The sequence below is a fragment of the Mobula hypostoma genome, chromosome 2, assembly GCF_963921235.1.
Source record: "Mobula hypostoma chromosome 2, sMobHyp1.1, whole genome shotgun sequence".
Classification (NCBI taxonomy): Eukaryota; Metazoa; Chordata; class Chondrichthyes; order Myliobatiformes; family Myliobatidae; genus Mobula; species Mobula hypostoma.
In genome coordinates this window covers 25024516-25096604 of record NC_086098.1, presented here as the reverse complement: position 1 = coordinate 25096604, position 72089 = coordinate 25024516, and the positions used below count along the sequence as shown (strand labels likewise).

Here is a 72089-nt window from a genome sequence, read left to right as displayed (position 1 = left end):
TTCACACAGAGAGTGGTGAATCTGTGGAATTCTCTGCCACAGGAAACTGTTGAGGCCAGTTCATTGGCTATGTTTAAGAGGGAGTTAGATGTGGCCCTTGTGGCTACAGGGGTCAGGGGGTATGGAGGGAAGGTTGGGGCGGGGTTCTGAGTTGGATGATCAGCCATGATCATAATAAATGGCGGTGCAGGCTCGAAGGGCCGAATGGCCTAGTCCTGCACCTATTTTCTATGTTTCTATGTTTCTATTCACTTTAGGTATTGCACATACATTGAAAATTTGAAACATGCAGTGAAGTACATTGTTTACGTAGTCATAGTCATAATCATACTTTATTGATCCAGGGGGAAACTGGTTTTCGTTACAGTTGCACCATAAATAATTAAATAGTAATAATAAAACCATAAATAGTTAAATAATAATATGTAGATTATGCCAAGAAATAAGTCCAGGACCAGCCTATTGGCTCAGGGTGTCTGACCCTCCAAGGGAGGAGTTGTAAAGTTTGATGGCCACAGGCAGGAATGACTTCCTATGACGCTCTGTGTTGCATCTCGGTGGAATCATTGTTTGCAATGCGGTGGGGGTGGCCTGCAAGTGTCATCACATTACTGGTGCTAATATAGCATTCACAACTCACTGAGCCTAACCGTAAGTCCTTGGAATGAGGGAGGAAACCTGAGCACTCAGAGGAAACACACACAGTCACGACAAGAATGTACAAGGTCCTTACAATCAGCAGGAAGAATTGAACCCCAGTCAGTGATAGTTGGTGTCGTAAAGCAATTGCGCTAACCACTACACTACCACGTCACCCTTCTTAATTTATTTATTGAGATACAGTGCAGGAATTGAATCTGGGTCACCTGCACCGTAAAACGTTGTGCTAACCACTACGCTACTGTGCTGCTCCCTTTATAACTTCTTCAGTCGTTTGTCACTGTTGGAATTTTTAAAAGTTGTTGGTTTCCATTCGCTCATGTCAGTAAAATTTTGACGACTCGAAGAAGTTGAGAAAAAAAGACATTCACACCATGACAGAAACATTCCACAGCTCCAGAGATCTAAAATTGCTTTTTAAATCAAGTATTGTTAGGAATTTGGGATAAATATCTTACTGAAAAGTCTTCTTTACCTCACTCTGCCAGAGAGGCCCTGTGGGGATGAAATAGCAGATTTTTCTCTTTGAATATCATTAAGGTGTTGTACCATCTGTTTACACACAATCATCAGGACTTGTTCCCTTTGATCATTCTAGCCAGTAAGTGTCAGGGACACAAATTGAACTACAAAAGGGCAAGACATTTTGCTCCCAGGGCTGTTTTTGGGTGCACGTGAAGCTATTTTGTCTTTTGAGGATGGTGTGAAGCTAAAGATTGTGCTGTTGCTTGTTGAGACAGGAGCAGTCAATGATAAATGGTGTATTCGTTACTAGCCTAGAGGATGTGCTTGTGTCAAGCCTTGAATACTTAAATTCTTTTACAACCGACTTCACAAAATGACAAGAATTCGGCAACTGTGCTCTCGAAATAAGTGAAATTCCTACTCAATTGAACGCACATGAAAGACGGCAATTAAATAATCAGCTAATGAGTTAGCTTATGTGCAAAAACAAGAAGGTAGCATTGAGTTTTTTTACAGACTCCCTGGTTTGAATTAAATTCTGAGAAAGCAGCACGAAGCTGGTGTTCCTTGTCATCTTGCATGGTAAAAAAATAGGAGAAAGATTTTCAGTCTTTGACAGATCTTTGTTTATATTTCCAGCTGCACAGAACTCATGGAGTTCCCCAACACGGTCACGTTTCTTCTGTGTTTGACACTGAGAAACTGAATATAGTTTTCAATAAACACACATCAAAGTTGCTGGTGAACGCAGCAGGCCAGGCATCATCTGTAGGAAGAGGTGCAGTCGATGTTTCAGGCCGAGACCCTTCGTCAGGACTAACTTCACCCTGCCCTCAAGTTTACCTGGTCCATTTCCGACACCTCCCTCCCCTTTCTAGATCTTTCTGTCTCTGTCTCTGGAGACAGCTTATCCACTGATGTCTACTATAAGCCTACTGACTCTCACAGCTATCTGGACTACTCCTCTTCTCACCCTGTCTCTTGCAAAAACGCCATCCCCTTCTCGCAATTCCTCCGTCTCCGCCGCATCTGCCCTCAGGATGAGGCTTTTCATTCTAGGACGAGGGAGATGTCTTCCTTTTTTAAAGAAAGGGGCTTCCCTTCCTCCACTATCAACTCTGCTCTTAAACGCATCTCCCCCATTTCACGTACATCTGCTCTCACTCCATCCTCCCACCACCCCACTAAGAATAGGGTTCCCCTTGTCCTCACCTACCACCCCACCAGCCTCCGGGTCCAACATATTATTCTCCGTAACTTCCGCCACCTCCAACGGGATTCCACCACTAAGCACATCTTTCCCTCCCCCCCTCTCTCTGCATTCCGCAGGGATCGCTCCCTACGCAACTCCCTTGTCCATTCGTCCCCCCCATCCCTCCCCACTGATCTCCCTCCTGGCACTTATCTGTGTAAGCGGAACAAGTGCTACATATGCCCTTACACTTCCTCCCTTACCACCATTCAGGGCCCCAAACAGTCCTTCCAGGTGAGGCAACACTTCACCTGTGAGTCGACTGGGGTGATATACTGCGTCCGGTGCTCCCGATGTGGCCTTTTATATATTGGCGAGACCCGACGCAGACTGGGAGACCGCTTTGCTGAGCATCTATGCTCTGTCCGCCAGAGAAAGCAGGATCTCCCAGTGGCCACACATTTTAATTCCACATCCCATTCCCATTCTGACATGTCTATCCACGGCCTCCTCTACTGTAAAGATGAAGCCACACTCAGGTTGGAGGAACAACACCTTATATTCCGTCTGGGTAGCCTCCAACCTGACGGCATGAACATCGACTTCTTTAACTTCCGCTAAGGCCCCACCTCCCCCTCGTACCCTATCTGTTACTTATTATTATGCACACATTCTTTCTCTCACTCTCCTTTTTCTCCCTCTGTCCCTCTGAATATACCTCTTGCCCATCCTCTGGGTCCCCCCCCCCTTGTCTTTCTTCCCGGACCTCCTGTCCCACGATCCTCTCGTATCCCCTTTTGCCTATCACCTGTCCAGCTCTTGGCTCTATCCCTCCCCCTCCTGTCTTCTCCTATCATTTTGGATCTCCCCCTCCCCCTCCAACTTTCAAATCCCTTACTCACTCTTCCTTCAGTTAGTCCTGACGAAGGGTCTCGGCCTGAAACATCGACTGCACCTCTTCCTACAGATGGTGCCTGGCCTGCTGCGTTCACCAACAACTTTGATGTGTGTTGCCTGAATTTCCAGCATCTACAGAATTCCTGTTGTTTATAGCTTTCAATAGGGAGGTTAGTCCAGTGGAAATGAGGGTGGGGGGAGGTGGTGGGAATGGGGCATCGAGTGGAGCTACTACGGAAATAGATGGCAGCACAGTAGTGTAGCGGTTAGCTTAACACTTTACAGTGCCAGTGATCAGAAGATCGGGGTTCAAATTCCCACTGCTGTCTGTAAGAAGTTGGTATGTTCTCCCCATGACCACGTGGGTTTCCTCCGGGTGCTCGGGGTTCCTCCCAGATTCCAAAAATATACAGGTTACGGTAGTAAGGTGATCCTGACCGCCTGCCCCTAGCTCATCCTCAAATGATGTTGGCCATTAATGCAAACAACACATTTCACTGTATGCCTCAACATTTCAATGTATATGTGACAAATCAAGCTAACCTTCAATCTTTAAATCTTCAATTACCTTTGAAGAGTTGATGAAGATCCACTCTCCTGAATCTCCGCAGTGTTTTTGTTAAAAGTATTCCCACACAGTTTTGGGGTATGTAACATCAGCAGTGAGATCCAGTGATGATGAAAAAATTACGATATGCTTCCAAATCAAGATGGCGTGTAACTTGCAAGAGAACCTGCAGGTGGTGGTGTTCCTTCTTGATAGTAAAGATTGTGGTTTGGTTTAATTCTTTTCAAATGACAGTGATCTTGATTGAGAAGAAATTTCTCTCTGCATTACCTCATTACTCTTTGAATGGTTCTGCAAGGCATTTACCTGAATAGATGCTTTTAGAAATGCAGTTCTTTGAGAAATCATTGATGAGCACGTATGAAACAATGGCTTGGCCCCATCTTGTGAACTGAATTCAGTTCTGAGCACCACATCTTACAAGAGACATAAAGGCTTTAGACCGGTACAGGAGTGAATTATTAGATTGATTCCGGGCACGACGGACTTTAGTTTTGTTGACTGACTGGAGAAGTTGCAGTCCTCTGAATTGGAACAAAGGATTTTGCCAGGAGGTCTTAGAAATATTTAAAATCATGAAGGTTCCACACAGAGGGGCTAGAGAGAAACTGTTCCTTTTGGTGAAATGGGTCAAGCACCAAACATCTGGAAGTACCACAAAGGACAGTTTCACAAACATGAGAAAATCTGCAGATGCTGGAAATCCAAAGCAACACAAATAAAATGCTGGAGGAACTCAGCAGGTCAGGCAACATCTATGGAAATGAATAAACAGTCGATGTTTCGGGCCGAGACCCTTCTTCAGGACTGGCCTGATGAAGGGTCTCAGCCCAAAACGGTCGACAGTTGCTCTTTTCCATCTATGTTGCCTGGCCTGCTGAGTTAGTCCAGCATTTTGTGTGTGTTACAAGGGACAGTTTTAAATTTGTAAAGCGAAGGACTGTAACAGGCGTAGATAGGAAAAAACAATCATAGCTCTTTTCTCCTCATTAAGGTATCAAAAACAAGGGTATATAGTTTAAAGGTGATAAGAAGCAGTTCTAAAGGAGATTTGAGGGACATTGACATAAGAAGTATCATATATCTGGAACCCGTTGCTAGGATAGGTGGTGGAATCAGATGCAATTGCTCTGTTTACAACAAGCAACTGAATAGGTAAGGCATAGAAGGATATCAATATAATTTTGACAAATAGCCTTAGTGTAGATCGGCAGCAAAGTTGGCATGGATGTGATGGGCTGAAGGGCCTGTTCTGCTCTGTACCACTCTATGACTCTAAAACTATTAGTGCATAGGAGGGAACGGGAAAAGCCGGCATAGAGTGAGAATGATGAGGTCTCCCTAAACTCTAGAGATTGTTGTGTGTGTATGTAAATCCCCAGAGATCAGCAGTTTCTGAGAAACTCAAGCCACCGGGTCTGACACCAACAATCACTCCACAATCAAAATCACTTCGATCACATTTCTTCCCCATTCTAATGATTAGTCTGACAAACAGTCGAAGCTCTTGATCACGTCTGCATGCCTTTCTGCATTCAGCTGTTGCTCCATAGAATATTTGGCTGAATAGATATTTGCATTAACGAGCAGGTATATAGGTATACCTGATAAAGTGGCCACAGAGTGTATTTTAGTACATCTATAAATTTACTAATCATGCTTTGTACATTCTCATCCAAATTGTTATAAAATTATGAAAAACGAAAGTTCCAGCACATGCCCTGTGGCTCGTCACTGGACAAAGTCATGCAGTCTGAGAAAGAGACCTGCACCATCACCCTCTGCTTTATAATTGAGCCAATTATGAATCTAATCTGCTATCACCCTCTGGATCCTATGTGATCTGACCTTTAACACTAGTCTGCCATAAGGGATGTTAATAAAGTCCTTGCTTAATTCCAAATAAAAAATATCTACAGCTCATCCTCATCCACCTGTTGGTTACCTCATCAAAGAGCTGCAAGAGATTCGTCAGGAACGACTTTCCATGCACAAAGCAATGCTGACTGTCCAAAATCAGACCCCGTCTCTCCAAATGTTGGTTGATCTTGTCCCTCAGTATCCTTTCCAGCAATCTACCATCCATCAATGTCAGGCTCACTGGCAGGGAGTTTCTTGGATTGTTTTTGATACCCTTTTGTATACAATGGCACTACCCTCAGCTGCTCTTCTAGAACCTCACTTGAGTTCAGAGATGAAGCAAAAATGTCTGCAAGAGTCTCTGCAATTTCTTTTCTAGCTCCCACAAGGTTTGAGAATCTACCAGATCAGGCCATGAGGATTTATCTAACCTAATGCACTTTAAGGCCTCCAATACCTCCTCCCTGCTGATGCATATATGGTCTAACTTACTACACTTGTGATTTTCCCCATTTCCTTAATGTCCATCATTTTCTCCACAGTAAAAACTGATGAGAAATATTCATTAAAAATCTCACCCATTTCCTTTGGTTCCACAAACAGATGGACATGCTGGTGGTTGTGCCTGTGATCAAATCGCCAGGGAGACCCTGAAGCTGGTGATATTTATCACAACAGCTAGGCATTCTTTTAGAGACCCTCCAGGAAGAGGCTCGCCAACCCAAAAGTGTATCATATTTTTACATCCTTAAGATCAGTAGGTGATTCAATACAGTTTCAAAAGTTACAGTGACATTGTTTACTTCAGTACTTTGGGTTGACAATGTTTCTTGTGAATTGCATATCTACAGTGGGAGACACCTTTGAATGTTCTAACACCTCTGTCGCAAAGTAATTCACAAATAGTCTAAAAGCCTCTGAAGAACAGAGAGCCAGACACCTAAAATTAATGTCAGTGCTGTTTCTGAGTACACAAAAACCATTATAACTGTGATCAAGTTTGATATGTTATCATCAGTCTGGTCTGCCAGTTTGAACTCAGATCAGAATGATGCAAATGACAGCCCATGTTACCAGGATTCATGCAGGCTAATTAAAGCAGCATTCTATTGCCTTAATGTTTGGCTGATGCATACGCAAATATATCATTGCCACCATTTTGCAAACCATATCTCCCAGTCTGAGCCAGACTGCTTATTTGAAATCTATGCTTTTAGCTTCAATTTACTGCTTGTAATTTACAATCCACATTAAGAATTGAAGAATGGTTCTTCTTCTCCATTAGGGAGAAGGCCACATAACATCCATGGCAGGACCACCAGACCCAAAAATATTTATTTTCCCCAAGCAGTAAGACTGATCAACACTTTCGCCCATTATCTGCACCAGTGCTTTATTATTTCCTATCAATTACGTTATGTAGAGCCTAGTATCACTTTATGTGCATATAATCAATCTATGCATATAAGGTATCTTATTTATTGTGTATTTTTAAAAATTATTATTGTGTTCTTTATCTTTTGCATTTTTTGTGTTATGTTGAATCCAGAGTAACAATTGTCTCATTCTCCTTACACCTGTGTACAGGAAATGACATAAAACAATGTTGAATCTTCTTGGTGAATGCAGCAGGCCAGGCAGCATCTCTAGGAAGAGGTACAGTCAACGTTTCAGGCCGAGACCCTTTGTCAGGACTAGCTGAAAGAACAGCTAGTAAGAGATTTGACAGTGGGGGCGGGGGGGAGATCCGAAATGATAGGAGAAGACAGGAGGGGGAGAGATGGAGCCAAGAGCTGGACAGGTGATTGGCAAAAGGGGATACGAGAGGATCATGGGACAGGAGGCCCAGGGAGAAAGAAAGGGGGAGGGGGGAAGCCCAGAGGATGGGCAAGAAGTATAGTGAAGGGACAGAGGGAGAAAAAGGAGAGAGAGAGAAAAAAATATTAATAATAATAAGTAAATAAATAAATAAATACATAACGGGTGTGGTACGAAGGGGAGGCATTATTTTGCCAATCAACTTTCCAGCTCTTAGCTCCATCCCTTCCCCTCCTGTCTTCTCCTATCATTTCGGATCTCCCCCTCCCCCTCCCACTTTCAAATTTCTTACTATCTCTTCTTTCAGTTAGTCCTGACGAAGGGTCTCGGCCCGAAACATCGACTGTGCTTCTTCCTATGGATACTGTCTGGACTGCTGCGTTCACCAGCAATTTTTATGTGTGTTGCTTAAAATTCCAGTATCTGCAGATTTCCTCGCGTTTGAATCTTGGATAATTTTGTCCTCTCAATGTCAACCAGTCTTTAAAATGCAGCTTTATCTTTCACATGCTTGTTGCCTGCATCCCTGGTTGCCCACTGCGGTTTAATCACATCCTCACTTTCACCCCTATATTCCCTGATCGCTAAAACGCGGCAGTGGCTATCCGCAGTTACTCTGTGGACAGAGGCACCAGCAAAGTAACTGTATCAGGTTACAGGCAACAGTTCACATCCCATGCTATGACAGTGGATTGTTAGTATGATCTGACAAGTCTCTCAGTCCCTTTGATGAGGTTTAGGGGATTTGGGGTGGTCTCTATTTGAATGGCTCCAAGGGCCTCACCCCAGTGGCACCCCCTCCTGGACTGTCCCTTCGATTGCTAGTCCAGCCACTGAAAGGGCACAGCCCATTTGTCTCCACTCTGATTCCAGGCTGGGGTATCTGCCTTTAATCCCTGGGTGCAATTTCTTCTCTTTCTCAGCCTGCCTGATCAAGGTTGTGGAACTTGATCATCATCATAGCTTGTTACTAGCCAGCCACTCGAGGGTTGTTTGGTTGATATTGAACAGGTCAGTGTCAGCTAAATCAGGTGAGAGTGGGCAGTTGCGCAGAATGTGTTCAATGTTCTGCACCCTTTCACCACACTCACAGGATTCGCTGGTCTTTAAACCCCACTTCACCATATTGTCTCCCGTCCTACAAACTCCCGCTCTCGCTCTGTTGAGATTGCACCATTTCCGTCTGTCAAGTAGTGCCCCGTCTGGTAACATTTCTGTGGGGTCTTGCACTGTATTGTTTGGTGGCGTTCTGGCTTCTGTTTGTTGCCAGAGGTCAATCCTGTATATTTGGAGGGATGTTCCGTGCGGTAGTTCCTCCACTGTAGCAGAGCTTTTCCTCGATGTTAGGCAGTTGGAAACTGGCACATGATGACTAGATGTCTCTGCCATAACTCGGATCCCTCCCCCATCTACTTTCCCCAATATCTTTCTATTCTGATCTATATAACTAATCATCTAACTTGCAGAACTAGCCTCCATTTCCGTTATATTTTATTCTTTCTCTGCGCCTTCCGCATTCACGTTTCCGTTCTCTTTCATCTGTGGGCCGACATCTATCAGGTGTGGTCAGATGTGATGCATCAGGCTGGTGTTCGTCATTGAGGTTCTTTGCAATGACACTGTTCATGGGTGGACTTGATCCCTTGTTCTGTCTGTGACAAGAAGGTGAGTCTAACAGTTTAACCAGAGTCCTGTGTTTCCACCAGCTGTCTCGCCAGGTCTGCACACAGACACAGGTGCCATTTGTCAGGAGCGCCACGTCTGGTCATATCCGCCTGGGAGTAAACCCCGCCCTTTCAGGCAGCTCCCTCACCAAGACTTGTTCAGCTGACTGTGGGAGGACTATCTTATCTCCCTCAGGCTCTCTCCAACCAGCAAAATGTTGCTGCTGTTTTGCTCGATCCCTGAACACATTAACCTGGTTACAATGGTCCTTCTCATCTCTGTGCCCTCTAATTAAAATGGCTCCAGTATTTTCTTCCTGTACACTTTCAATTTCTATCGACTCATGTTCCTTTTCTCTCTTTGCCCTATGATCTGAACAGTCACCTTACTCTCCTCTTTTTCGTGTATTTTTACTTTAATTGCTGCTACCTCTTCAGGCAGCTGCACTCTTTCTAACAGTTCTTGACTGTGTTTAACCTTTGGGACCTCCTGACATTGTTCACGATCATTGTCTCGTCTCCTACTCCTGTTTGGGTCTGCTGTCTCTCTGTGGTCATGTTTTCTTCTCTGTGGGTCACACGTGTTCTCTGTCCTCGTCTTGTCCATGTGAATTCTCCCTTGCCTGAATCTATGATAGCTCCTACCTTACTCAGCATGTCTATCTCTCAATGTTTGGGTGCACCCAAAATCCTGCAGGAAGCTGCACTCCCTCAGTCTCAAGCATCTGGCGCTCAATTCTCTCTGCTCTCGTAGTATCACCGCCTGCACTGGTAATGTAAATCACCTCTCCAGCCGTGGGCAAGGGCAGATCAGTTATCAACACTGAAGTCTCACGTCCACTAACATATTGCATTGCTGGCTACCAGCTAAAACCTTTTGTGTACATTCGTGGGTGACCAGTACTAGCAAAAGCCATTTGTCTGACCTGGATGATGACCTCAGCAGGTCTGTAATCTTGTCAGACAGAGAAGGCATGGCTGTCATTTCTGCCCGTTTTGGTGGGTGACTCTCACACCTTTCGTTTTAGGACATTGCACCCAACTGTGGCCCAGTAGGGCTCCGATGTAACATGTCATCTCCCTCACCTTTCTACATCTATTCTGGCACTCGCTTGCTAGGTGCCCTGGTTGCTGGCACACGAAGCGTGTTCTCTGTGTCCTCACAGCAGCTGCATCCATCACAGCCACTTTATGACTTCTCTTGCCCCTCCTCTGGTCTGTCTCACCGGCCCATGTTAGGATTGCTGGGTAGGTCAATCCCAATGCTATCCCTAAATCTAAAACTTCCTGGTGGACTGAGCTCAGGCCTTCCTTCAGGATTTTCAGGAAGACTGGATCTTTCCTCTCTGTATTGTCCAACGCTGAATACTCCTCACACGTTCAATATTTACACTCTGCATAATCCATCATCAGCTCTTTGAATCACTGACATGATAATTTCCCAATTACTCTCACTTCTCTGCCTCAGTTCCCCCTTAAAGAAGTGATATCTCTCTCCTTTGCTGGCATTCTCAGTAGTTGCCCATGTACCATCCTGCACTCACTAGGCTATACTGTCCTACATATTCTTCAGGCATTTCACTTCTACCAACACGTGTACATCTTTAGGGTGCATCTGGTGAATTTCAATCATTTCTTCAAGCTTGTACCAGAGTTATGAATTTCCACAAGAAACTTTAATTGAGGGCAACTCTGACAAAATTCTCTGCTGTATATCAGTTTTAAGGGCTGGCTCGGGTTGTCAGGATCCTCAACCTGCCGTTGTCTGAACTCAATAGGTGTCATGCTGACAGAAATACCTTGGTATAACCTCTCCCTCAAATATCTTCACACTAATCCCCATACTAAACAAAATATAAGGGATGGATAGAAGTTAAACAGTACATACTTAAAACCTCAGAATACTCTGCAATCTTCCACTTAAGTGCCCCTGAATTCATCACGCTTGTATTCCCTTGGGGTGTCTGGGGTGTCAGGGAGGGGTAGCACCTCTGGTGGGGGAACATGTCGCGTCGTTTTCAGGGCGGTTAGTCCACCTTTGGTCCCCACCTGGCACTCAGCTCTCACCTGTGGCTCCCTGTAGCTGTTTGCATGCGACAGTGGCCACACCCCAGGCAACGGCTTCGACAAGCCGGCTAAACCAGGTGAGGGTAGCCGACAGGTCTCAAACCCTCGGTGTGATAGGGAGTTGTCTATCCCAGCATGTGAAGACAGACTCCGGTGGATTGAGCAGACGAGAGCTATGGAAGGTCCAACAGTCAAGAAGGCGGTCTCTGCAAGCATCGTAGAACGTGTAGAGCAGGACAAGACACAGAAGACGTCCTGGTCATCCACTGCGCCTAGTCCCATCTCCAGCCGTCTAGACTCTGTCTTGCCACTGGATCCAGATGGGAATTGGGAAGAGAGAGTGAGGCTGACGCTGCGCAACTCTCCCTCACTTAAATCCAAATCACACGCTACTCTCAACACCATCATAATGGTGTTGAGGTCCTCATCGACGTCAACGATGGACGAACAACATTCCCTTTCATCCCAAAATTTCTAAATTATTCTTAAAACATTCACAATCATAAGTATCCAGAATGAGTATACACACACCCCCTGGTGCTTCAAACCATCTTTTGCAACTGGTGGCCCTGTCTCACCAAACTGCCCAAAACTCTCTGATAGCTGGTCCCTTACACAAATACACATGCACACACACCAGACTTTTGTATCTATCGGTTCACCTCTCTGTGTTCTTTGATACACTGTGATCCCGTGGTGGTAGACCTGAACAAATCTAAGCGTGGGGTGCTACTCTTAAAAATTCTCACCCCCTTAGACTGCTTAAGTCGCTGGCCACGTATGTATCCCAGACAAACCCCCAAATACTGTGACATGATCGAAGTCGCTGGAGAAACACTGACGCTGCTGATATAGAAGTATTTATTCATCACAACAAGCAGGCACACTTCTAGAGACACTCTAGGTAGAAGCTCATCAACCCAAAAGTACATCACATTTTTAAACCCTTAAAGATCAGTAGATGACTCAAAATAGATTCAATATTTACAATTATGTCGTTTACTTCAATACTTTGGTCAACAATTCTTCTTTTAAATTGTATATCTACAGCGGGAGAGGTCTCTGAATGTTCAAATACATTTGCTGCAAAGTAATTCACTCAAATTTTCTAAAGTCTTCTGAAGACACCGAGACAGACACCCAAAATTAACGTTGTCAGGGCTGTCTCTCAGGACACAAAGATCATGACGACATAAAAAACTATTGATTGCCTATTCCTGTGACCAAGTTTGATATGCCAAGTGACAACATCATCTGGACAGACTATTGGTGTGAATTACTTGATATTTCTCTCTGAATGTGTTTTGTGTTTTGTGTTTTTTCTTTGTTTTGTGGCTATCTGGAGAAATACAAATTTCAGAATTGTATATGGATACATGCTTTGATAATAAAGGTTCCTTCGAACATTTGAACTTAGCCAATGTGGCCTGGTGTGATGCATGCCAATTAACTCAAGCCCTTTGACTTAATGTTTGGCTGATGCATGTGCAAATGTATCACGAACACCATTTTACAAACCATATCTCTTAGTTTGTGGACCAGCCCGTTTATTATCACAGGTGTGATTTTATCTCCAATTTACTGTTTGCAATTTACAATCCATATTAAGAAATGGATCTTCTTTAAAATAATATCTGCTACATTCACATCCTGGGTGGTGGGTGGAGATATGTCTGTAGCAAAGGAGGTGTAAGGTGCTCCTTCCCGTCACTAGCCGGCAGGTCACCCTTGGACAAGGAGTAGCACCTGCTTAGCCACCAGGTAGGGCCACGTGAAGCCATGGGAGCAGGTGGTGGATGGCCGTGTGAGCAGCTGGTGTATATCACACGTCCTGGTTATGCGACCACTGATGCCAGGCAGACAACCTCTGAAGAGCATTGATAATGGCTGGGGTCATCTGTCTTGTAAAGACACGACTCAGAAGAAGGCAATTGCATACCACTTCTGGAGAAAAAATTGCCAAGACCAATCATGGTCATGAAACCATGATCATCCATGTCATGATAATATTCACATAACTCCAGAATACTTCCTAACACTGATCTTTAAGGTGTCATGTTCTCTTCCTAGCTACCCTTTTACTCTTAATATACCTATAGAATCTCCTGGGATTTTGTTTCACCTTTCCTGCAAGATCCTTTTCATATCTTCTTTATGTCCTACTAACTACCCTCTTAAGTGCACTCCTATATTCCTTGTAGTTAGCAAAAGGTTCACTAGTTCCCATTTGTGTATTGCAAGCCTCTCTTCTTTTTTGTAACCAGAACTTGAATATCTTTCATCAGCCAGGATTTCCTAAACCTGCCAACCTTATCCTTCACCCTAACAGGAACCTGCACTCATGACATCACACTTTTAAAGGTCTGTACTTGGCAGGAACTCCATTCCCTGCAAGCAATCTTGCCCAATGGATAGCTGGTGGTGCAGTGGCTTCAGCGCTGGTCTCCGGAGCGAAGGCTCCCGAGTTTGAATCCAAGTCAGGCCACCCCCCAGCACGCTTTCCATCCGTGCCGGGTTGAGTGTCAATGTAGCCACTCGGCCTTGTAAAAAAAAGGTTGAGTCAGGAACGTTCATATCGTGACCCCGTTAATCGAAAGGAGACCAATCCTGACACCACGCACGAGACAAGAATAGTTGACTGTCTGGTGCGATACGCTAAAAAAAACCTGCCCAATCAACAAGACAATGTCTAATAATTCCAAAGTTTGCTCTGCCTCAGTTCAGGACCTTAATCTGTGAAGTTATTGTATTCTATGGAAGTTTTTATGAAATAAATAATTTAGTTTTGTAATGAATAAGGACCACTGGGGTACTCGGACTCTCTGTAGATTTGCAGCAGCAAAGTGAAAGGTCAGAAATATCATACATCTTACTGTTGTTACAGAAATGCCATACTTTTCAGAGCTTTGCCAAATTTTAAACAACAGCAAAAGAGCTTGGGTTCAGCCAGTTAATGTAATGTGAAGTATATAAAAAAGGAATTTGTTGAAATGAAAAGCGGTCAATAGGACAATATTTTATTTTCTGTAATTAATTGCGGTCATTGGAAAACAACCAAGCCAATGTTTCTCTTAATGAATCTTTTCACCAGTCTGGTGGTAAGAATTAGCTGATCCCACCAAAAGTGTATTTATAAGATGGCTTCCTGTCAAGATGATTCATACATTATTCAAAATTATTTGCATTTCTGACAAATCTTATGTGCGTTTATTAATGAGGGTGGAAGTACGCTTTTGGTACACTGACGCTCCAGTTTATTAGTCCTCTGTATTGTATTCTCTCCAAGAGAACCACAACCTTGCCGTGGGGTTTGGAGGCTTACGTGCCTCAGTGATCTGGGGAGTTATGTTGGCTGGAGTCACCGCTTTATGCTTTTGCGTTTGGTAGAGTCATCCATGCCAAACAGGTCAGATTATGAGTGGTCCACCAGATCTCTAAGTTTTGGGATTCAGCTCAGGGCTAACAACCCTGACTGGTAAAACAAAATTATTATGGAAGCAGCAATGAAGAATCGTTCTACATCTGAGTGTGACAGTATTCCTGAGTCTCCACCCGGAACTTGCATGACTGACAGTAGGGAAAACCAAGAGGAAGCTACTGACATGATGAAGGAAGCCCTGAACACTGCCAGAGATCAAGGCCCTTCACTGCTGCCCTAAACACCAGCAGCACAATGGGCAGTAAAACGTTGTGTTCCACAGTTAGTCCTGTTGGTCTTCTTTCTACATCTTCAAGTGGTTTTGGGTGAAATGCCAAAGGGTGGCAGGGGTACAAGGGAACATGACCCCTTATTTTTGCTCATTTCTTTCTCAATTCCTGCTAAAACATTGTTTACATTCTTTACATTTACATTTACATCATTTATTATTATATTGTAATTTGTCAATTTGTCCCTTACTGTGCCTATTGTCTTGATTATTACTGTACTGCCTTGCCCTGTTTTGTGCACTTTATGTAGTCCCATGTAGGTCTGAAGTCTAATGTAGTTTTGTGTTGTTTCACGTAGTTTAGTGTAGTTTTGCATAGTCTAGTGTAGTTTTGTGTTGTTTCACGTAGTCTAGTGTAGTTTTGTGTTGTTTCACGTAGTCTAATGTAGTTTTGTGTTGTTTCACGTAGTCTAGTGTAGTTTTGTGTTGTTTCATGTAGTCTAGTGTAGTTTTGTGTTTTTTCAGGTAGTGTAATGTAGTTTTGCGTTGTTTCATGTAGACTAATGTAGTTTTGTGTTGTTTCAGGTAGTCTAATGTAGTTTTGGTTGTTTCACGCAGTCTAGTGTAGTTTTGTGTTGTTTCATGTAGTCTAGTATAGTTCTGTGTTGTTTCACGTAGTCTAATGTAGTTTTGTGTTGTTCCATGTAGTCTAGTGCAGTTTTGTGTTGTTTCAGGTAGTCTAATGTAGTTTTGTGTTGTTTCAGGTAGTCTAGTGTAGTTTTGTGTTGTTTCATGTAGTCTAACGTAGTTTTGTGTTGTTTCAGGTAGTCTAATGTAGTTTTGTGTTGTTTCAGGTAGTCTAGTGTAGTTTTGTGTTGTTTCAGGTAGTCTAGTGTAGTTTTGTGTTGTTTCATGTAGTCTAACGTAGTTTTGTGTTGTTTCACGTAGTCTAGTGTAGTTTTGTGTTGTTTCATGTAGCACCATGGCACCATGGCGTTGTTTCGTTCTTACTGTGTACTGTACCAGCAGTTATGGTTGAAATGACAATAAAAGCGATTTGACTTGACTTGACTTGACTTGATATGTCTCAACTCCATGGATCAAACTGCAGGAGAAACATTATGGGCAAGGTTTCCTGCAGATGTGCTCTCACACCACCTCAGTATGTTTACCAACCCCAAGTTGCCAACATGAATATCCACTTGTCTCACTTTCAAGGAGTCCACAACTCATATTCTCACTATTATCCATTTACTTATTTATTATTAATTATGATCATTTTTTATATTTGCACAGCTTGTCTTCTTTTGCACATTAGTTGCTCGTCAGTCTTTGTGTGTAGTTCTTAATCGATTCAATTGTATGTCTTTGTTCTACCATGAATTTCTGCAAGAAAATGAGTCTCAGGGTAGTATACGGTCACATATAAGTAATTTGGTAATAAATTTACTTTGAACCACCGAAGCACAAGCATAGTACTTTTTCAAATGTGTATCAATAAAATCATGATGTTTGTTTTCCTGGAAGAGTATTATTTCCGACAGCTTTATCAGAAAGTGTGAGACATCCAAGATTTCTTCAATTCTTTTGCTATTTCTGATCATTGGAGACATTAAAGTTCAAAGTTCAAAATAAATTTTATTTATATATTGCCACATGCAGCCTTGAGGTTCTATTTCCTGCAGGCATACTCAGAAAATCTATAGAATAGTAACTATTACAAAATTCAACGAAAAATTAAGTAGAGTGCAGAAGACAACAAACTTTGCAAATGCAGATATAAGTAAATAGCAATAAATAGTGAGAACATGAAATAACAAGATAAAGAGTCCTTAAAGTGAGATCATTGGCAGATGACGTACACGAGGAATTCTGCAGATGCTGGAAATTCAAGCAACACACATCAAAGTTGCTGGTGAACACAGCAGGACAGGCAGCATCTCTAGGAAGAGGTACAGTCGACGTTTTGGGCCGAGACCCTTTGTCAGGTGACCTATTGTAGTTGGTTCTCCCAAAATGCAACATCTCACAGTTGTCTGCATTAAATTTTCTTCTGTCATTTTTTCAGCCCATTTTTCTAGCTAATTCAATGTTTAATTCAATTTACTAACACATCTTGAATGCTGAGTTCTTGACCAACCTCCCATGTGGGACCTTCTCAAAGGCCTTACTAAAATCCATATAGGCAGCATCTACTGCTTTGCCTTCATCAACTTTTCTGATAACTTTCTTGAAAAATTCTATATGATTGCTTAGACGCGGCTTACCACACACAAAGCCATGTTGACTGTTCCTAATCAGTTCCTGTCTACCCAAATACTTACGTATCCCATCCCTTAGAATATCTTCCAATAACTTTTCCACTATTGGTGTCAGTCTCACCAGCCTACAATTTCCAGGCTTATACTTAGAGCCTCTGTTAAACAATGGAACAGCGTTAGCTAACCTCCAATCCTCCAACACCTAACCCATGGGTGTGGATGTTGTAAATATCTCTGCTAGGTCCCTGCAGTTTCTGCACTAGCCTCCCACAGGGTCTGAAGGAACACATTGTCTGGCCCTGGGGAATTATCCACTCTAATTTGCCTCAAGACCCTGTAGGGTCCATGTTCTTGCTGCTGCATTTCCTTACGTCTATAGACTCTGTGTCTGTCGCCCGAGAAAATACAGATGCAAAAAAAAATCAGTTTAAGATCTCCCTCATCTCTTTCTGGTCCACACCAAGATTAGCACTCTGATTCTCCAGATGACCGATTTTGTCCCTTGCAATCCTTTTGCTCTTAAGATATCTGTAGAAGCTCTTAGGATTCTCCTTCACCTGGCTAGAGCAACCTCAGGTCTTCTCTTACCTCTCCTGATTTCCTTCCTAAGTGCTCTCTTGTATTTCTTATACTCTTCAGGTGCCTCATTTGTTCCTGCCTGTGTACACCTCTTTCGTTTTCTTAACCAGACCTCAGTATCTCTTAAAAACCAAGGTTCCATAAATGTGTTATCCTTGCCTTTTATTCTGAAAGGAACATACATCTCTGTACTCTCAAAATTTCACTTTTGAATGCTTCCAGTTACCATGTACAGCTCTGCCGCAAAACAACCTATTCCAATCCACACTTGCCAGATCCTTTCTGATACCATCAAAATTGCCATTTCTCTAATTTCGAATCTCAACCCAAGGATCAGACCTATCCTTTTCCATAATTACCTTAAAACTAATGACCACTAGTTGCAAAGTGTTCCCTAAGTAAACTTCTGTCACCTGATCAGTCTCATTCCCTAATTGGAGATCTAGTATTGCACTCTCTGTAGTTGGGACTTCTACGTACTGATTAAAGAAACTTTCCCGAACACATTTGACAAACTCTTTCCCTTCCAACCTTTTTACAGTATGGGAGTCCCAATCAATATACGGAAAGTTAAAATCACCTATTATCACAACTTTATGCGTTGTGCCGTGTTGGCGCATGGCCAAGTGGTTAAGGCGTTCGTCTAATGCTTTGAAGATTGCTAGTTCGAGCCTTGGCTGAGGCAGGGTGTGTGTCCTTGAGCAAGGCACTTAATCACACATTGCTCTGCGGTGACACCGGTGCCAAGCTGTATGGGTCCTAATGCCCTTCCCTTGGACAACATCGGTGTCGTGGAGAGGGGAGACTTGCAGCACGGGCAACTGCTGGTCTTCCATACAACCTTGCCCAGGCCTGCGCTCTGGAAATTTTCCAAGGCGCAAATCCATGGTCTCATGAGACTAACGGATGTCTATAATATAATATAATGCGCTGTGTCATGTTTCAACCATGATTGAATGGTGGAACAGACTCAACAGGCCAAATGGCCCAATTCTGCTCCTATGGCTTATGGTCTTGCAACAGTCTGTGATTTCTCTACAAATTTGTTCCTCTAAACCCTGTGGACTGTTGGATGGTCTGTAAAATAGTCCCATTAACACGGTGATATCTTTCTTATTCCTCAGTTCTACCCATAAAGCCTCACTAGAGGAGTTCTCCAGCCTGACAATCAACACTGGTGCACCTCAGGCCTGTGTGCCTCTGAGTACTTGCTGTACATTCCCAAACCAAAAACTGTGGATGAACCAGGAGATTTGTAGTCTGCTGAGGGCTAGATCTGTGACCCAGGTCTGTACAAGAAGACCAGGTATGACTTGCAGAGGGCTATTTCAAGAGCAAAGAAGCAATTCCAAGTGAGTTTGGAGGTGACAACGGATGCATGTCTACTTTGGCAGGGTTTGCAGGACATTACTTCCTACAAAGCGAAACCCAGTAGTATGAATAGCAACAATGCTTCACTACCAGATGACCTCAATGCCTTTTATGTTCAGCTTGAAAGGGAGAACATAACTACAGCTATGAAGATACCTGCAACATCCGGTAACCCTGTGATCTCTGTCTCAGAAGCCAATGTTAGGCTGTTTTTAAGGAGGGTGAACCCTCACAAGGTGCAGGCTCCGATGGAGTACCTCATAAGACTCTGAAACTTGTGTCAACCAACTGGCGGGAGTATTCAAGGACATTTCCAGCCTCTCACTGCTACGGTTGCAAGTTCCCACCTGCTTCAAAAGGGCAACAGTTATATCAGTGCCCAAGAAGAGTAGTGTGAGCTGCCTTAATGACTATTGTCCAGTAGCACTCTGATCTACAGAAATTAAATAGCTTGAGAGGCTGGTCATGGCTAGAATGAACTCCTGCCTCAGCAAGGACCTGGGCCTACTGCAATTTGCCTTTTGCCACAATAGGTCTATGGCAGATGCAATCTCAATGGCTCTTCACATGCCTTATATCACTTGGACCATACAAACACCTATGTCAGGATGTTGTTCATTGACTGTAGCTCAGCATTTAACACCATCTTTCCTACAGTTCTGATCGATAAGCTACAGAACTGGGCCTTTGTATCTCCCTCTGCAATTAGATCCTCAACTTCTTAACCGGAAGACCACAATCAGTGCGAATTAGTGATAATATCTCCTCCTCTCTGATGATCAACACTGGCACACCTCAGGGGTGAGTGCTTAGTCCACTACTCTACTCCCTTTATATCCATGATTGTGTGGCTAGGTATAGCTCAAATATCATCTATAAACTTGCTGATGATACCATTGCAGATTGAATGTCAGATGGAGATGAAAGGGTGTACAGGAGAGAGATATATCAGCTAGTTGAGTGGTGCTGCAGCAACAACTTTGCGCTCAGAGTCAGTAAGATGAAAGAGCTGATTATGGACTTCAGGAAGGGTAAGACGAGGGAACCCTCATAGAAAAGTCAGGAGTGGAGAGAGTGAGCAGTTTTAAGTTCCTGGGTGTCAAGATCTCTGAGGATCTAACCTGGTCCCAACATATTGATGCAGTTATAGAGAAGGCAAGACAGCAACAATACTTCATTGAGTTTGAGGAGATTTGGTTTGTAACCTAAACGCAAACTTCTATCTACCATGTAGGGCATTCTGACAGGCTGCATCACTGTCTGGTATAGCGGGGCTAATGCACAGGACCGAAAGAAGCAACAAAGTCAGAAAACTAGACAGCTCCATCTTGGATACGAGCCTCCCTAGTATCCAAGAGATCTTCAAGGATTAGATTAGATTAGATTAGATTCAACTTTATTGTTATTGTGCTGAGTACAGATATGAAGCCAGTGAGGTACAGTTAGGATCTAACCAGAAATGCAAAGAATAGTGTTATTTACAAAATAACTGCAAATAAAAAGTAAGTGCTACAGCACACAAATATAAAAGTACTGAGACAGTACAATATGGATGCAATACTGCTTAGCGCTGTGATGTGAGGTTCAGCAGGGTCACAGCCTCAGGGAAGAAGCTCTTCCTGTGCCTGCTGGTGCGGGAGCGGAGGCTCCTGTAGCACCTACCGGATGGGAGGAGAGTAAAAAGTCCATGGTTAGAGTGAGATGCATCCTTGATAATGCTTTTCACCCTGCCCAGGCAGCGTTTATGGTAGATGTTCTCAATGGTGGGCAATTGGGTGCCGATAATCCGCTGGGCAGTTTTCACCACACGCTGGAGTGCTTTGCAGTGCGATACAGGACAATTGCCATACCACACTGAGATGCAGTTGGTGAGTATGCACTGGGCAGAGTCCAATACTCCCTGCCACCTCTTTTTTTTCTGAGTATTCAAGTTACCATACCAGACTATGATGCAGTCAGCCAGAACACTTTAAACACAACACCTGCAGCAGTTTGTTCAGTGACAAACAGGATCTCCTTAACCTTCTAAGAAAATAAAGACACAGGCACACCTCCTTGGGGTTGCAACTATCTGGGCCCAGGTCAGGTCATCTGATATGTTAACATTCCAGAATTATAAAGCTGCTGACTCACTCCACCACCAATCCCTCAGTGTAGAGTAGTGCATGTTCAGCCTCCTTCCCCTTTCCAAAGTCAACAACCATTTCTTTAGTTTTACTGACGTTGTGAGAGCCTGTTGCTATGGCATCACTCAACCAGGTGTCCTATCTCATTCCTTTACACTGACTCATCGTCATTTGTGATTCACCTAGCAACAGTGATGTTATCAGTGAACTTGCAGATGGAATTGGTGCTGTGCTTAGTCAGGTGTGTATAGACAGTAGAGCACAGGTCTAAACACACTGCCATGAGGTACTCCTGTGTTGTTGGTTAACAAGTGGGAGATAATGCTACCAATCCTGACTAACTGTGGTCTGCCAATGAAGAAAGTTGCAGTGGCGGGTACAGAGGCTCAGGTCTTGAAGCGTGATGAGGAGTCTGGATGGGCTGAATCCCATGCTGTCTGTAAGGGTTCTCTCCGTTGCTGATGAACAGCAAATGTTTCTGTTGTCCAGATGGTGCAGAGTACAGTGAAGAGAGAGGCATGGTGACTTAGTGGTTAGCACAATGTTTTACAGTACCAGTGACCCAGGTTCAATTCCTATCACTGCCTGAGAGTTTGCGTGTTCTCAACATGACAGCATGGGTTTCCTCTGGGTGCTCCAATTTCTTCCCACAGTCCAAAGATGCACTGGTTGGTAGGTTAGTTAATCATTGTAAATCGATCTGTGATTAGGCTAGAGTTAAGTCGGAGGATTGCTGTGCGGCATGGCTTGAAGTGCTGGAAGGTTCTATTCCATACTGTATATCAATAAATAAATTAATTAATCACATCTGCTGTTCACCTGTTGTTGTGGTGTGTTCTTTCCGCTGTTTATACGAGGTTTCAATATGGTCCCTTATCGAAGCATATAGTGAAATGCATCGTTTTGCATCAAGGACCAACACAGTCCAAGAATTGTATCGGGGGCAGCCTGCAAGAGTTGCCACGATAGAGTTCATTTGGAGAGGATGTTTTCTATAGTGATTAATAAGGGGGTCAAAGCCTCTGGGAGAAGACATGGAGTTGAGAGGGATAATAAATCAGTCATGATTGAATGGCAGAACAGACTTGATGGAGTGAATGGGAATTTTTGTTTTACAGATGTTGAGTTTAAGGCTTTATGTCTCATAAATGCATTAAAGATGATCTTGCCCTGTGAATATGTGCCCACAGTATATAAGCATCTTCTGCATACTGCAGTCAGATTATCGAGATTGGAGGGATGTTGATTCTCAAATGGAGGGAAGCATTTTCATTAGTCTTGTACAGAAATTCCACTCTGATGGAAGATTATTGGAAGAAAGCTGCAGTATTTCTGTAAAAGAGGTTGGTAAAAATGTCAGAAAAATGACACATCTTTGCTTGATATCCAACGGCACTGAGATGGGATCTGTTGTGGACTCTTTGGTTAGGTATTGGAATCAGAAATCAGAATCAGGTTTAATATCACCAGCACATGTCATGAAATTTGTTGTTATGCAGCAGCAGTACAATGTAATACATAATAATTTTAAAAAACTGTAAATTTCAGCAAGTATATATATTTAAAAAGTTGAAATAAATATGTAGTGTAAAAAGAGAGAAATAAGTGAGGTAGTGTTCATGGGTTCAATGTCCATTCAGAAATCTGGCAGCAGAGGGGAAGAAGCTGTTTGTGAATCATAGTCATAGTCATACTTTATTGATCCCGGGGGAAATTGGTTTTCGTTACAGTTGCACCATAAATAATTAAACAGTAATAAAACCATAAATAATTAAATAGCAATATATAAATTATGCCAGGAAATTATGAAATAAGTCCAGGACCAGCCTATTGGCTCAGGGTGTCTGACCCTCCAAGGGAGGAGTTGTATAGTTTGATGGCCACAGGCAGGAATAACTTCCTATGACGCTCTGTGTTGCATCTCGGTGGAATGAGTCTCTGGCTGAATGTACTCCTGTGTCCAACCAGTACATTATGTAGTGGATGGGAGACATTGTCCAAGATGGCATGCAACTTGGACAGCATCCTCTTTTCAGACACCACTGTCAGAGAGTCCAGTTTCATCCCCATAACATCACTGGCCTTACGAATGAGTTTGTTGATTCTGTTGGTGTCTGCTACCCTCAGCCTGCTGCCCCAGCACACCACAGCAAACTTGATCGCACTGGCCACCACAGACTCATAGAACATCCTCAGCATCGTCCGGCAGATGTTAAAGAACCTCAGTCTCCTCAGGAAACAGAGATGGCTCTGACCCTTCTAGTAGACAGCCTCAGTGTTCTTTGACCAGTCCAGTTTATTGTCAATTCGTATCCCCAGGTATTTGTAATCCTCCACCATGTCCACTCTGACCCCCTGGTTGGAAACACGGAGTCAGCTTCCAACAATATTTATATTCAAAAAAAATAGATGGAATCATTGAGTGTGTGCCTTCAGGCCTCCTTCCTGATGGTTGCAATGAAAAGAAGGCATACCCTGGATGATGGGGGTTCTTAAAGAATCTGCCTTTTTGAAGCATTGTTCCTTGAAGATGTCTTAGATGCTGGGGTGACTAATGCCCATGATGGAGCTGACTGAGTTCACAACTTTCTGCAGCTTATTTCAATTCTGCGCAGTAGCCCCCCACCCCCATACCAGACAGTGATGCAGCCAGTTAGAACGTTCTTCATGGAGCTTCTGAAGAAATTTGCAAACGTCTTTAATGACATACCAAATCTTCTCAAACTCCTAACGAAATATAGGAATCATGAGAAATAAACATTGGCATTAACTGACCTATTCTTAAATGCAACTCTTTCTCTGTTTGTTCTTCAGTAATAGCTCAGCATCTTCCCGAATTCTTTACTACATATTCCCACAAGTCTGAGGACTTGTGCTGAGAAATAGATCCTCAGATTTTTTGATGTGCAGATTACTGACTCAGTCTTTACATGAATCACTTCACAACTCCACTTCATTTCACTTTGCATCAGATGCTGAAGCATCACTGGGAGCCATACAGCTTTTGAAGTGCATCTTCAAATGACCGTAGACATCCTGGAGCCAGTCCTTCACAGGCACTTGCAAATGCACCTTGGATGTTTTGTTATTGTTTTTATTTATGGTGCAATTTAACAAGTGCCAATTTCTATCTGCTATCTCCTTGCTGAATTTCACACACTGCGGTCAATGATTGCTAACATCAGCTGTGGTCAACACCCATCACCGAAGTTTATGTTTAAGACTGAAGCTGATGGCAGAGTCTTTTTCAGAAACTAAAATTAGAATCATCTGCCCAATATATCATTATTCTGGCGGTCACAGGTGCTGTCCTCACAAATAAAGAGACTTACTAATATAAATTCAGCCTGATGTTGAATAGAGAATGACACTGGGCTGTCAGTGGGCCTGCCTCTGTCTACATTGCAGAAGATTCATATGTGCAAACATGAGGAAATCTGCAGATGCTGGAAATTCAAGCAACACACACAAAATGCTGGTGGAATGCAGCAGGCCAGACAGCATCCATAGGAAGAAGCACAGTCGACGTTTCGGGCCAAGACCCTTCGTCAGGACTGAGTGACTGAAAGAAGAGATAGTAAGAGATTTGAAAGTGGGAGAGGGAGGGGGAGATCCAAAATGATAGGAGAAGACAGGAGGGGAATTCATATGTGGTTCTGTTTATAATATTAGGGACCAGTGTTAACAAATTAATGTCCTAATCTGGCGCGTCTTCTAGTCAGCTTCCAACAATTCAAAATAAATAGATGGAATTTGTAGGGAGCCTACATCTTAATTTACAGGCATCCGTTAGTCTCATGAGACCATGGATTTGCACCTTGGAAGGTTTCCAGGGCGCAGGCCTGGGCAAGGTTGTATGGAAGACCAGCAGTTGCCCATGCTGCAAGTCTCTCCTCTCCATGACACCAATGTTGTCCAAGGGAAGGGCATTAGGACCCATACAGCTTGGCACCAGTGTTGTCGCAGAGCAATGTGTGGTTAAGTGCCTTGCTCAAGGACACACACACTGCCTCAGCCAAGGCTCGAACTAGCCACCTTCAAATCACTAGACGAACGCCTTAGCCACATGCCAACAGCTTAATACCCAGTGTATAACAATGGGATCTCTACAACGAGGCTGCATGATTTTGTAAAACTTACCTTTGGACATATTGCCTATGTTAGCTTTCTATAAGGCTTCAAAAAAAATTTGCTATTGCACGTTAGACTAGAGATGTTGTGTAAATTACAGGATGAATTGCATAGCGGGGCAACAGATTTGGTTCGTTTAAAGCTGTATATTTTTAAGTTTTATTGAATGTTTTTGTTGGAAATAAAAAGTAATAGTTTATTTATGGTCTATAATTATCCCACTCTTTCATTTATCAGTATATTACTCTATAAATAAACTGTAATAGTATTTGTAAACGAGCACGGATTGGGAAAACCCGGAAGTTCTCTCTCCAGCACTCGTTGTTTGAGCATGTAAAGACTTTTTTTCTTGTCATTATTCCGCAAACAATACAGTATAACAACTATTTACATAGCATTTACATTCTATTAGGTGTTATAAATAACCTAGAGATGATTTAAAGTATACTGGAGGGTGTGTGTAGGTCTGGAGCTCCCCCAGGACCTAAAGTCCACCGCACTGAGACAGGTTAATTATCAATGTAATTATCAATTTTCTGAAATCTGAAAAATTCTGAATTCGGAAATGCAACTGGCCCCAAGGATTTCGGATAAGGGATTGTGGACCTATATCTGGTTATAAGCAGCTGTTTGGAAGTTAGATCAGTCTTGCCAGCTGTGAAATTTCCGAAGTTCTGTTATGATCAACATTGTTCAGGCCGACTGAATGTTCAGTGCTTCAGCGACCAGCAGGGAGCTACAGCTTCCACCGTCTTAGTCAGATCTTATGAGATTTAAAACTGCTGCCTCCGGGGAGACAGGTCTCATGGTTCAATCACAACACTGATGTTCTTCTGCGTTACGTGATTGAAAATTGACAGCATGCAATGGTGCATTATCACAACCACTTCTGGGCTGCTTTATGTCACTCTCTAAGTTTGGCATGTCACTTCCCAGCTTTGGGCACTGGTGTGATTTGAGTCTCACCTGGGAACTTAACTCCATGTTATCTCAGAAGAAACCATCTTCATCAGAACATTCATATTTTCAGTAGATTAATTCACAAGTAATGTAAATCCTGTAAAGTAAAACCTTCATCAAAGTTGCTGGTGAACGCAGCAGGCCAGGCAGCATCTGCCTGGCCTGCTGCGTTCACCAGCAACTTTGATGTGCGTTGCTTGAATTTCCAGCATCTGCAGAATTCCTGTTGTTTAAGTAAAACCTTCTATCATTCTGCTGTCCACATCCCTCCTCCCCCAACACAGCATTAACCCATATGACCCCTTCATATCATCACTGACTACGTGAAGTTCATGCCACAGCCTCTATGCCCTCTACAGCTCTGATCCCAGGTATTCTGATAGTTCTGGCCCATGCCCCCTGTCTAGAGGTATGAGTGGGTCGGGTGGTGGAAAGGGGCTTGTTTTGCTGTTGTTGTCTTGTTTTGTTATTGCTGTTGCTGCATGTGTTCTGCTGAACATTGTGGACATACTACGTTAGCTCTGGAATATGTGGCAGAACTCACAGGCTGCCCCAGCACATCCGTGGGTGTGCAGGTTATTAATGAATATGACACATTTCACTGTATGCTTTGATGTACATGTTCGATAAATCTGAAGTTGAAGTTTTCCTCCTCCCTCGGTGACTCAAACCTTGTCCACAGGCTATCACTTGTCAGCCCAGGGAACCAGAAGCTCACATTTGTGATATGAAAGTTGCTGGAGGGGATTCCAAAGGGCAGGATTCACTTGTACCTGGAAAGGCAAGAGTGGATTCCAAAAACATCCTCTTTCATCATCTCTTGTCAGTTTTTGTCAGTTTTTCAGTCAGTTTGTCATGCGTTTCTGTCATATCATTCTGGAGAAACATTGTATCATTTCTTAATGCATGCATTACTAAATGACAATAAAAGAGGACTGCGTGTCCTCATAATCTAATCTAATCTAATCTTCCGCATCACACAGCATCACCTTCTGAAAATCTCAATGATGTCTTTGCTTACACCAATGCCAACCATTTATAGTCAACCTTCCATAATATTCAGCTCACCAAACCATCTTTCTAGAAGTAAAGGCCATGCTCATTTCTAGTTGTTGTGATAAGTGAGGTTCTTGGCATCTCAAAGTCAAAGTCAAGGGAAGTCTATTATCGAAGTATGTATACATCCTCCAAAAGGAGCACAACATTGCCGTAATTTGGAGGCTTGTGTTTCTGGATGACTCTGGCTGGTGTTAGGGCTTTATGCTTTGGCTCTGGGTCACCCAGTGCCAAACAGGTCAAAGGACAGGCCAGACTAAGAATGATCCATCGACCTTCCAGGATTGCGGGATCAGCTCAGGACCAACAACCCTGACTGGTCAAGCAAAACTGTTACGGAAACAGCAACGAAGAATCCTTCTACACCTTTGCAGAACGGTACTCCAGAGTCACCACCCGGGACTTGCATGGCTGGTATTAGTGAAAACTGAGAGGAAGCTATTGGCATGATGAACAGATGGAGGACTTTCCTTGCTGACCTAAACGCCAGCAGACAATGGGCAGTAATTAAAAAATGTAAGTACATATATGTCACCATATACTACCTTGAGATTCATTTTCTTGTCGGCATTTACAGAAAAATAAAGAAATAGACTAGAATTTATGTAAAACTATAAATAACAAAGACTGACAAACAACCAATGTGCAAAAGACAAATCATGCAAATAATTTTAAAAAAGTAAAAAAATACTGAGTTGCAGTGTCTTTGAAAGTGAGTTATAGGCTGTAGGGTCAATTTAGCGCTGAGCTGTGAGAATTTAGCCATGCTGCTTCAGGAGGTGGATTGACATAGGGTAATAATTGTTTGTGAGCCTGGTGGTGTGGGACCTAAAGCTCTTGTACCTCCTGCTCGATGGTAGCAGTGAGAGAGAGCATGACCTGGATGATGGGGTTCGTTAATGATACCTGGGTAAAATCACAGCTACATGCCTCTTGAGAGTGGAAGATTAAGTGTGGTATAATGAATCAGTACTTTACTGGAAAGGGTTAAGTGGGTTATCAGTGCCTTGAAGAATCAAGAGTTATGAGAAGCAGGCAGCAAAATCAACTTGAGACCAAGATCAAACTAGTCCTAGTCTAGAATGGATGAGCATGGTTGAGGGACTACCTGTCCACACCTTCTTCTGTTTCTTATGAGGAAATCCCCAAGGAGAGATAGGCAGGGTCTTGTGTTAATGCGGTTAAAATTTTCAGAGGAAACATAACACTGGAATTTCCTCTAGGGATTCCCAGTTTCCTGCTGTCACCGTAGCAGAGATTAATGGAAACCTTGGAAGAACTATGTCAATGGGATAATAGAAAAAATTCAATTGAAATCCCAGGAACTTCTTTAAAAGTGGAAATGAATTAAAGCAGGGAACAGTTTGGCTAGAGAAAAAACCCAACACCTCTCTGGCTCCAAACTTCTAAACATCCTGCAAAGAGGACTTCTTGGAAGAGGACAACGTACAATGGAATCTGTAGCCATGATGGTAAAATAATATCACTGCCAGGCTTCGCAAATCACAAACAAAACTTCTCACTCTCTTCTGGCTCAGATATTCCTCACTTCTGTCCACATCAGTTGCTGTATCCTTAAAATATCAGCCAAATTAGCAGGACTGTGGCAGGGGTGTGGAGGGCCACGACCCATAATAACAAAGGAAATTAAACTGCTGACATGCTACAAAATTCCAAGCTCTTTTAATTCAGAACCAGAAGCAGGTTCATTACAATATGTTACGGTAAGAAATATATTTAAAACAGTGCAAAAAGAGAGCACAAAATAAGGTCGTGTCATTGGTCCTTTCAGAAATCTGATGGTGGAGGGAAGAAACAGTTCCTAAAATATTGAGTGTTGATTCAGGCTCCTGTATCTCGCCCTTGATGAGAGCGATGAGAAGAGGACATACTTTGGGTGACAGGGGTCCTTCATGATAGATGCTGCCGTCTCGAGGCACCACCTGTTGGAGATGTTGTCAATGGTGGGGAGGCTTGTGTCCGTGATGGAGCTGGCTGAGTTTACAACCCTTCTAGCTTTTGCTGATCCTGTTGCATTGGCACAATCATATCGGATGGTGAGGCAACCAGACAGAATTCATGGTACATCTGTAGAAATTTGCTTTGGTGACAGACCAAATCACCTTAACTCCAAACAAAATATAGCCACTGCATGCCTTTTCCATAATTCAAACTTCAGAGTAATATTTGATTGTTAACACATCAGGAACAGTTAGGTGTGAATAAAACATGCAAATGCAGATATAAATAAATGGCAATAAATAATCAGCAAGAAATAATAAGATAAAAGAGTCCTTAAGTGAGTGTAGTTATCCCCTTTCATTCAAGAGCCTGATGGTTGAGAGGTAGTAACTGTTCTTGAACCTGGTGGCGCGAGTCCTGCGGCACTTGTACCTTCTACCTGATGGCAGCAGAGAGAAAAGATCATGACCAGGGTGCTGAGGATCTTTAATGATAAGTACTGCTTTTCTACAGCAACATTTCATGTAGATGTGCTCAGTTGGTGGGAGTGTTCTACCCATGATGTACTGGGCTGTATCCACTATCTTTTGTAGGACTTTCTGCTCAAATGCATTGGTGCTCCCGTACCAGGCTGTAATGCAGCCAATCAGCACACATTCCAACACACATCTATAGAAGTTTACCAAGGTTTTCAATGATATGCCAAACCTCTGCAGACTCCTGAGGAAGTAAAGGCACTGTTGTGGTTTCTTTGCAATAATATTTATATGATGAGTCCAGGACAGACCTTCTGAGATAGTGGCATCAAGGAATTTAAAGTTACTGACCCTCTCCACCTCTGATCCGCCAATGATTACTAGCTCATGGACCTCTGTTTTCCCATTCCTGAAGTCTGCAAGTCTACAAGCAGTTCCTTGGTCTTATTGACATTGAATGAGAGGTTGTTGTTATTAAAGCACTCATCCAACTTTTCAATCGCCCTCTTGTATGCTGATTCATCACCCCCTTTGTCAGCAAACTTGTATAAGGTGTGGCATCAATATTTTGGTCCAGGATAGATCTTCAGAGATGTTGACACCAGGATCTCAAAACTACTCACCTTTTCCATTGCTCATCCCTTGAAGAGGACTGGTTGTGTTCTCCCGACTTCCCCTTCCTGAAGTCCGTAATCATATCCTTGGTCTTACTGACCAAGTCAGTAAGACTTGGTCTTACTTGAGTGCAAGGTTGTCGTTGTGACACCACTTAACCAGCAGATCTATCTCACTCCTGATGACAGCAATGGGAATTGAACCCTGAATGTTGGCTGCTGGTATTATAGAGTGTTATGCTAAGGATTTTCCTACCATGTTGCCCCTGTTATCAGTAAAGATGTGGGTAGATAATGCATTTTGGTAAAAGGAACAATAGTGTAGACAATTATCTAAATGGGGAGAAGGTTCAAGCATCAGAGGGACATATGGGTTCTCGTGCAAGAGTGTCAGAAGGTTAATTTACAGGTAAAGAAGACAAATGCAATGTTGGCATTTATTTCAAGGGGAATAGAATATAAAAACAAGGAGATAATGCTGAAGCTTTATAAGACACTAGTCATGCTGCACAGGGTATTGTCAACAGTTTTGGGCCCCTTATCTCAGAAAGGATGTATTGTCATTGGAGAGATTCAGAGGAAGTTCACAAGAATGATTCTGGGACTGAAGGGGTTAACATATGAGGAGCGATTGGCAGCTTTGGGCCTGTTCTCACTGGAATTTAGAAGAATGCATGGGGATCTCATCGAAACCTACTGAATGTTGAAAGGACTAGATAGGGTGGATGTGGAGAGGATGTTCCCTATGGTGGAGGTATCCAGAACCAGAGGGCACAGCCTCCAAAATTGAGGGGCGACTCTTTAGAACAGAGGGAAGGAGGAATTATTCTGTTATGGACTTTTTGAGTGTACTGCGAGAAAATGAATCTCGAGGTTGTACATGGTGACATACATGTGCTTTGATGATAAATTTACTTTGAACTTTTAACATTGTTCAATCAAAAATTGAAAGGGATCTAATTAAGAAGACATGACCTTGGCAAGAAGCGATATAGAGTAGCTTTCACCACTGAATGCAATGTAAAGCAATAGCTCACACGATTTCTCAAAAATCTTTCACGTTGAAAGATTTTGAATGAATTCTGAAGGTTTTCACGAGGAGATAGTTATACACGAGGCCTAACAGTTTCACAAAATGTGTGTCACTAGGCTTCAATAGATCCATAATATCACTTCCATCATTTTTAAGATTTTGTGTATTCAGTTTTAATTTTATCCTAGAAAATCAATTTTCCTAATCAGAATTAAAAGATAAAGCCATTATAACAAAGGACAACAGAATGAAAAACTTATTTTTAGTGATTTTTTTCATATCATTAGTGAGTATGACATTGGGGAAAAATGAGGTATGATTCTTCTAGTCCACTTAGAGTAATAGTTGATCTACTGGTACAGATAGGATAGTCAATGAACAGTGATAGGAGAGTCTAGACAGGAGTTGGGAGAAGGAAATACAGTAAATAATTCTATAGCTCTCCAACTGTCAGACCTGCAATGTTAAACAAGATGGGACTAATTTAAAGAGTCTGGTTTGTACGCCGTAGGAGGGAAATACAAAGCAATGGTCAAAAAGCAGAACAATGAAGAGACAGATGAAGGGACAAAGGTGAAAATTGGATCTAGGAGATCAGCTGATCAAAGACACAAGGAGACTGACTCACAGATTGATGAGGGTTGGTGATAGCAGAAACAGTGACATTAATGCTTACTTAAACAACTGAAAAGTCAGAGTCATTATTGAAAAATTTGTTGATTTCAGTCAAACGAATCAGATAGACCCAATTTTATTTAACATTTTCAAACCAGGGCCAGCAGATCAACTTCATATCATAAAGTTTATGCATGTATACGTAGGGAAAACAAGGTGGTTCTGAAGGGAGAATTTAGGGAGCTAGGTAAGAAGCTGAAAAGCTGGACTTCCAGGGTAGCAACCTCTGGAAAGCTGCCTGTGCCATATGCCCGTGAGGGTAAGAATATGATGATTTGGCAGCTGAATGCATGGCTGAGAAATTGATGCAGGGGGCAGGGTTTCAGACGTCTGGATCATTGGGATCTCTTCTGGGGAAGATATGACCTGTATAAAAGGAATGGATTACACCTGAATCCTAGAGGGACCAATTTCCTTGCGGGCAAGTTTGCTAGAGCTGTTGAAGACGGTTTATACTAATTTGACGGGAGGCTGGGAACTGGATAGGGCTGCTGGTTGCAAGCAGAGTAAGTGAGTAATGAGACTGTCAGGAAGGATAGGTAGAAGATGGCAAAATTGTAATTTGTGAGATGAGTTGCAGTGCAAAAGGGGGACAGACTTGAAAAAAGTGATGGGCACAGGACTGAAGGTGTTAAATTTGAATGAACACAGTATACAGAATAGGGTAAGTAATCTTGTAGCGCAGTTAGAGATCGGTAAGCATGATGTTGTGGGCATCACTTAATCGTGGCTGAAAGAAGGTATATAGTTGGGAGCTTAACATCAAAGGATACACATTGTATCCAAAGGACAGGCAGGGAGGCAGAGGGATTGGTGTGGATCTGTTGGTAAATAATGAAATCAAATCCTTAGAAAGAGGTGACATAGGATTGGAAGATGTAGAATCCTTGTCGGTAGAGTTAAGGAAATGCAAGGTAAAAGAAGTCCAGATGGGTGTCACATACAGGCCTCCAAACAGCAGCTAGGTTGTAGCCCGGAGGATAGAAATGGCATGTAAAAAGGGCAATTTACGATAGTCACGGGGGATTTCTGTATGCAGGTAGATTGAGAAAATTAGGTTGGTACTGGATCCCAAGAGAGAGAATTTGTAGAAGATGGCTTCTACAAGATGACTTTTTTAGAGTAGCTTATGGTTGAGCTCAATAAGGGATCAGCTATTTTGGATTGGGTGTTGTGTAGTAAACTGGAGTTGATTAGGGAACTTAAAGTAAAGGAACCCTTAAGGAGCAGTGATTATAACATGATAGAATTCACCCTGAAATTTGAGAGGGAGATCTAAAGTCAGATGTACATGGAGCTTAGAAAAATAGAGGGCTATGGGTAAGCCAAGGTAGTTCTAAGGTAAGGACATGTTCGGCAAAGCTTTGTGGGCCGAAGGGCCTGTATTGTGCTGTAGGATTTCTATGTTTCTATTACCAGTATGATGATAGAGTAAGGAAATCACAGAAGCATGAGAAAGGAACTGGCCAAAGATGGTTGGAAGGGGATAATAGACCATAAGACCAGAAGACAAAGGAGCAGAAATTAGGCCATTTGGCCCATCAAGTCTGTTCCAACAATCAAGAACCTATCAATAATAGCAGGGATGATGGCAGAGCGGCAATGATTGGAGTTCCTGAAAGCAATTCGGAAAGTGCAGGATAGATACATTCCAAAGAAGAAGTATTCTTAATGCGAGATGATGCAAACATGGCTGACAAGAGAAATCAAAGCCAACATAAAAGCAAAAGAGAGGGACATATTATAGAGCAAAAATTAATGGGAATTTTGAGGATTGGGAAACTTTAAAAAACTAACAGAAGGCAACTAAAAACGCCATGGGGGAGTGTGGTGGGAAGATGAAAAATGAAGGTAAGCTAGCCAATAATATCAAAGAGGATACCAAAAGTTTTTCCAGATACACTCAGACCCCACTTAACACTGAGGATGTGTTCCTTGGAGTTGGAGCACTATGTACATCCGCACTATGCAGGGTCATTATAATATTAATAAATGGGCATGTGTGCCTGATTTAAAAAACAATCAAACCTGAGATGTATGATGTATTACTTTATGTATGGACAGTAATTCGTGGAGTAACAAACACACAACTAGGGCTAACCAGTACATCAGTGGAGCAGTAACACATCATAACAGAAATGGAGGGAAGTGGGTGATGGTTACATCTTAGAGTAGGGCCCAGGCTGTGGCTCTTCCTCTAACTTTGACTTCTTCTTCAAGCGGTTCTTGTTGGGAGGAAATCATTTTGAGAACACGTCTCTTTGCCTTATGGCTTCGCTCCCAGTCAGTGTCATTATCGATGAACTAGTCCGTGATTTGTCTGATCGTGGTGATGCTAGTGCTGAGGAATCTCGTGGTTAAGTTTCCTCTTCTCTATCCATGTCCTCAGATTCACCCAGGGTGCATTGCTCTGCCATTTCTTGAAGCTCTTTGTTGTTAAGGTTCTCGCCATGAGACTGCAGTTTCACATCCATGCTAATGCTATTCCTAGACACCTTAGATGTACTACCCTCACTGGAAGTTGCAGGCTGTTTTCCTGGCATTATGGGAAAATAATGGAATAAATTGGTGAGGGAGCAAGAACACTTACACACATGGGGGAAGCAGACTGTGAACTAAAATGTGATTGGCTGAGAGGGGCTCAGAGCGTATGCAAAGTGCTCTCAATTGGCTGATTGAATGCTTACTGTAATGGCAGCCGCTCTTGAGAAATTTTAGGTGTTGCTTAGAATGAATTTTTGTCAGTTTTAAAAGTTTCAATAACTGTGAAGTAATGAAGTAGTGCTTTATGGGGTAGCGTTATGCAGGGTCTGTGTGCATACAGTGCTTATAAAAAGTCTGATCAACAAAAGAGATTCTTTCGTGTTAAAGTAAAAACAAATTTCTACAAATTTGTCTAAATTTATTATAATTATTAGACAGAAGATAATTGATTGCATAATTACTCACTCCCTTTGAGTGAGTATTTAGTAAATGCACCTTTGGCAGCAATTGCAGCCTTGAGTCTGTGTGGAGAGGTCTCCATCGGCTTTGCACATCTGGACACTGCAACTTTTCTCCATTCATCTTTACGAAACTGCTCAAGCTCTGTCAGATTGCACAGGGATCGTTAGTGAGCAGCCCTATTCAAGTCAAGCCACAAACTCTCAGTGGGATTGAGGTCTGGACTTTGACTTGGCCACTCAAGGCCATTAACTTTGTTGTTTTAAGCCATTCCTGCTAGCTTTGGCTTTACGCTTGTGGTCATTGTCTTGCTGGTAAACAAATCTTCTCCTAAGTTGCAGTTCTCTTACAGACTGCATCAGGATTTCTCTTTATTTTGCTGCATTCATTTTACCCTCTATTTTCACAAGCCTTCCAGGGCCTGCGGCAGTGAAGTATACCCACAGCATGATGCATTCACCACCATGCTTCACAGTAGGAATGGTGTGTTTTTGATGATGTGCGATATTTGGCTTCTGCCAAATTAAGTGTTTAGTCTGATGGACAAAAAGAACAATTTTGTTTTCAACAGACCATAGAACCTTCTTCCAGCTGACTTCAAAGGCTCCCATATGCCTTCTGGCAAACTCTAGCCAAGATTTCATGTGAGTTTTTTTCTAACAGTGGCTTTCTCTTTGCCATTCTCCCTAAAGCTGTGACTAGTGAAGGACCCAGGCAACAGTTGTTGTATGCACAGCCACCAAAGCGTGTAATTCCTCCAGAGTTGTCTCTTGGTGGCCTCCCTCACTTCTTCCATGGTCACTCAGTTTTTGAGGATGGCCTGCTGTAGGCAGATTTGGAGGCCAAGTCTCTGGATGCTTTCAATGGAGGCCAAGTCTCTGGATGCTTTCAAAAAACAGATGGATAGAGCTCTTAAAGATAGCGGAATCAAAGGTTATGGGGATAAGGCAGGAACTGGATACTGATAGTGGATGATCAGCCATGATCACAGTGAATGGCAGTGCTGGCTCGAAGGGCCGAATGGCCTACTCCTGCACCTATTGTCTATTGTCTATTTACAGCTGCGCCATATTCTTTCCATTTCTTGATGATTGACTTAACTGTGCTGCAAGGGATATTCAGTGACTTGGGAATTTTCTTGTATCCATCTCCTGACTTGCGCTTTTCAATAACGATTTTGTGGAGTTGTTTGAGTGTTCTTTTGTCTTCATGGTGTAGTTTTTGCCAGGATACTGACTCACCAGCAATTGGACATTCCAGATACAGGTATATTTTTACTACAATCAATTGAAACACCTTGACTGCACACTGGTCTCCAAAAACAGATCTTTATTTAACTAATTATGTGACTTCTAAAACCAATTGGCTGCACCAGTGATGATTTGGTGTGTCATATTAAAGGAGGTGACTACTTAGGCAATCAATTATTTTGTGTTTTATATTTCTAATTAATTTAGATCATTTTGTAGCGATCTGTTTTCACGTAGACACTAAAGAGTCTTCTTCTGTTGATCATGTAAAAAAAGGCCAAATTAAATCCACTGTGATTCAATGTCGTAAAACAATAAAACATGAACACATCTGGGGGGGGGTGGTGTGAATACTTTTTATAGGCACTGTATTAAGTGTAAAAGAGAGTAAAGAGTAGCTATTGAACTGCTGGAAAATGAAGCTGGAGAGATAGTAATGGGGTACAAGGAAATGGTGGTTGATCTGAGTAAGTATTTTGTATCAGTCTTCACTATGGAAGACACTAGCAGTATGCTGAAGTTTGAGTATGTCAGGGGGCAGAAGAATGTGCAATTGTTATTATGAGGGAGAAGGTTCTTGGGAAACTGAAAGGTCTGAAGGTAGATAAGTTACCTGGATGAAATGGACTACACCCCAGGATTCTGAAAGAGGTAGCTGAAGGAATTGTGGAGGCATTAGTAAAGATCTTTCAAGAATCAATAAATTCTAGCATGGTTCCAGACAACTGGAAAATTACAAATGTCATTCAAAAAGGGAGGGAGGCAAAAGAAAGGATGGCTTTGTTGCAAAGTTTGTGATGATATGAAGATAACAGGAGGGGCAGGTAGTTTTGAGGAAGTAGAGAGGCCACAGAAGGACATAGACAATTTTGGAGAACGGGCAATGAGGAGGTAGATGGAATACAGCATCGGGAAGTACATGGTCATGCACTCTGGTAGAAGAAATAAAAGGGTAGACTATTTTGTAATTGGAGAGAAATTTCAAAAAACCTATGCAGAAAGGGACTTGGGAGTTCTTGTGCAGGATTCACTGAAGGCCAATTTTTAGGTTGAGTCTGTGTCGAGGAAGGCAATGCGATGTTAGCATTCATTTCAAGAGGAGGAGAATATAAAACTAAGAATGTAATGTTGAGGCTTTATAAGACACTGGTGAGGCCTTACTTGCAGTATTGTGAGCAGTTTTGAGCCTCTTATCATAGAAAGGATGTGTTGATACTGAAGAGGTTTCAAAGGAGATTCACGAAAATGATTCCAGGATTGAAAGGCTTGTCATATGAAGAGCGTTTGATGGCTCTGAGACTGTATTCACTAGAATTAAGAAGAATGAGGGGTGACCTAATTGAAACCCATCGAATGTTGAAAGACCTTGATAGAGTGGAGATGGAGTGGAGAGGATGTTTTCTATGGTGGGAGAGTCTAGGACCAGACAACGCAACCTCAGAATTGAGGAGTGTCCTTTTCAAATGGAGATGAGAAGAAATTTCTTTAGCAGAGACTAGAATTCATTGCCAAAGGTAGCTGTGGAGGCCAAGTCTTTACAGATTTTTAAGGCAAAGATTGATAGATTCTTGATTGGGATGACACTGCTAGTCACCAGAGCATAGAATGGGTTGGAAGGTAAGGTGCCATGCTGACCTTGTTTGGGTTGGTCTGAAGTATATTTGTGGTCACGCAAGGCCTAAGAAATAACTAGTATTGTTATTTCACGTAAAGAGAAGTCTGTCAGAGTCCCAGATTCCAAAGTATTTCTCTTCTGATAATGCTTATTGTGAAGGAGTTCTTCTCCTCTTCCAACAGGATTTCTGCTTGTCTCCTTTGCATTTTTTCAACTTAATTGACACCTGTTTTTGTTCTTTTTTTATTTAGAGACATAGCGTGATAACAGTCCCTCCCGGCTCAGGAGCCATGTGACCAATTAACCTCCTAAACCTTACGTCTTTGGATTGTGGAAGGAAACCGGAGCACCCGGAGGAAACCTGCATGATTATGGGGAGAACGTACAAGTTTCTTCCAGACAGTGGCGGGAATTGAACCTGAGTTGAGCCTGGGTTGCTGGCACTGTAGTAGATTTATGCTAACCACTACACTCCCTACCAGGCTACCTCACATTTAGAACAGGTGTGTGACAAATCACACACAATTTTTTTTAGGGGTAGAATGCAAACAGGCCCTTCTGTCCCAACAAGCTATGCCAACCAGCAATCCACCTATTTAACACTAGCCTAATCATGAGATAATTTACAACGACCAATTAACCTACTAACCAGTATGACTTTGGACTGTGGAAGGAAACTGGAGCACATGGAGGAAACACACACACTCAAGGAAGGACGTACAAACTTTCTTACTGATGTCAGAATTGATTTCTGAACTCGGACACTCCAAGCTATAATAGTGTCATGCTAACCACTCTGCTATTTGCACTATTATTGATTTTGATCTTGCACAGCTGGTGAACCAGCTGTGTCATTGGCTTGTGATAGAGCTTCACCCAAAGGACCTTTGACTGCCTTCGAGATATTAATTGACTGAATTCAGCATGCTGCCAAGTTCGATAAACTGTGCCTTCTGATATGACAGGAGCCTATAATTTTTCTGGTACATAGAGCACAGTGAGAAAGGTGGGTATGGCAAATAGGCAGCCAATGAGCTGCAGAGCTCCAGGAATAATGGAGACTATAAACCTAAAGCTATAGGTATATAAAAGAAATGAGTGCAGGGCGTGGGATGGCAAGGAAAGCGAGAATGGAAAAATCCTAAAGGACTGAATAATATAAAACCATAAAACATAGGAGCATAAGAAGTGCCTCTGGAAGGGGGAGAAGATGGCGGCGCTACGGCAGCACGCGCGGCCTCTCTGGTGAATAAATGATATCTGTAATCTGTCAAGTAGGGGACCATGCACAATTCTGATTTGATGGAGATGGATGTGACAGTACAGAGGAACATCTGGAGAAACTTCTGAAATGCCCGCTTCGCTGCCGCTGCTACTGTGTGGTAACCGGAATCTCCGGAGCAGAAGGCCCTGAAATCCTCGGCTTTGCGTGTTTCAGCGGCTGGGGCGAGGTCGAAGGCGCTCGGCAGAGGATGGCGCTCGGGAGGCTGTATTGGAGCGGCTGGTCAGAGGCTCGAAGTTTTCAGACGGATGGACTCAGTGTCGGCTGCGGTCGGCTGCTTCCAAGGCATCGGCAAGTTGACGGTGCCTGGAGGTTTATGGCAGAGAATTTCTCCCTTTTGCCGCCTGCTATCGGAGACTCGGGAGTCAATCGACACGGGGACTTTGAGACTATTTTTACCTTGCCTGTGGTTTGTTCTTCATCAAATTATGGTATTGTTTTGCACTGCTGTAACTATATGTTATAATTATGTGGTTCTGTCAGTGTTAGTCTTTGCTTTGTCCTGTTTTCTGTGATATCACTCCGGAGAAACATTGTACCATTTCTTAATGCATGTATGCATTTCTAAATGACAATAAAAGCGGACTGAGTGTTCTCATAATCTAATCAGGTCATTCAGCCCTTCAAGTCTGCTCTGCCATTCAATCATGGCTTATTTATTATCTCTCTCAACCTTGTTCTCCCCATAATCTTTACTGCCCTTTCTAATCAAGAATCTATCAACCTCTGCTTTACATATACCCAGTGAGTTGATGTATTCTGAGACAATTTCATGATGGTGAACCTTTCAGTTGTCCAGGGAGTTATGGGTACTGTTAAATTATTTCAACATTTGGCCTTCCCTAAGCCCCAGTCACAATAACCAAATTAATTCAGAGTAGTAACTATTTTGAAGATTCTAATGGAAGAAGAATTTATCTAAATGCTGACCGCGTAACTATAGTCTAACGTAAAGTGAGACACAGCTACTGCAACTACTCTACTTGACACAATATTTTCCATATGGAAAATGGGTTTTCAATCCAGATGTTCTTTCACTCCCCGTTACCCTCTGAGACATGTGCTCAGCAATGGGTTTAACATAGTGACACATTCTCATGAAATACCTATCATGAGATCACAGTTTCCTTAAGAATTGAACCTTATTCCCTTCCTGGCCTGCTAATCAAAAAACAAACTCGACACTGCCTTAAAACTGTATTGCCACTATTTGAGTTCATTTCAATAAAAACTAAATGTTGAGAAAGTTGGGAACCTGCTGCGAGATATGAGTAGTTTATGATTTTCCATCTGACAGACTAATGCATAAAGGGGCCCAGATGTGTTTACTGGTTATTGGGTACCCAACATATGCTTTGATACTCATCAAGAGGTATTGAGGCCTTGGTTAAGAGAAAAAAGGAGGTACATAGCAGGTATAGGCAGGTAGGAACAAATGAAGTGCTTGTGGAGTGTAAGAAATGCTGGAGGACACTTACGAAAGAAATCAGGAGGGCTAAAAGAAGGTACGAAGTGGCTCTAGCAGATAAGATAAAGGATAATTCTAAGGGATTTTACAGATATGTTGTTGTTCGTCCATCGTACGTCGATGAGGACCTCGACACCATTATGATGGTGTCGAGACTAGCGCGTGACTTGGATTTAAGTGAGGGAGAGTTGCGCAGCGTCAGCCTCACTCTCTCTTCCCAATTCCCATCTGGATCCAGTGGCAAGACAGAGTCGAGACGGCTGGAAATGGGACTAGGCGCAGTGGATGACCAGGACGTCTTCTGTGTCTTGTCCTGCTCTACACGTTCCACGACGCTTGCAGAGACCGCCTTCTTGACCGTTGGACCTTCCATTGGTCTCGCCCGCTTAGCCAGCCAGAGTCTGTCTTCACATGCTAGGATAGACAACTCCCTATCTCACCGAAGGTTTGAGACCCATCAGCTACCCTCACCTGGTTTAGCCGGCTTGTCGAAGCCGTTGCCCGGGGTGTGGCCGCTGTCGCATGCAAACAGTTATGTTAAGAGCAAAATGATTGCAAGGAACAAAATCAGTCCTCTGGAAGATCAGAATGGTAATCCATGAGTGGAGTCAAAGCAGACGGAAAAGATCTCAACTAAATTTACTCAGGAGGTGGACACAGAGTCTATAGAAGTAAGGTAAAGCGACATCAACTTCATGGACCCAGTACAGATTACAGAGGAGGAGGCTTGACAAGGTGTTCCCTTGCACCCAATGGGAGGCAATTTAAGAAATTGCTGGGGCCCTAGCAGAGATATTTAGATCATCTCTAACAACAGGAGAGGTACCAGAGGATTGGAGGATAGCCAATGTTGTTTTGCTGTTTAAGAAAGGCTCTAAACTTAAACCAGGAAAGTATAGGCCAGTGAGTCTGTCATAAATTGTGGGAAAGTTAGTGGAAGATATTCTAAGGGACCAGATATATTAGATTATCTTAGATTATGAGGACACTCAGTCCTTGTTTATTGTCATTTAGAAATGCATGCATTAAAAAATGATACAATGTTCCTCCAGAATGATATCGCAAGAAAACACAGGACAAACCAAGAATAAAACTGACAAAACCACGTAATTATAACATACAGTTACAACAGTGCAAGGCAATACCATAATTTGATAAAGAGCAGACCATGGGCACGGTAAAAAAAAAAGTCTCAAAGTCTTGATAGCCTCATCATCTCACACAGACGGTAGAAAGGAGAAACTCCTCCTGACATGAACCTCCAAGTGCCACAAACTTGCCGAGGCAGCACCATTGGAAGCACCCGACTGCAGCAACTCTGAGTCCGTCAGAAAACTTCAAGCCTCCGACCAGCCCCTCCGACACAGCCTCTCTGAGCACCACCCTCTGCCGAGCACTTCGACCTCGCCCCGGCCACTGAGCGACAAGCAAAGCCGAGAACTCGGGGCCTTCCCCTCTGGAGATTCTGGACCACACAGTAGCAGCAGCAGCGAAACAGGCACTTCAGAAGTTTCACCAGATGTTCCTCCGTGCGTGCTCTCACATCCGTCTCCATCAAATCAGAATTGTGCACGGCACCCTACTTGACAAATAACAGACATCACCAGCGGAGTGGCCACTGTAAGCTGCGTCACGCCACCATCTTCTCTTCCCTCTGGTGGTGATAGACATGGATTAAGTCAGCATTGCTTTGTGCATGGTAAGTCATTTCTAACCAATTTTATTGAGTTTTTCAAAGAAATTACCTGGAAAGTGGATGAAGGCAAGGCAGTGCATGTTATCTACATGGACTTTAGCAAGGCATTTGACAAGGTCCTGCATGATCAAGAAGGTTTAGACTCTCAGGTAGTAAACTGGATTAGAAATTGGCTTTGTGGGAGAAGCAAGAGAGTGGTTATTGATGGCTGCCTCTCTGACTCGAAGCCTGTGACTAGTGGTGTGCCACAGGGATCGGTGCTGGGTCTGTTGTTGTTTGTCATCTATATCAATGATCTGGAGTTAATGTGGTTAACTGGATCAGCAAATTTGCAAATGACATCAAATTTGGGGTGTAATGGACAGCGAGGAAGGCTATCGTGGCTTGCAAAGGGATCAGCATCAACTGGAAAAATAGGATGAAATATGGCAGATGGAATTTAATGCAGACAAGTGCAAGATATCACACCAGGGTAGGTCTTACACAGTGAACAGCAGGGCACTGGTAGAACAAAAGGACCTGGAAATACAGGTCCATAATGCATTGAAAGTCACATCACAGGTAGATAGGATCATAAAGAAGACTTTTGGCACATTGGCCTTCATATATCAAATTATTGAGTACGGGAGATGGGATGTTATGTTAAAGTTGTATAAGACAGTGGTGAGGCCTAATTTGAAGTATTGTGTGCAGTTCTGGTCACCTACCTACAGGAAAGATGTAAATAATATTGAAAGAGTGCAGAGAAAATTTACAAGGATGTTGCTGGGTCTGGAGGACCTGAGTTAGAAGGAAAGATTGAATAGGTTAGGACTGTATTCCTTAGAACATAGAAGATTGAGAGGAGATTTGATAGAGGTATAAAAAATTATGAAGGGTATAGATAGGGTAACTGCAAGCAGGCTTCTTCCACTGAGGTTGGGTGGGACTACAACCAGGGGTCACGGGTTAAGGGTGATAGGTGAAAAGTTTAAGTGGACCATGAAGGGAAACTTCTTCACTCAGAGGGTCATGAGAGTGTGGAATGAGCTGCCAGCATGAGTGGTGTGCGTGAGCTCGATTTCAACATTTAAGAGAAGTTTGGATGGTAGAGGTATGGACGGTTATGGTCCCAGTGCAGTTTGATGGGTGTGGGCAGTTTAAATGGTTTCGGCATGGACTAGGTGGGCCAAAGTGCCTGTTTCTGTGCTGTACTTCATGCCTCTATAAGCATCCATCATGCAGGTCTTCTTTTGATAATGCACTGATGGTCACAATTGTACTGCAGCTACCTTGCTGCCCTCAAGATGGCTGTAGTCCAATGATATAGTCATGGAACCTTGAAGAATCTATGTTTGCCAAGAAGGTCTGGAAAGAGATGCAGTGATCTTTCCTGAGGTTTGATCTAAGTGTAGCCAAGGATTCTGCGCCTTGCTGGCAGCTCCCAGGGATTCAAACTTCAACTGGTGGTGGCAGGTCGCACTCTGGTGATGAAAGCTGTACTCTGGTCTGCCTGAAACCTATTGGTCTTCTAATGCGAGGAGATGCCCACAATGGAAGGCTGCTGACTGAAGTGTGTGCAGGGGTACATACTGTGAGATGCCTCAAACATTCTGTGGAGGAGGACAACAATCTGGTGTCCAGGACATTGACGAGCTGAGCTCTGTGTAACAGCCTCTCAAATGTTCCAATTATTCTCATGTTTATGAATGAAAAATCAGTGATGTTGACTTATTGTAAGTGAATGTATTTGCCTAGTACACAGAATGCCCAAAGAGCTGACTGCCCAGGAAACCACTTATTTAACCCTGGCCTCATCACAGGATGGTTTACGATGACCAATTAACCTTTTACTTTCTACTTTCACTGTGCTTTCTGAGGAGACTGAATAGAGCTGGACTTTGCACATCCAGACTCATGTCGTTGCACCGAGGTGCCGTAGAGATCACTCTAACAAGCTGCATCACTGCTTGGTATGGAATCTGCACTGTGGCGGGCAGGAAGGCTCTACAACAGGTAGTCAAAACTGTCCAATGCATCATTGGCACCAGCCTACACGCCATCAAGGACTTGTATAGAGAAATGTGCTGGACAAAGATCAGTAACATCATGAAGGATCCCACAGACCCTGATCCTGGACCTTTCGTCCCACTCCCATCAGGGAGGAGGCAATGTAACATCCACGCCAGGACCACCAGACTTGAAAATAATTAACTTCCGCAAGCAGCATCTCCACCCATTAACTCCACCACTACTTTATTAAATCCCTTCAGTTACCTTATATACCTTAAAACTAGCATTGCTTTATGGATATACAATAATCTATCTTGTATATTTATATTTATTGTGTTATTTTATTATTATTATTGTCCTCTTTACCTTTTGTGGCTTTTGTGCTGCATCGGAACTGGAGTAACGGTTATTTTGTTCGCCTTACACTTGTGTACAGGAAATGACATTAACCAATCTTGAATTTTAACTGGTACATCTTTGGGCTGTGGGAAGAAACCGGAGGATCCTGAGGAAACCCACGCGCTCAGGGGAAGGACGTACGTACTTCTTGCAGCAGACATCGGAATTGAACTTCATACTCTGACGCTCTGAACTGTAATAGCACCATGCCTACCGCTACTTCTCCAGGTAAAGGCTTGCAGTGTTATCTGGGGAAGGAAAGGAAGCACTCAATCCTGCACTTATTCTCACTGCACAGTGCTCAGCCATCACGTTAGTTTCTTTATTCTGTTTCGTGAGTAATTAGAAGAATTCTGCTGCACGTCGGCATGATTAATTCATCCCTCATTGGGAATGAAGTTGTCTAGCTCCACTGGGAAGTGATTTTAAAATTAGAAGCACTGAGAAAATCGCCATTTAGCCCAAAACATTCATCCCTTTGACAGATTCCTTTCTCTCGTTAATACAGGTGTTATTAATCATTTCATCTGTTCCCTATAATAGGGATGTAACTACTCTCTGTAGAAAGATATTGCCCCTAAATTCATTATTGCATTGATTAGTGTCTTTCTTATATTTACAGTCCTTAGTTGCTGTTGCACTTTAATGTTCAAAGTAATTTTTTTATATATCAAAGTACACATATTTATGTGCAATTGTCCCAAGGAGACCATTCTAACTGGCTGCATCACCGTCTGGGATAGTGGGGTGGGGTTGGGCGGGGGGGGGGCAACTGCATAGGATCGAAGTAAGCTGCAGAGTTGTAAACTTCATCAGCTCCATCACGGGCACTAGCCTCCGTTATATGCAGGACATCTTCAAGGAGCAATGCCTCAAAAAGGCGGCATCCATCATTAAGGACCTCCCATCATCCAGATCATGTCATGTTCTCATTGCTACCATCAGGGAGGTGGTACAGGAACCTGAAGGCACATACTCAGTGATTCAGGAACAGTTTCTTCCCCTCTGTCATCCGATTTCTGAGCCCCTGAACACTACCTCACTACATTTTATTTCCATCTTTGCTCTACTTATTTAACTGTTTAATATATATGCGCACACACTTACTATATTTCATGTTTGCCCATTATTATGTATTGCATTGTACTGCTGCCAGAAAGGCAACAAATTTCATGACATATGCCAGTGATAACAAACCTGATTCTAATATATCTCCATATACAACCCTGAGATTCAGCTTGCCAGTAGAAACATCTTCATTGTTCTGTTTAATTAGATCCTTCCATTCTTAAACATTGTTGTAAAGTTACTTGTCAGGCACTTCATTTTTCATAAAAAAGAACAGATCCCCTCTTTGTAGAAGTCGGCATCTTGGACCTCCAGAAAGTCGTCCACAGCAGTGGTGATTGATAAGTTTGTGACCTAAGGAGGTGAGTTGTACAGCTCTCGTTACGTGCACATGCAGGTAAACTCTGAGTGAATATGCAGAAAGTTTGAAGTTAATAACTCATCTCCTTCTACCGTAGGCCACAAGTTTATCAATCACCCCCTGATGAGTTATTAACTGATGAGTTACTAACGTCAAACTTTCTGCATAATCACTCAAAGAGTTGAACTGCATGTGCATGTAAGGAGAGCTGTTTAACTCATCTCCTTCTACCTGAGGCCACAAACTCATCAATCACCCCTGCTGTGGACACTTTCTTGAGGTCCAAGATCAAATATGCTCCACGACCACTGGACTAAGTGTGTAAATGTAGGAGGGGACTATATTGAAAAATTAAATGTGTTAGGTTTTCTAAAATTGACTCCTTCTACCTTAGGCCATGAACTTATCAATCACCCCTCGTATATTCATTCTTTTGACTATGGTATCAATAATCTTCCTTTTTGACTCTATGTAATATGAAAATTAGAGCTCCCAAGTAATCTGTGCATAGTCTAAGCAAAGTTCTGTAACACTTTAACGTAATTCCCCAACTTTTATATGTTATCCTCTCCAATTGAAGGCTTATAATTCATTGTTAGACTTCTATAGACTAAATAACTATTGTTTCAATCCTTTAGTCATTTGTTCCAGAGACAAATTTTTCAAGGAGTGTGTGGATTCATATTTCTTTCTATCGAGATTATATAGTCATCTGCAGTGAAACTCATTGGTTCATGCAGAACCTCTCAACAAAATAAATGGTCTGCAATGCACTCCGTTCAGTATGTCACACTGTCATCCCCACACATTCCTCATAATATACTTAGCATCTGCGGCTCTGTGGTTACAGTTGTTAATTTATCTGCCTATGGGCCATCTTGTGAGTGGCAGTTGGGCTGCAGAGAGTGGATAATCAGTGACATTTTCATTTAACTCAAGTAAGTAACAGAATATAGAACATAAAATCTGCAGCACATTACAGGCCCTTCGGCCCACAATGTTGTGCTGACCACGTAACCTACTCTAGAAACTACCTAGAGTTACCCTCTATGTTTCTAATCTCCATGTACCTACTTAAGAGTCTCTTAAAAGTCCCTGTTGTATCTGCCTCTACCATCTTCACCAGCAATGCATTCCATGAACCCACCGTTCTCTGTGTGAAAAATGTAGCCCTGACAACCCCTCTGTACCTTCTTCCAAGCACCTTAAAACCATGCCCCCTCATGTTAGTCATTTCATCCCCGGGAAAAAAGCCTCTGGCTATCCACGTGAACAATGCCTCTCATTATCTTATATACCTCTGTCAGGTCACCTCTCATCCTCCATCACTCCAAGGAGAAAAGACCAAGTTCACTCACTTATTCTCATAAGGCACGCTCTCCAATCCAGGCAACATCCTTGAAAATCTCTTCTGTACTCTTTCTATAGTATCCACATCCTTCCTGTAGTGAGGTGACCAGAAATGAACACAGTACTACAAGTGGGGTCTGACCAAGGTCTTATATAGATGTAACGTTACCTCATTGCTCTTGAACTCAATCCTGTGTTTGATGAATACCAACACACCATATGCCTTTTTAACAACACTGTCCACCTGTGCAGCAGCTTTGAGTGTCCTATGGACTCGGACCCCAAGATCCCTCTGATCCTCCACACGGCCAAGAGTCTTACCATTAATACTATGTTCTGTCTCTAGGTTTGATCTACCAAAATGAACCACTTCACAATTATCTGGGTTGAACTCCATCTGCCACTTCTCAGCCCAGTTCTGCATCCTAATTAATTTAAAATATTTCTAAATTTACTTGAAATTAATTACAAACATTAAAATAAAGTGAAGAAAAATAAACTAACCATTCCTAACCCTAGTGAGGCAAATCTAATTCTGTAATCAGGGTCAAGGGCTGACTGGGGTAACTGAATATTTGATATTTCCACTCTGATTCCCACGTGAAGCAAACTAGAAAGGATGGATAAAAATTAAACAATACATACTTAAAACCACATTGTCAGTATTCTGCCTATTCTGGTATCTGGAACAATCTATGTTCCGTGCCTATTCTGGTATCTGTCCCCCACTTTTCCTTTGCTACATCGACGACTGCATTGGCGCTGCTTCCTGCACGCATGCAGAACTCGTTGATTTTATTAACTTTGCCTCCAACTTTCAACCTGTCCTCAAGTTTACCTGGTCCATTTCTGACACCTCCCTCCCCTTTCTAGATCTTTCTGTCTCTGTCTCTGGAGACAGCTTATCCACTGATGTCTACTATATGCGGATGACACGAAGCTGGGTGGCAGTGTTAGCAGTGAGGAGGATGCTAAGAGGATGCAGGGTGACTTGGATAGGTTGGGTGAGTGGGCAAACTCATGGCAGATGCAATTTAATGTGGATAAATGTGAAGTTATCCACTTTGGTGGCAAAAATAGGAAAACAGATTATTATCTGAATGGTGGCCGATTAGGAAAAGGGGAGGTGCAACGAGACCTGGGTGTCATTATACACCAGTCATTGAAAGTGGGCATGCAGGTACAGCAGGCGGTGAAAAAGGCGAACGGTATGCTGGCATTTATAGCGAGAGGATTCGAGTACAGGAGCAGGGAGGTACTACTGCAGTTGTACAAGGCCTTGGTGAGACCACACCTGGAGTATTGTGTGCAGTTTTGGTCCCCTAATCTGAGGAAAGACATCTTTGCCATAGAGGGAGTACAAAGAAGGTTCACCAGATTGATTCCTGGGATGGCAGGTCTTTCATATGAAGAAAGACTGGATGAACTGGGCTTGTACTCGTTGGAATTTAGAAGATTGAGGGGGGATCTGATTGAAACGTATAAGATCCTAAAGGGATTGGACAGGCTAGATGCAGGAAGATTGTTCCCGATGTTGGGGAGGTCTAGAACGAGGGGTCACAGTTTGAGGATAGAGGGGAAGCCTTTTAGGACCGAGGTTAGGAAAAACTTCTTCACACAGAGAGTGGTGAATCTCTGGAATTCTCTGCCACAGCAAACTGTTGAGGCCAGTTCATTAGCTATGTTTAAAAGGAAGTTAGATATAGCCCTTGTGGCTACAGGGGTCAGGGGGTATGGAGGGAAGGCTGGGTTCTGAGTTGGATGATCAGCCATGATCATAATAAATGGCGGTGCAGGCTCGAAGGGCCGAATGGCCTACTCCTGCACCTATTTTCTATGTTTCTATGTTTCTATAAGCCTACTGACTCTCACAGCTATCTGGACTATTCCTCTTCTCACCCCGTCTCTTGCAAAAACGCCATCCCCTTCTCGCAATTCCTCCGTCTCCGCCGCATCTGCTCTCAGGATGAGGCTTTTCGTTCTAGGACGAGGGAGATGTCTTCCTTTTTTAAAAAAAGGGGCTTCCCTTCCTCCACTATCAACTCTGCTCTTAAACGCATCTTCCCCATTTCACGTACATCTGCTCTCACTCCATCCTCTCACCACCCCACTAGGAATAGGGTTCCCCTGGTCCTCACCTACCACCCCACCAGCCTCCGGGTCCAACATATTATTCTCCGTAACTTCCGCCACCTCCAACGGGATCCCACCACTAAGCACATCTTTCCCTCCCCCCCCCGCATTCCGCAGGGATAGCTCCCTACGCAACTCCCTTGTCCATTCGTCCCCCCCCAATCCCTCCCCACTGATCTCCCTCCTGGCACTTATCCGTGTAAGCGGAACAAGTGCTACATATGCCCTTACACTTCCTCCCTTACCACCATTCAGGGCCCCAAACAGTCCTTCCAGGTGAGGCAACACTTCACCTGTGAGTCGGCTGGGGTGATATACTACGTCCGGTGCTCCCGATGTGGCTTTTTATATATTGGCGAGACCCGACGCAGACTGGGAGACTGCTTTGCTGAACATCTCCACTCTGTCCGCCAGAGAAAGCAGGATCTCCCAGTGGCCACACATTTTAATTCCACATCCCATTCCCATTCTGACATGTCTATCCACGGCCTCCTCTACTGTAAAGATGAAGCCACACTCAGGTTGGAGGAACAACACCTTATATTCCGTCTGGGTAGCCTCCAACCTGATGGCATGAACATCGATTTCTCTAACTTCCGCTAATGCCCCACCTCCCCCTCGTACCCCATCTGTTACTTATTTTTATGCACACATTCTTTCTCTCACTCTCCTTTTTCTCCCTCTGTCCCTCTGAATATACCTCTTGCCCATCCTCTGGGTACCCCCCCGCCCTTGTCTTTCTTCCCGGACCTCCTGTCCCATGATCCTCTCGTATCCCCTTTTGCCTATCACCTGTCCAGCTCTTGGCTCTATCCCTCCCCCTCCTGTCTTCTCCTATCATTTTGGATCTCCCCCTCCCCCTCCAACTTTCAAATCCCTTACTCACTCTTCCTTCAGTTAGTCCTGACGAAGGGTCTCGGCCTGAAACGTCGACTGCACCTCTTCCTACAGATGCTGCCTGGCCTGCTGCGTTCACCAGCAACTTTGATGTGTGTTGCTTGAATTTCCAGCATCTGCAGAATTCCTGTTGTCAGTATTCTGCAACCTTCCACTTTTTGCTGCTGAACTCACGAGCCTGTTGTATTCCCTTGCATTTAAACCTCTTGTTACCAGATGCAAAGTTCAGATTTTTGCACCTCTGGACCTAGTATTCAGAATATGACCTACAGCTCAAATCTGATTTCTGCACTGCAGTACCCAAACTCGCATATCAAACATTAACCCCAGCATACAAGACAGAACTAATCGATTCCCAAGGTGCTATCAGCTATAACATGGTCTGGCCTACTCACTTCCTGTCTTAATTTTTCTTAAACTTCTTCTGGATTAACTATGCCTAACCAATCTGCTGTCATCCACAGAACTTTTAAATGATGCTCCCATTTACTAAGAATGACATCAGTTCCTACAATGTTTCAACCTTTATTTCCTAATCTCTCTTTCCTCTTTTTTAACCAGTCAATGAACATTTGAAAATCAGAAGATTTATTGTTTATTCAAAAAAAATATCCCAAAATTACTCACTATTTCCAATAGTATATCATGTGAGAATAAGACTGAACATTTCAGTAGTGTAAAGATGTTACACATACAGCTGGGCGTACTGTACCATTATTGTACAATGTCACGATTGGAGGGCTCCTTCTACTTCTCTGCTTGTATAATCAATTTAAGATCAGAACTTACATTCAGTGGCCAGTTTATTAGGTACCTCCTGTACGTAATAAAGTGGTTATGGAGTGCATGTTCATGATCTTCTGCTGCTGTAGCCCATCTACTTCAAGGTTCGATGTGCTGTGCGTTCAGAGATGCTCTTCTGCACACCACTGTTGTAACACGTGATTATTGAGTTACTGTTGACTTGAACCAGTCTCACCATTCTCCTCTGACCTCTCTTGTTAACAAGGCATTTTACCTCACAGAACTGCTGCTCACCCAATGTTTTTCTTTTTAGCAACGTTCTTTGTAAACTCTAGAGCAGGGGTCCCCAACCTTTTTTGCACTGCGGACCGGTTTCATATCGACAGCATCCTTGCGGACCGACCGAACCGGGGGCCGGGGGCGGGGGGGAGCGGTTGCCAATGGACAAGAGTAGCAGTCTAATACGTTGTTTACCTAGAGACTACAATGACCATGAAGCCTTGCGCGGGCACCAGTGCGCATGCGTAATTTGCGCGTGCGTGTACATGCCGATTTTTTCTACAAATCTTTTTGGCTATTCTGTTGGGGGGGGTGTTAATCATGACCGTAATACAGGTGATAAGTGGCTAATACACTCAATTTCGATTCTAAAAGGGTTTATCTAACAAATTTAATATTAAACACACAGCGCATATTTTTCTCCCATTAATATAGCGATAAGTCAATTATCAGAGGAGGACAGGGGAACTTGAAGTAAGTGCTGAGCGAACTTCCAGTAGAAGTAGTAGAGGTAGGTTCAATTTTATAATTTAAAGAAAAATTGGATAGGTATATGGACAGGAAAGGAATGAACGGTTATGTGCTGAGTGCAGGTCGGTTGGACTAGGTAAGATTAACGTTCAGCATGGACTAGAAGGGCAGAGATGGCCTGTTTCCGTGCTGCAATTGTTATATGGTTCTATAAGTAAGTCAATAGCATCATAACATTTTAAGTAACGTTTGGATATTAAACACACAGCACATATTTTCCCCATATGAACATATAAAATCATTGCAACACACCAATATCGCTGAATCAGTGGGAGCCCTGGGCTTGTTTCCCTGCAACAAGACAGTGCCATCGAGGGGTGATGGGAGACAGCGATACTCGAACGGGGTTCCTTATGTCCAGTCTATTCCACAGTTTACTTTTCGTTGCATTCATTGCAGAGATATGTTGGAAATAGAAGCAACGTTTTCAGTGCTTTCGTGGCTATCTCAGAATATTTAGCCGTGACTTTGAGATCCAGAATGCCGACAGAAATGTTATGTCAAACATACTTTTCAGCCCGCCGTCATTTGAAAGCTCGAGGAGTTGATCTTCTTCCCGCGTTGACATGGATGACACGCGGGTAATGACCTCGCATGCGCAATGGCTCAACAGTGGGCGTGACAAGGAATGAGGAAAGGTGCAGCTGACTCCTATCGCCAAATCATATCGTTTCCTTGCGGCCCGGTAGCGCATGCTCCGGTCCATAGCCCGGTGTTTGGGGACTGCTGCTCTAGAGATTGTTGTGTGTGGAAAATCCCGGGAGACCAGCAGTTTCTTAGATACTCAAACCACCTTGTCTTGCTCCAACAATCATTCAGCATCACTAAGATCATATTTCTTTCCCATTCTGATGTTCAGTCTGAACAATAACAGAACCTCTTGACCATGTCTGCATGCTTTTTATGCACAGAGTTGTTGCCACATGGTTGGCTGATTAGATATTTTTATTAACCTATGTACCTAATAAATTGGCCTTTGACTGTATGGCCAATTATAACAGAAATCAAAGCACAAGCAAAAATGAGCAAATGGATAACTCAAAAAGAGCTAGAGGACAGAAATATCATTGATAAAATAAGAGGAGTTAATTTTTATGATTAGTACTCCAAAGTACGTGGTTATAACATGCACAAATTTACATATTTCTCCTAAGTACTACTGAAACACTAAGAATCAGAGGTATATGAGTTTCATTCCAGGTACTCTCTGCAACCATCTAGATTACGGTATTGGAACATTAATATTTTTGGCAAAAATTGGGAAACATTAACTGCAGCTTTCCATGTGTTTTTATCTGTTTGGTATTTTTGTTAGCTGTTGGAAAATCTGGGATGGATACACTTTGGTTCCTGTCCAAATGGATTATCTGCTTCCAATATCTTAAGGAAAGTAAACACACATTTTGTGGTACATACATAGTCTGGATAGTTTTGAAGATTTCCATTGGATTCGTGAGTTTTTCCATTTTATAATACTTTACACACTCTTAGTTTGAAGCGAGTTCAAGTAAGTTCACCACTGTCATCGAGGTGAAGCGTGTTGTACTACTAGAGCACAAACGCCACCCTACCCAGGCAACACTGCAAGCACTAAGGACAGGCAACATCTGTGGAGTGTACGAGGGGATCAAGAAAGCCATGGGGTCAACCCAGAGCAAGACAGCACCATTGAAAACCATAACAGGCGAGACCATCAATGACAAAGGCAAGCAGATGGAGAGATGGGTGGAGCATTACTCTGAACTCTTCTCCAGAGAAACAGCGCTAGACGCCGTGGAATGCCTGCCTGTCATGGAGGAACTTGATGCATTGCCAACTGCTGAAGAGCTGAGTAAAGCCATCGAAAGCCTGCCCACTGGGAAGGCACCAGGATTGGATGGCATTCCACCAGAGGCCATCAAATGCGCAAAGGGCGTCCGGCTAAACCACCTGCACGAACTACTGTGCCAGTGCTGGGTAGAGGAAGCAGTGTCGCAAGACATGAGAGACTGCAACATTGTCACCCTCTATAAGAACAAAGGGGACAGAAGCGACTGTAACAACTTCAGGGGAATCTCCTTGCTGAGCATCGTTGGGGAGGTCTTCACCCGCGTGGTCCTGAAGAGACTGCAGAAAATAGCCGAAAGGGTATATCCCGAGTCTCAGTGTGGTTTCAGGTCAGAACACTTCACAATCGACATGATCTTCTCCCTTCGACAGCTACAAGAGAAATGCAGAGAGCAAAGACAACCACTCTACGTCGCTTTCATTGACCTTACGAAGGCCTTCGATCTTGTGAACATAGACGGCCTGTTCAAAATCCTCGCCAGGATTGGTTGTCCCCCGAGGCTCCTCAGGATAGTTCAGTCATTCCACACAGACATGAAGGGCGTCATTCAGTTCGACGGCTCTTCTTCGGAGGCCTTCAACATCCGCAGCGGTGCGAAGCAGGGCTGTGTGCTTGTCCCCACCCTGTTTGGCATCTTCTTTGCAGTCATGCTGAAGCACGCCTTTGGAACATCAACTGATGGTGTCTACCTCCACACCAGATCGGATGGGAGGCTGTTCAGTCTGTCTCGGCTGAGGGCGAAAACCAAGGTTCATGAAGTACTCATCAGGGACATGTTGTTTGCAGACGATGCGGCACTGGCAAGACACACTGAAGAGCAACTGCAACGCCTCATGGACAGCTTCTCAAGAACCTGCCAGGACTTCAGCTTGACCATCAGCCTGAAGAAAACCAACGTGTTGGGCGAAGGCGTTGAGCACCCCCCTGCCATCATCATCAACAACAACGAGCTGGAAATAGTTCACGAGTTTACATACCTTGGCTCCACCATCATGGACAGTCTCTCCCTAGACCCCGAGATCAACAGACGGATCGGACGAGTAGCCTCAACATTCACCAGGCTGACAAAGAGAGTCTGGGAGAACAGAAAGCTGACGACGCACACCAAAGTTGCAGTCTGCAGGGCCTGCGTCCTCAGCACACTGCTTTACGGCAGCGAGACCTGGAGCCTCTACTACAGACAAGAGCGGCGTCTCAACGCCTTCCACCTTCGCAGCCTGAGACGCATCCTGGACATCATGTGGACTGATCGAGTCACCAACGATGAGGTCCTGGCCCGCGCCCAGATACCCAGCCTCTTCACCCTGCTCCAACAACGCTGTCTCCGCTGGCTGGGCCACGTACACCGCATGTCAGACAGGAGGATCCCGAAAGACCTGCTGTACAGGGAACTGGCCTCCGGCAGGAGAGCACAAGGGCGGCCCCATCTTCATTTCAAAGACGTTTGCAAGAGAGACATGAAGTCACTGAAAATGAACATTGAGAGGTGGGAAGACATCGCAAGCGATCGCTCTCACTGGAGGCTGGAACTACACGGTGGTCTAAAAAGAGGAGAAGAGAAGCTGAGGCTTGCTGCTGAAGAAAAGCACACTCGTCGGAAAAACAGCACCAAGACAACATTGGAGGACGGCGCCTTCAAGTGCAGTCGCTGCAGCAGAGACTGTCACTCCCGTGTGGGCCTCCACAGCCACAACAGACGCTGCTCTAACACAGACTGAAACAAGATTTTCCAGGCGCAGAGCCATGGTCTCACAACACTAACAGATGGCACCACCACCACACACTCTTAATTTTTTTACCTGTGACGAGAATACACATAAATTAAGATGTTTGCTGGCCTGGGCTAGCACCAGAGGCATCAGCAGTTAGTCTGCCACCTGTCCTCAGGGGAGGGAGAGATAAGGAACAATGAAGCAGCATTTGGAGGTGTTAATGAAGGAGCCATCAGTCTGGGTATTGTCAAGATCGGCTCCCCCTTTGAACCCTGAACTGTTTGAAGTGATGGACAGGCGATCTGGAGATGTGTAATGAAGGGACGGGAGAGAGAGCTGTCTAGAGCAGCTCCCCCTTTGAACCCTGAACTGTTTGAAGTGATGGACAGGCGATACCCCAGCAGGGGGATAAAAAGGGACAGGTTCGCTAAGGTAAGACACACACGACACCCGAGGTAACGAGACCCTGGAAGCGGTGCGCCTCTCACGAGTCGGTGGGAAGTATCGAGCCACAAATGCACAGGGTGGAAAGGTACGATCAGCGGGAACCCGGTGTGTGTCCGCCCTTGCTTGGGTGCCGGGTTCACTGCAGAGGATCGACCGCATCTGGAGGAGGGGTCACAGTCGCTGACCCCAGGTGACATCACAAAGGACTCGCCCGAAAGCTGCTTGTGAGCAATATCGCAGGTCTGTGAGTGGAAACCGTTCTGAATGATTAGTCGTTCTTGTTCTCTCTCTCTCTCCCCCAACATTGTCCATTGCCATGGCAACGATTACTGTGAACTGAACTAAATTGAACTGGACTTTGTGTCACTTTGAAATTGGTCATTTACCCCTAGACAACGATAGAGCTTGATTGATCCTGTTATCTTAATTCTGTGCACATGTGTGTTTATCATTGCTGAACTGTTGCATTTATTATCCTTTCGATTACTGTGTTGCTTGTTTCTTTAATAAAACTTTCTTAGTTCTAGTAATCCAGACTCCAACTGAGTGATCCATTTCTGCTGGTTTGGCAACCCAGTTACAGGGTACGTAACATACCACTTCAATATACAGTATTTGTGCTATCGCTGAACCTTACCATAAGAACATAAGAAATAAAAGCAGGAGTAGGCCATCTGGCCCGTCGAGCCCGCTCCACCATTCAATAAGATCATGGCTGATCTGGCCATGGACTCAGCTCCACCTACCTGCCTTTTCCCCATAATCCTTAATTACCCTACTATGCAAAAATCTATCCAACCTTGTCTTAAATATATCTACTGAGGTATCCTCCAATGCTTCATTGGGCAGAGAATTCCACAGATTCACCACTCTCTAGGGAAAGCAGTTCCTCCTCATCGCCATCTTAAATCTATTTCCCCAAATCTTGAAGCTATGTCCCCTGGTTCTAGTCTCACCCACCAGTGGAAATAACTTTCCTGCCTATCTCTTTCATAATTTTATATGTTTCCATAAGATCTCCTCTCATTCTTCTGAATACCAGTGAGTACAGTCCCAGGTGACTCAATCTCTCCTCACTGTCTAACCCCCTCATCTCTGGAATCAACCCGGTGAACCTCCTCTGCACCACCTCCAAAGCCAGCTTTCTCAAGTAAGGAGACCAGAACTGCACGCAGTACTCCAGGTGCGGTCTCACCAGTACCCTGTACGGTTGCAGTATAACCTCCCTGCCCTACTATCTGACAATGCTTCATGCTTCGTATACCACTTGATGTTTCATTGATGCTAATTTTACAATTACATATTTAGTCACTTTAATTTAAAAACCCCACACCAGCACGTTCAAAACTTCCAATCATTTGATTCTTGAACCAACAACATGACCACTTTGATCATGCTGCACTGAAGATGACTCTTATTTTTGTTTCAGAATCAGGTTTATTATCACCGGCATGTGATGTGAAATTTGTTAACTTCGCAGCAGCAGTTCAATGCAATACATAATCTAGCAGAGAGAGAAAAATAATAATAATAATAAATTAAATAAAACATAATAAATAAACAAGTAAATCAATTACATATATTGAATAGATTTTAAAAATTGTGCAAAAACAGAAATACTGTATATTAAAAAAAGTTCAATATCCATTTAGGAATTGGATGGCAGAGGGGAAGAAGCTGTTCCTGAATCGCTGAGTGTGTGCCTTCAGGCTTCTGTATCTCCTACCTGATGGTAACAGTGAGAAAAGGGCATGCCCTGGGTTCTGGAGACCCTTAATAATGGATGCTGGCTTTCTGAGACACTGCTCCCTAAAGATGTCCTGGGTATTTTGTAGGCTAATATCCAAGATGGAGCTGACTAGATTTACAACCCTCTGCAGCTTCTTTCGGTCCTGTGCGGTAGCCCCTCCATACCAGACAGTGATGCAGCCTGTTATAATGCTCTCCACGGCACAACTATAGAAGTTTTTGAGTGTATTTGTTGACATGCCAAATCAATTCAAACTCCTAATAAAGTATAGCCACTGTCTTGCCTTCTTTATGACTACATCGATACGTTGGGACCAGGTTAGATCCTCAGAGATCCTGACACCCAGGAACTTGAAGTTGCTCACTCTCTCCACTTCTGATCCGTCTGAGGATTGGTATGTGTTCCTTCGTCTTATCCTTCCTGAAGCCAACAATCAGCTCTTTCGTCTTACTGACGTTGAGTGCCAGGTTGTTGCTGCGGCACCGCTCCACTAGTTGACATATCTCACTCCTGTATGCCCTCTTGTTACCACCTGAGATTCTACCAATGATGGTTGTATCATCAGCAAATTTGTAGATGGTATTTGAGCTCTGCCTAGCCACACAGCCATGTGTATACAGGGAGTAGAGCAGTGGGCTTAGCACACATCCTTGAGGTGTGCCAGTGTTGAGAGTCAGTGAGGAGGATATGTTAACACCAATCCGCACAGACTGTGGTCTTCTGGTTAGGAAGTCGAGGATCAAATTGTAGAGGGAGGTACTGAGGCCCAGGTTCTGCAACTTCTCACTCAGTATTGTGGGAATGATGGTATTAAATGCTGAGCTGTAGTCGATGAACAGCATCCTGTTTGTGTTGTCTAGGTGGTCTAAAGTCATGTGGAGAGCCATTGAGATTGTGTCTGCTGTTGACCTATTGTGGTGATCATCAAATTGCAGTGGGTCCAGATCCAATTGCTCCAATTGAGCTCTTTCTTTTAAAATTTGTGCATAATTTATGTTTTTTTTTGTTGTATATATGATGCTAAGTGCCTGTGATGAGCCAGCATCGATTATTAAGGACCTCCAGCATCCAGGGCATGCCCTTTTCTCACTGTTACCATCAGGCAGGGGATACAGAAGCCTGAAGGCACACACTCAGTGATTCAGGAACAGCTTCTTCCCCTCTGCCATCCAATTCCTAAATGGACATTGAATTTTTATTAATATACAGTATTTCTGGTTTTGCACAATTTTTAAAATCTATTCAATATATGTAAGGTATGTTATTCATTGCACCTGTGCATACAGCAGTAAACCCAATTTTGACTGGCTCATATTTTTACACATACAGGGCCAAAGCAATTTTCTTTTGATCTGTTCTATTTTTGATGCCCCTCTGTTGTGTCTCCTCACTGGTAAAGTTAGTTTTCAGGTCTGCTTGCTATCATTCAAAAAAACATTATTTTGTTACAATTTCAATACTTCATTGATTAGATCAGAGTGTTTACTCTAAGTGCTTGCAACGGCAAACCAAAGAACTTGTTGAACAACATGACACAGCACCTACGTGGATACTTGTATCAGCTCCATTGTACAACGATCCAGTTATCCCCCAGTTCCTGTTTCCTCCTCATAGCCCAGTAACTTGTTTTACCTCAAAGTAATTGGCCAATTTTCTTTTGAATTAGCAGGTACCTCCTTTTGAATCTGTTGTCACCTTTTAAAATCTGTGCATTCCCAATCACCTTAACTCATTGCACGAAAACACATTTCACTGTGTTGCCTTTCTTAGAAAAAGGAGAAGCAGTACATGGCTTCATGCACATTTTTTCTAACCTTCTCAGGTCTAAAGTGAAGAACCCTACTTTCTCAAGATTCTCTACGTTGCCAACATCTTTCGCTTCTGAATGCAATCTTTCCTGCATTGTTTCTCAATCTGTGACATACAGTACACTCAGTTTCAAAGGTAGATTTAATGTCAGAGAAATGTATACAATATACATCCTGAAATGTTTTTTCTTCACAACCATCCACAAAAACAGAGGAGTGCCCTCGAAGAATGAACAACAGTTCAATGTTAGAGCCCCCAGCTCCCCTGCCTCCCGCGCGTAAGCAGCAGCAAGCAACAATCCACCCCTCCCCCCACCAGCAAAAAAAAAGCATCAGCACCCACCACTGAGCACCCAGGCGTGCAGCAAAGCAACATCAAAGACAGACTTGCAGTACCCCAAAGACTACTCGTTCACCCAGTATTCGACTTACCACAGGCTCTCTCTCTCTCTCTCCCTAATAAGGGAAAAAGAGATGTCTCCATTTCACTGCGAAAGGGGGGACATAACAAACAACTCACTGGTTTATGATGTTAAAATTCCTTTGTATCACCTCTTCTGAGCTCTATGCCCAAAGATCTCGGGTCTCTGACACACAGCCAGAGATCTTCCGACTCCCAGGACACACTGATTTCCTGCTGGGACACCGACCTTCGATCCGCCCATCTCCAAAGCCACAAGATACCGGGCCTTCGAAGGCAAGCTAAGCTCTTAGGCTGCATCCTTGGCATGTCAAATAACAGCCAGTCATGAAACCCTGAGAGCAGGTCCTATTCACTGCAAAGAACCGAAGTCAGCGTGTAACTCCAGGTCAGGGTCTTCAAGAGAACCCTGAAAGAGAAAGATAGAGATATCAAAAATAGAAAGAGAGCTGTTTCCGAAGATGAAAGCAAAGGAGTCACCATTTAGCGTCATCATAACTAAGCTCTGCCCTCTATACTCCTGATGATGGGTCTCAGCCCAAAATGTTTACTGTTTACTCTTTTACATAGATGCTGCCTGGCCTGCTGAGTTCTTCCAGCATTCTGTGTGGGCTATTTTATTAGGTAGACCTGTACTCCCACTCGTTAATGCAATTATCTAATCAGCCAGTCGTGTGACAGCAACAAAAGACATAGATGCATGCAGCATTGTCAAGAGGTTCAGTTAATATGCCTAGATGCATCTAAACAGAAGAAGAAGAAGAGGTTCAGTTGGTGTTCAGACCAAACATCAGAATGGGGAATGATTTAAGTGTCTTTGACCATGGAGTGATTACTGGTGTAGACAGGGTGCTTTTTAAGTATCTCAGAAACTGCTGATCTCCTGGGATTTTCAAGCACAACAGTTCCAAGAGATTACAGAGAATTGTGCAAAAACAAAAGAAAAACATCTAGTGAGCAGCATTTCTGTGGGTGAAAAGTGCCTTGTTAATACGAGAGGTCAGAGGAGAGTGGCCAGACTGGTTCAAGCTGACAGGAAGGTGACAGTAACTCAAATAACCATATATTACAATGGTGGTGTGCAGGAGTACATCTCTGAATGCACAACGCATGGGACCCTGAACTGGATGGGCCCCAGCAGCAGTTCCATGAACAGAAACTCAGAGCCACTTTATTAGGTATAGGAGCTATCCAATAAAGTAGCCACTGAATGTGTTTCCAAAAGTATAATATTCAGAGTCGAACATGATTATTCCTGTTGAGGAATAACTCCTTTACATGTGTGCTCTCATCTTCTGTTTATGAAACAAAATTTCTCGTTCACTTTTCTAACAGCTTTCTCAATTGTTACGCTGCCTTCGAATGTCCCACTGTAGATTTCACGCTCCCTGAACCTAATTTACAAATGATTCAGAAGCAGATCAATATGCAAAAGGAGTCTTATGTTGATATCTGTGCTCCACATGAACTACCCATTGCCTTTCCTTATCTAAATCCTATCAATGAAGTTCCTGTGTGGTTGTTTAGCATCCTGGCTTCAGGTTTATTTATCACCTGTAAATCCAAACATACAGTAAAATGTGTTGTTTGTGTTCATAACCAACACACCCAGGTTTGTGCTGAGGGTAGCCCGCTTATCCCATTTAAGTGCATCTATTCTATTTGCTTTAACCACACACAACTCTTTGGGGAGAGATGTTTTGCTTTAATTCTCTATCGGAGTTGTGGTGATAGCCTCAATTTATGGTGGAAATATTCTTTCTGCATTCTAGACAATGTTTCTCACCCTCTGCATGCCACCTTGGCTGAACAGAGGAGCACTTTTAGTAATAGGCAAAGACAACTGTGCTAAAGAGGACTATATGAGGTCATTTTTACCCTCGGCCATTAGGTTCTATAATGAGTCAACCGATAGCAGGAGAAGTGTTGACCCCTTCGTCTTAGACTTTTTGTGATAACTTATTTTTATTCTTTATACTTCTCTTCTAATATTTATATCTGAGCACCTTTAATTCTAATGTGACACTGTAATTTCCTTTGATAGATTGATAGATAGTATCTATCTATCTGTTAGAATTCAATTTTCAAAACCACACCCCTCAACAATCTTTGTTCAAGAGAAAAGAGGCTGTTCACGCTTTCCTAGTAAGTACATCCTTGTATTTCTGGTATCACCCAGGTATAAACCTGCCCTTTATCCTCCTCAATGCCTCTTTATCCCTTATCATGCTGTGGTAAGCTCAAATGAACACTGAAGGCTATGTTTTGTGTAGCCAAGTCTCAATACAGGCTTGGCAATAATGTTCCTTTTTTTCAGTTGGATCTCACCGGAAATAGATCCCAATGCTTGGTTTATTTTACTTGTGATCTGGCTAAACTGCAGTGCATCCCTACTCCTCTGCTTCACCTGGAGATGCACCTTCTCAGTAAGGTCCCTGTTTTCCCCAACAAATTGGATACTTCACTCTTCATTGTTATTGAATTTAATCTTCCGATTATTTTCCCATTCTGCAAGTTCACGAAGATTGTCTTGTAATTTGTTATAATTCTCCTCAGTACTGATTAATCCAAGTAAGTTTGATAATCTTCAGCAAACATACAATGTCACCTTTATTACATACATCCTGTACACCACTGTTGTAATGTATAGTTATTTGAGTTATTGTCACGTTCCTGTCAGTTTGAACTAGTCTGGCCATTCTCCTTTGACCTCTTTCATTAACAAGGCATTTTCAGCCGCAGTCCAGTCGCTCACTGGATGTTTTTTTTTGTTTTTCACACCATTCCCTGTAAACCCTAGAGATTACAGTGCGTGAAAATCCTAGGAGATCAGCAGTTTCTGAAATACTTAAACCACCCTGTCTGGCACCAACAATCATTCCATGGTGAAAGTCATTTGTATCACATTTCTTCCCCATTCTGACGTTTGCTCTGAATAGTAACTGAACCTCTTGATCACGTCTGCGTGCTCTTATGCATTGAGTTGCTGCCACATGATTGGCTGATTCGATATTTGCATTACCAAGCAGGTGTACCTAATAAGGTGGCCACTGAGAGTATAAGTTATAATTTTAATTCCAAAATATAACCATTCTAATATGGTCAGAGTACTGATCCTGTGGTATGCTATTTTCCACCTTTTTCCATTGTGAGTAGCTGGTCTTAAAACTACTTCCTGCTGTGTCTTCAAGCCATCTCTTCATTTTGTGGCTAGTTCTGTGTATAAATTTGCATAATTGTTCATTTTCCTCATTACATGATATTAAAATGTACCACTTCTCATTCCTCTGAATGAAATTGTATCAACTGCGTATTCATTACAATAATGGTTTTCATGCTCCTGGTCTAACTGTTTCCCATTTACCATATTCTGATGTTTCAGTTCATCTGGTAATTTTGAAATTATGCCCTTTATACTCATATCCATCTGTTAATAAATGCCAAATCGAGCAGTGTTCCTAACTCAGCACTGCAAAATACTCACCTTTGGCCCAAGAGCCATCTGCTCTCTCAGATGTGTGCTTAGCCCACTGCTCTACTCTCTCTACACCCATGACTGTGTGGTTAGGCATAGCTCAAATGCCATCTATAAACTTGCTCAGGACACAACTATTGTTGGCAGAATTTCAGATGGTGAAGAGTGAGATAGATTGAGTGGTGTCACAACAACCACCTTGCACTCAATGTCAGTAAGACCAAAGAATTGATTTTGGACTTCAGAAAGAGGAAGACAAGGGCATACACTCCAGTCCTCATTGAAGGATCAGAAGTGGAAAGAGTGAGCAATTTCAAATTCCTGGGTGTCAACATCTCTGAGGATCTAACCTGGGCCCAACATATTGATGCAGCTACAAAGAAGGCATGGCAGGGGCTATATTTCATAAGGAGTTTAAGGAGATTTGGTATGTTACCAAAACACTTGCAAATTTCTACAGATATACCGTGCAGAGTATTTTAACTGGCTGCATCACCACCTCGTATGTCGGGGGTGGGGGGGGGGAGAAGGGGGTCTCTGTATGGGATTGAATTAAACTGCAGAAAGCTGTGAATTCACACTGCTCCATCACAGGCATTAGCCTCCCCAGCATCTAAAACATCGTCAAGAAGCGATACCTCAAAAACGGTGGCATCCATCATTAAGGACCCGCATCACCCAGGACATGTCCTCTTTTCATTGCTACCATTAGGGAGGAAGTACAGGAGCCTGAAGGCACACACACATTGATTCAGGAACAGCTTCTTCCCCTCTGCCATCAGATTTCTGGATGGACATTGAACCCATGAACACTACCTCACAAGTTTTTTCTCTTTTTGCACTACTTTAAATATATATGTAACCCTCTCACCGGGGCTTGTATACAAGCTTGGCTCATTAGCTAATTCTGCTAACAGCCACAGGACTCAGCAGTGAGAAGGCCACCATTCAAAAAACAATATATGTCTAGGTTCTGTATGATTTGGGGTTCAATCAAGCAGTAAAGTTAGGATTTTCCAATTAAGGAACAGAGGTTGTCGAGAATGCTGTGTAATTACTGCCCATACATTGTTGTCGGCAGCCCAGAATTGACAGATTGTACACCAGCATAAAATTATAAAGAAAGTATACTTACCAAATTTCAACTTTATCAAGCAGTTAATAGGAAATGAAAGGAAAAATATTAAAGGGCCCACTAAAATTAAACCAGTCTAAACCTGCACATAAATGTTGGAGCTCATGTCTGTGGTGTTTGGGTGTACTGCTTTGTTCATGGCGCTGAATTCCCATCACCAACCACAGGTCGAACTTCCCTCTCCTGACTCCTTCATCTCGAAATGCACTTCTTGCATTAAGGTCTTCCCTTTGGATAGGATTCTCCAGGCATCTTCTCTGATCCACCCCTGTCCGCATCTCCTGCCAAAAGACTACGAACCCAACTACTGTCTGTCAGAGATCTCTCTCTGCCCAGCTCTCTCTAGATCCTTCTCTCCATCCACCATCCTGATTGGCTGACACAACATTCCTAAGTTGAATAACATGGCTTCTTATCTTTAGCCAAAATCAAAACACTCTACCAGTAGGACATACTGTTTTTACAGCAAACTGCTAAAATAAAATACCTCACAGCATAGCAGTAGAAATCTTGACCAGGACATTACACATATATTTACTCTAATTTACAGTTATTATTATGTATTGCAATGTACTGCTGCCATGTAACAACAAATTTCATGACATATGCTGATGATATTAAACCTGATTCTGATTCTGAACTCTTTCCTTTTATTTCATAGAACAGTGAAGGTTAAAAAGAATTTTATAGAATTATTCTAGATCATGAAGGCTCTAGAGTAAATGAAAAGAAGCTATTTCCAATGACAGATGGGTATAAGTGTAGAAAATTCAAATTTAGGATGACTGGGCAAAAGAACCAACACCCCCTTAATCCAATTGGTTTTATATTTATTTATCTGGTACTTGGTCAAATATTCCTTGGACATCATATCCTGAATCAACACCCCCATCTAACCTTCCTATTATTTCAATAAAGAGCTCAAGCAAATTTACAAATCATAATTTGCCTTTAACAAATCCAGGCTGACTTTTATTTAATAACTTAAAAATTTCTAATCTGTATTACTGTCTCTAAAATTTTCACCACCACTTATGCTAGGCATGAAATTTTTAGGTTGATTGCTGAGCAATTTGGCTTTCTGGTCACTCTTGCATTCCTTCCTGATTATCTTGCTCAACACCTTATCTATACAAACAACGCTTGAAAAGAAATTGCTGTTAGAAGTGTCTTCTTTTTAAATCAAAATCTTCAATTCCATAAGTAGACTAAATAAGATGTTTAGAGAATAGATAGATCTTTGTTTTGTTGATCATTTCTCCAGATTTTATGCAGCTAGTCAAAAGTACATTGTTTTGTGAACTCTGGCTGCTGACATCAATGGCATAATTAACAGAGAAGTATCTCCCACACTGCTTTCCAAACGTGTGGAAAGGAATGTAAGGAAGAGTCAATTATAGTTTTGCTAAACACAAGGTTACTAAGGATGTACTAAAGACAGAGAGTGTTATAAAAATGGAGACGCAATTCAAGGTTTAACCTGACTGAAGATAATTTTGAAATGAAGGAAGAATAGATCCAGAATACACCCATGTCTTTGAAATGAAGGGCAGTATTAGGAGAATTGTTGAATTAGTCGAAGGGATAGTTGAACATGGAAGCAACAAGGGGAAATTATGGGAAAAGGGACTTTGGGGCAAGGATGACAATTTGAATTGCAAAGTTACACATACAGAATGTTAAAGGAACTCAACAAGTCAGGCAACATCTATGGCGGGGAATAAGCAGTCAAGGTTTTGGGGTGAGACCCCTCATCAAGACTGGAAAGGAATAGGGCAAAAGTCAGATTAAGAGAGTGGAGGAGTGAGGGAAAGGAGTACAAGCTGGCAGACGATAAGTGAGACCAGGTGAGGGGGTTAGTGGGATAAAGTGAGAAGCTGAGAGGTAATAGGAAGAAGAGTTAAAGGGCTGAAGAAGAAGGAATCAGAGAGGAGAGAACAGTGGACCACGGAAGAAAAAGAAGGAGGAAGGAACCAACCAGAGGAAACTGGTGGGCAGGTGAGGAGAAGAGATAGGGTGAGAGGATAACTAGAATGGGGAGTAAAAACAGAGAGAAGGAGGGATGGGAGAGAAAGAATACCAGAAGTTGGAGAAGCTGATGTTCATGCCATCCAAGGTGAAGAGGCCCAGAAAACATAGAGAAATTAAGTGATGAAATAAAAGCAATAAAGAAAACTTGTTCTCTCATCTGTTGTGTGAGCAAATAGTTTTTTTCCAGAATATTACCAGGCAGTTTAAAAGAAATGTCAAGCAGTGTCTATTTTGCTGTTGACATATATAACAATAATGATTGTCTATTATGACTTGTCTGTATTGAAAGAACTGTTCCAGTTCTGTCAATAGTGACAAATCATAAAAGGTGACTGGATTTTAGAAATGTACCTGGAAAAGTTACCCTTTTTACGCAGTCTTATACAAAATAATTTAAACCATTTTATTGTCTATTTTTGTTTAAAGTCCCACTCTTTGAGAAATTAGACCGGCAGTTCATGCTACATTCAAGATATGGTTCCCCGCTCTTCCACACCACATTTTCTGTTACATGTGGGCCAGCCATATGCTACTGTGCAGTGGCTGGCATGGACATATATATTGTCAGGCTCTAATCCATATAATGCAAAGGCAGTATTTCAAAGAAGGAAGGAATGTCTAGCATGTTTTCAGCACGGACTAGAAGGATTGAGATGGGCCTGTTTCCCTGCTGTAATTGTTATATGGTTATATGGTTATAGAGTATCTAGCAGTTTTTAAAACTGCTCAGTTAATTTAGCAGCCTTTTTTTGTGGTCCTATAACATGTACAAGGGGCCATGGTACAGAAGTTAGAGTAACAAATGATTTTCAATTCAAAGATTAATAAATATAAATTCCTGTTTTATAGATCTGTGGAGACATACAGTAAAAAAGTACAGAATCGGGCTCTTTGGCCCAAAATATCCATGCTGGATCAATTGACTTCCTGGGCTAGTCCCATTTGCCTGTGTTTGGTTCATAATCCTCTAACTTGTTGCTATTTATGCACCTGTCCAAATATCTTTTAAACATTATAATTGTACCTGTCTCTATCACTTCCCCTTGAAGTTCGTTCCATATACCCACCACCCTCTGTGTGAAAAACAAGTCTCACAGTTCCCCTTCAAACCTTTCCATTCTCATTTAAACCAATGCTCTCTACCCTTGGAAAAGGATGATGACAATCCATAAGACCATTAGACCTAAGACATAGGAGTAGTATTAGTCCATTTGGCCAGTCGAGTTTCCTCCACCATTCAATCATGGCTGATCCTTTTATTTCCCCTCCTCAGACCCAATCCCTGACCTTTGATGCCATGGCCAATCAAGAACCCATCAATTGCCTTAAATACATCCAACAACCTGGCCTCCACAGCTGTCCGTGGTAACAAATTCACCACCCTCTGGCTATAGAAATTTTTCTGTATCTCAGTTGTAAATGGATACCCCTCTATCCTGAGGCTGTGCCTCTTGTCCCAGACTCCCCCACCATGGGAAACATCCTTTCCACATCTAATCTGTCTAGGCCTTTCAACATTTCAAAAGGTTTCAATGAGTTCTCCCCTCATCCTTCTAAATTCCAGCGAGTACAGACCCAGAGCCATCAAACGTTCCTCATATGATAACCCTTTCATTCTGGAATCATCCTTGTGAACTGCCTCTGAACCCTCTCCAATGCCAGCACATCTTTTCTTAGATAAGGAGCCTATCTAATACTCAGGGTGAGGCCTCACCAGTGCCTCATAAAGCCTCAGCAACATATCCCTGCTCTTATACTCTACACCTCTTGAAATGATTGCTAACATTGCATTTCAACTCCTCGGACCCCCGGCGCATGTGACATGGCATACAGGTCATTACAGTTTTCAAACCACCTAGTACTGTGCCCCCTTCCAGCTCTGCTTCCCTCCCTGATGAGCTCAATTACTTCTACGCTCACTTTGACTGAGAGAACAAGGAGGTCACCCTCAAAGCGGATCTCCCACCTGATGAACTGCCTCTCTCACTTTCCACCTCCGATGTCTGTGCCACCCTGAGCGGGGTGAATGTACGGAAGGCAGCTGGTCCAGGTGGAGTACCTGGCTGTGTGCTCAGAGTCTGTGCAGGGCAGTTGGCCAGGGTCTTCACAGGCATTTTTAATCTGTCCCTGGCCCAGACGATTGTTCCCACAAGCTTCAAGATCACCACCATCGTGCCAGTGCCGAATCATTCCACTGTCACAGGCCTGAATGGCTTCCAAAAGTGCTTTGAGAGACTGGTTCCATCACATCTAAAATCCTGTCTGCCCACTACCCTGGACCCCCATCAATTTGCCTATCACACCAACAGGTCAACAGAGGACACCATCTCCACGGCACTTCACTCTGCCCTGACCCTCCTGGACAGCCCCAACTCTTAAGTCAGATTGCTGTTCATTGACTTTAGTTCGGCATTCAATACTGTGATCCCCTCCAAGCTGATCACTAAACTTTGCCAGCTTGGTATCAGCTCACCTCTCTGCAATTGGACCTTGGACTTTTTGACTAACAGACCCCAATCAGTTAAGTTAGAGAAACTCTCCTCCTCCACTCTTACCCTGAACACCGGCGTGCCTCAAGGCTGTGTGCTGAGCCCTCTTCTGTACTCCCTTTTCACCTATGACTGCATTCCTGTACATGGTTCTAACTCCATAATCAAGTTCTCAGACGACACCTCGGTGGTTGGCCTGATCAGAGGGGATGACAAGACGGCCTACAGGGACGAGGTCCAGCACCTGGCCCTTAACACCCAAATGACCAAGGAGATCATTGTGGACTTCAGGCATGCTAGGAGCCACACTCACGTCCCCATCTACATCAAAGGAGCTGTGGTGCAGCGTGTATCAGGCTTCAAGTTCCTTGGTGTCCACATTTCCGAGGATCTCACCTGGTCCCTGAACTCCTCCATCCTGATTCAAAAGGCGCAACAGCACCTTTATTTCCTGTGGAGCATCAAGAAAGCTCACCTCTGTCCCAGGATACTGACGGACTTTTACCGCTGTACCATTGAGAGCATACTCACCAACTGCATCTCAGTGTGGTGTGGCAATTGTCCCGTATCTGACCACAAAGCACTCCAGTGTATGGTGAAAACTGCCCAGCGGATTATCGGCAGCCAATTGCCCACCATTGAGAACATCTGCCATAAACGCTGCCTGGTCAGGGTGAAAAGCATCATCAAGGATGCATTTCACCCTAACCATGGACTTTTTACTCTCCTCCTATCCAGTAGGTGTTACAGGAGCCTCCGCTCCCGCACCAACAGGCACAGGAAGAGCTTCTTCCCTGAGGCTGTGACCCTGTTGAACCTCACATCACAGCGCTAAGCAGTATTGCACCCATATTGTACTGTCTCAGTACTTTTATATTTGTGTACTGTAGCACTTACTTTTTATTCGCAGTTATTTTGTAAATAACACTAATCTTTGCATTTCTGGTCAGATGCTAACTGCATTTCATTGGCTTTGTATCTGTACTCGGCACAATGGCAATAAAATTGAATTTAATCTAATCTAATAATACTGACTTTTTGACACACCTTTTTCTATTTCCCACTGTAATCTGTAGTCCACATCCCAGCTACTGTTTGGAGGCATGAATATAACAACCATCAGGCTCTTTCACCCTTGCATTTCTTAACTCAACCCACAAGGTTTCAACATCTTCCAATCCTATGTCACATCTTTCTAATCATTTGATGCTTTCTTTACCAGCAAAGCCATGTCACCCCCTGTTCCCATCCTTCCAATCCCTCTGATACAATGTGTAACCTTGGACATTCATCTCCCCACTACAATCATCCTTCAGCCATGATTCAGTGATGGCCACAACGTCATACCCGACAATCTATAAAAGTGCAACACTCGTGTATGGAGATATAACACTTTAAGTATTGTATTTGCTACCCTTTTAGATTCTGCATCCCTAATTCGCTGATACTCCCTGAAATGGCAGAAACTTTGTCCTATCATCTGCCTGCTCTTCCTGACAGTCTGACTGCATGCTGTCTTTGCTTTTTTACCACCTGTCCTATCCTGAGTCTCTTCACTCCAGTTCCCATCCTTCCTGCCGAATTAGTTTAATCTCCCCAACAGCTCTGACAAATCTGCCCATGAGAATATTGATCCCCCTCTTGTTCAGATCCAATCCGTCCCTTTTGTACAGGTCATACCTCCCCCAGAAGAGATCCCAGTGATCCAGGAACCTGAAGCTGTGCCTCCTGCCCCAGCTTTCCAGCCACACATTAATCTGCCAAATCACCCTCTTTCTACCCTACGTGGCACTGGTAGCAATCCAGAAATCCTGGAGGTCCTGCTTCTCCGCTTCCTGCCTAGCTCTCTAAATTCTTTCTTCAGGACCACTTTGCTTTTCCCTCCTATGTCATTGGGACCAATATGTACCAAGACATTTGGCCACTCTTCCTCTCCCTCTAAAATGCTGTGGATGCGATCTGAGCCATCCCTGACCCTGGCACATGGGAGGCAACATACCATCTGGGTGTCCCATTCATATCACAGAATCTCCTGTCTGTTCTTCTGAGCATTGAGTCCCCTATCAGTACTGCTGCCCTCTCCTCCCCTTTACCTTCTGCACCATGGACCCATGCTCAGTGACAGTAATCTGGTCTCCATGGTATTCCCCTGGGAGGGCATCCCCCACAGCAGTATCCAAAATGGTATACTTGCTATTGAGGGGAATGGCCACTGGGGTGCTCTGCACTAACTGCCTGTTCACCTTCCCATTCCTTCTCCTGTCAGTCACCCAGCTACCCACCTGCTGCAACTTGGGGGTGACTACTTCCCTGAAATGCCAACCGATGATCTCCTCACTCTCCCATACAAGCCAAAGGTCATTCATCTGCTGCTCCATATCCCTAACATGGTCTTGAAGGAGCTACAGCTGGGTGCGTTTCATGCAGATGTAGTTTCCTGAGAGACTCGGGTTCTCCTTGGACTCCAACATCCAGCATGAAAAACACCCAATAGCCATTTAAACTACAGTAAGTACCTCTGACACAGTAAGAAAAAAAGGAAATTTGACAAAAACCTACCTGGACAACTCACTCAGAGCTAATGTCTCCTCTGAACCGAAGGCTCCTTTGAGCCAAAGCCTGATACCCCCACTCTCACCACTGGCCCACTCCCAACTTAGATAAGTCGCCGGGACTGGATGAAGTATACCCCAGGCTATTGTGGGAAGTGACGGAGGAGATTGCTGAGCCTCTTGTGATGAACTTTGCGTCATCAGTCGGAACGGGAGGAGTACTGGAGGATTGGAGGGTTGAAAATGTTGTTCCCTTGTTCAAGAAAGGGAATAGAGAAGACCCAGGAAATTATAGACCAGTGAGTCTGACTTCAGTGGTGGGCAAGTTGTTGGAGAAGATCCTGAGAGGCA

At 43.2% G+C, this 72089-nt stretch overlaps 1 long non-coding RNA gene across 2 annotated transcripts; it reads right to left on the bottom strand.

Annotated features, from left to right (window-relative positions):
• Positions 1 to 27051: 27051 nt before the first annotated feature.
• On the bottom strand, positions 27052 to 50819 carry LOC134338506 (uncharacterized). 2 transcript variants are annotated; one of them, XR_010016236.1, is made up of 3 exons: positions 50526 to 50819; positions 44695 to 44975; positions 27052 to 29723 (listed from the first exon to the last, which is right to left on the bottom strand). It is a non-coding gene; the product is annotated as an uncharacterized LOC134338506 (long non-coding RNA). The 2 variants fall into 2 exon arrangements; XR_010016234.1 differs by lacking the exon at positions 27052 to 29723 and adding an exon at positions 39819 to 42294.
• Between the last annotated feature and the right edge of the window lie 21270 nt (positions 50820 to 72089).